Source organism: Cydia amplana, chromosome 24, assembly GCF_948474715.1.
Source record: "Cydia amplana chromosome 24, ilCydAmpl1.1, whole genome shotgun sequence".
Classification (NCBI taxonomy): Eukaryota; Metazoa; Arthropoda; class Insecta; order Lepidoptera; family Tortricidae; genus Cydia; species Cydia amplana.
Genome location: NC_086092.1, coordinates 1165002 through 1237090, shown reverse-complemented (window position 1 = coordinate 1237090; position 72089 = coordinate 1165002). Strand labels below are relative to the sequence as shown.

The window sequence follows — 72089 nt, the reverse complement described above, 5'->3', positions numbered from 1 at the left end:
CGCATCCGCATAAAATCGATGCGGAACTTATGCGGATGCGGATGTCGAACAAGTCGGTACAGGAACGTCTTAGCGGCGGCGTAAGTGCTAGCACAGAATAAATAATAGTACCAAGTACAGAAGACTCGCTTTCTAACAAAACGCGTCTGTTACGATCAGCACAGATATGGCCGCTAGGTGGCGACAGCGCCACGCGCGGCTTATGGCTTTCCCCAAAAGTGGGGCCGGAACGGATGTACTTTTAGTTACCTGTAGCAAAGCGACGAAATCGCGGAGTGAGACACGCCTGGTGCTAGGTAATGTCGTCATTACCTATAACGAAATCGTCTAGATTCAGAAAAGTCGGCCAAGTTACTGTTTATTAAATATAACGCACCTATATTCTTGCTCAAAGGCTCAAATACTAAACGTTTCGTTTTTTTTAATAAAAAAATACTAAAAATGTAATATTTGACGTTTTCTAAGTACCTAATCTTGACATCCGCATCCGCGGATGTGAGCCTTTAAACATCCGCATCCGCATCCGCGTCCGCGGATGTCAAAAATCTGCATCCGCAACATCCCTGGTCCGTAAGTAAAGTTACGTAGTAAGGTTACGTAAGTAAAACTTACAAGTGTATCTCGGGCCTTACGTTATTCCTACTGTAAGTATATTCTGTGACTAAAACCTTTTTAATTTGTCAGATGACGAAGAGACAGTTGTCAGAAAAGGAAGCGACGCTGATCGAGCAGAAACCGGCGTTATTTTCTGACAAACCGGGGTTGAACTGAAATAACCATCTACAATCGGTGCCTATCGTCGCATACCTAATAATCTTAGAGGTTATAAGCAAACGGAGTAGCCATTAACAGGCGTTCCCCTCTGTCTAAAATAAGCGGTCAATGGTCATGCACAATGTATGGATTGACGTTTATCTGAAATGGCTATTTTTACGTTACGTCATAGAGAAAAAAATACATAGATTGCTCACTCCATACATCAGTTTTGATACCAAAAAGACTATTAATTTCAGTGTCTACATCTAGCATCGAGTAGCGGAACTATCAGTACTGCTACTTGACAATAGATGTAGCAGCGACCGGAAAGTCTTATGTTGTTGTTGTTGCTAGATGTAGACACTGAAATTAATAGTCTTTTTGGTATCAAAACTGATGTATGGAGTGAGCACTCTTGTCTTACTATATTTCTCTATGGTTACGTATACATTTGACGGGCCCCTCCCCCGCAAAAATCGGCAGACTGTTGTACAGAAAATGACAGACAAAGCTTGATTTGGTTATATCCTCCAAGATAATAATGATTGTCCTAATGTAATGTTACGCATAAAACCTTTTCGCATAATTTTTCTCCATCTGAAACAAAGTATTGTTGAAAATATTTTGCATACGTTGTGTAGAAACTGTAGAATAGGTTAGGTTAGGTTAGGTTTTCTTTATACCTACCTAATTTTTCAGAAATGTTAATAGTTTCATTATATTATGAATCAATTATTATACGACCCAATTGTTAAATTAAGAGGACATACCATATGAGCCCATTTTCAGATTTGAGAATTTTAGGTAAATACCTCGGTCGCGCTAACGGGTCTCCTAAAATTGGGGCGATAAGGACAACTGCACAGCTTGGGCGAAAAATCCTGCGTAAAAATTTCAGATATCAAGGTTTCGTTCTCCAAGCGTTCCCGAGATAAAGGGTCTTGACAGACAGACTTCGCGGTTCCGGGTCAAAACTAGACCAATGCTCCACATACATTAATTCTCAAATTGCCAGCAATCCTGAAATACTAATAATAATTGAATGACACATGCTTTAAAAAAATAAAGATATATTTTTATAAATTAAATTTAATAACTCTTTTTTATATCATTTCTAAATGACACTTACTAAAAAAATTCAATGTTGCGTATATTTTGATGTAAGGATACTTTGTTCTTTGTTAGATATTTAATTTAGATATTAAATAGGATATTAGTGTAACTACCTGTGTTATTTTGTAAGAAACATAGCACACTGCATAGCACTAAGTATAAGACCCTATTATTAAATGTAGTGTACTTACCTGTGGTACTTACCGTACTTACCAATCAACTTGCACTAATATCCAATGATATTTTCAGCAAATAATACTTAATACTCGCGAGTACATCATTAAATGTTTCATATTATTACTAACATAGTTTTATTTAATGTTTCTACATACCTATACCCTATACTGTGATGAGATGATGGACAGTCACAGACAATCCAACCTCTAGACATAGCATAGTCGCGCTACCCCCTCTGCCACACATACGGTAGCGTTACTCCATCTTCGAGTCAATCCCGTGCCGTGATTGGTCCGTGTCTTTGAACGGACCAATCACGGCACGGGATTCGCTCACCTCGTCCCCCCCGCACCCCCGTATTTTTGGCAGCTGCGGTTTCATGAAAGAATTGGCCGAAGCTCCGTCTAGAGGTTGAATTGTCAGTGTGGACAGTATAGTAGTAGAGAGTAGTAGTATAGTATAGTACTTGCTTAAACAAAATATAATTTTAATATCGGCTCCACCTACCGGATATACTCGGAACTAATTGGTAAGCTTCGACTACTGAACAATAGATGTCGCTGTTCACATCCAACTAAAACTTCTCTCAAAAACAAAATGCTCAGCTACTCGCTCATAGATGGCACTGTAAGTGTTGATTTATATTTGATTATCCCCGTGGTAGTTTTTCCTTTCAATGGTTGTGATTCAACGACGGAATATATATAAACGAAAGTCTTAGAACCCACTTACGAGTATTTTCCAGACCTGTGATTAAAATAGAATTATAACGTTTTATTTTACATTTAGCAAAGACATAATGTAACTCTCCATCTATTCTCTTTGCTAGTTATCCCACAGCGTTACGGCTGTGGAATGAGATTAGATATATTTATTTCTTAAATAAAAAGACAAGTATTTTACACAAAAGGATATATACCTATGACGCCGTAAGATTGTGAACCCGTTAGTTTATAATCTAACGTAGGTTAGGTTAGGTTAGTTTATAATCTCCCTACCGTCAGTTTATAATTTAACTAGCGAGATTATAATCTGACGAGTGTTTACAATTTTACGGTGACATATACAAATAACCAAGGCTTTCACAAAAATCTCATCAACATAACATTAAAACAGAAAGAATAAATAATTATAAATAAAACAATACACAGTACCTACAGGGGGCCTAACCTAAATTATTTAAGTTTCGATTGTCATGTTGGCTAAGCCCCCTGGCTTCTAAACGCGCATGTGACACCTCTATTCCACGGTAAACGCTCCCCGTCATAGTTACCGACTTGATATACATACATATACGAGGGGTGTTCAAAATATTCTCGGTATGAGAATGAAAACAAACAAGTACGAAAAGTTTGATATTTTTATTTTTCAATATACTCCCCCCCTATGTTCATACACTTAAAAGATCGATCAATTATTTTTTTTAATCCCTCGTAAAAATATTTTTTATCTTTCGTGTAAAAATGCTCCTCCACTGCCGCCTTCAATGCTTCATCGTCAGAAAATTTATTTCCACGCAGATCATTTTTAAGATCGGGGAGCAAAAAGAAGTCGCTGGGGGCTAAGTCCGGACTATACGGTGGGTGAGTAACAGTTTTAAACCCACATTCAACAATAGCTGCCTTGGCAATATGAGCAGTATGGACGGGGGCGTTGTCATGCAGAAGCAGAATACCTTTGGTTAACTTTCCTCGCCTCTTTTCTTTAATTACATCCTTTAATTGACGTAGAATGTTAGCGTAGTACTGTCCTGTGATATTTACACCTTTTTCTTTATAATCGATTAGTAATACTCCTTCACAATCCCAAAATATCGTGGCCATGACCTTGCCAGCTGAAGGGATGACCTTGAACTTCTTGGGATGAGCTGAACCCTTAATGTGCCACTGCATGGACTCTTGTTTACTCTCTGGGTCATAATGATGAACCCAGGTTTCATCTCCAGTAACTATTCTTTGCAGCACCTCATCAGGATTTTCACCGCACAGGTCAATAAAATCGGAACAACAAGCTACACGCATGTCTTTTTGAAGCCGAGTCAGCATTCGCGGAACCCATCTTGCACTTACTTTTGACATATTAAGATGGTCATGGATAATATCATGTACGGTACCAATAGAGAGATTGGTTACTTGTGCTATAGATTTTACCTTCACTCGACCATCTTCCAATATAAGTTTTTCCACTTTATCAATATTTTCTTGTGAAGTAGCTACTACAGGCCGGCCAGGTCTAGGGTCATCTTCAATACTCTCCCTTCCGCGTTTAAACTCGCTTGACCACTTTTGAATGGTAGATAAAGAAGGAGCAGACTCACGGTAAACACAATCCATTTCCTCTTTTATGGTTTTTTGATTTTTACCCTGTTTTGTCAAGAATTTTATCACGCATCGATGTTCTAATTTAGTTAACATTGTCAATTCGCACATGATGTTCATGTTTGTTCAGCAATTGCAGAAAAACAAAAGACTATCTCGGTTCGAATTATACTTTTTTTTAATGTCAATGAATAAACCTTAGCGGCCAGTAACGAAAGAAATTTTAGAAGAGGTCGTAAGATATCAATACCGAGAATATTTTGAACGCCCCTCGTATACGGTGTAAAAAGCTTAAAAACGATTTCCCGCTCTCAACATCTCACAGAAACCCCCCGTAACCCCCCGGGACCCCTCGGAACCCCCTAGCCCGTGGGGGGAGTTAGATTATATTTTAATGCAATATTTCTATGTGATCATACAGCGTTTACGATGCGATGCGCGGTACACGAGGCACGTAGATCGGTCTAAAGATATTTACAAAAATAATGTTTACAATACAATACAATACAATACTCTTTATTTATTGCACACCTCACATAGGTACTCGTAGTTTACAATAAATGTACAGTAACATAAACAAAGACAATTGGATAGATAGAGGTAACCACAGGCAGTCTTATCGATTAAGAGCAATCTTTTCCAGACAACCTTTGGGTATCGGAGAACATATAATTATGTTACTTTCTTTTTCCTTAAACAAAAAAAAACAGACGATAAAAATTGTATAGGTACATTTATGTAGGTAGGCAGCTAAACTTTGGAATTAATTGTAACCTAGCCCATGGTATTTTCGGACTGATATTATAAAAAAACATTGAATAAAAGAACGTCCTTCCACCATCTTAAATGCCAGCAAAGCTCTTGCATCTTCCCCTCTAGTGTTGCGGGTGTCCATGGGCAACGGTAATTGATTACCATCAGGCGATTTATCTACTCGTAGCTATATTTAGAGAATCCAACATTCCTATTAGTGTTTTTCGGATAAGTACCAAAATAAAAGAAGGTATTTTATAGGTATACTAGCGACCCGCCCGGCTTCGCACGGGTTAACAAGTTATAAATAAACCTTCCTCGTGAATCACTCTATCTATTAAAAAAACCGCATCAAATTGCGTTGCGTAGTTTTAAAGATCTAAGCATACATAGGGACAGACAGCGGGAAGCGACTTTGTTTTATACTATGTACTCTATGTAGTGATAGGTAGTGATTATTCCTTCGATATCTCGAGACGTGTTTAACGTGTGATGGGGTGTGTAGCAGCCTTTTCATCGGGTAGATTAAATTTGCCCAAATTCAGGCGGAGTTCATAGCGGCGTACCCTGGGCTACACAGGTTTTGTCAGTAAGTTACTACATAGTATAAAACAAAGTCGCTTCCCGCTGTCTGTCTGTATATGTATGTTTAGATCTTTAAAACTACGCAACGGATTGAATAGACAGAGTGATTCAAGAGGAAGGTTTACGTATAATTTGTTAACCCGTGCGAAGCCGGGGCGGGTCGCTAGTATTATATAAGATAAAATTTATTTCATTGAAGAATATCCAAAAATTTAAGGATAACTTACGTTAGACCGGGCCGTGTCCAGCTTCGTTTTCTATGAAAAGCATCACGTGATCACCTGTCATCTGTCATAGAAAAGTAAGCGCCGGAAGCTCCGGCCCGGACACGGCCCGGTCTAACGTGAGTCATCCTTAAGACAATCATATTATTACGCTTAAATAGTACTTAAATACTGTAAATATACAAACATGGTTTAAAAGTCAACATAAAATAATATTGTAAGCTAAAATTTAAATCAATAAATTTAAGCTTATTCTACGGTTCAACTCGCGTATTTTAGTCACTCGCGCGACACAGTTCTACCTAGACTCTGGATTGGAGCCCCATTCAGATTTTATAACTTGTTAGTTTGGATACGACCTTGAAGATGGCTCACGCTGAGTGCATGAAAAATGAAGTGAAAGTCCTGCGCGAGATGCGCGCCAAGTATCAAGACGATCGTCCAGGTCGTATCAAAACCTTTTAAAACCTTAACAAGTTTTAGTAAAGCATTTTGTCGTTAAATTAAAATAATTACGATTATTTAGCAGTGGCTCTAGTGTACACGTTGATGGGCTCTTAATAAATCAAATCTAAATGAACGCTATTAATTACTTATTTGTCGTTTAAAATTAATATCTACTTAAAAACCAATTCCACCAGACAACATATAACAACTCAAAATTTGTGGATAACTCATGTGGATAAAATGCAACTTTCTCATCAGTTGTTGAAGAATAATGAGAGTCGTAATCGTACATTGTTTTATTTTACACTAGCGACCCGCCCCGGCTTCGCACGGGTTAACAAATTATACATAAAACTTGAATAACTCTATCTATTAAAAGAAACCGCATCAAAATCCGTTGCGGAGTTTTAAAGATCTAAGCATACATACAGACAGACAGACAGCGGGAAGCGACTTTGTTTTATACTATGTAGTGATTTTACGGTAAGTTTCATATTTGTTCGAGTAAACTTGCGTGACCGTCCGTACCTCGCCGTAGAATAATGCTCAATTATTAAACAATAATGCTCTGTGCCGCGCAGGCTCCTCTACCGCATCCGAAACGGTTTAGCAGGAAAGGTGATATTAATATAGGTACATAGTACCTATGTAATGTGATACGAAACGTAGGTATACCGGGTGTATGTTTTAAGTATTTTATTAACAGGACCTAGTTTGGTGGTCAATTTCGAAATGTAAATTGAAATGCAGTTTTCTGATCCTCTAAAATAATATTATTCAGCAAATAACTTAGTTTATGGTACACTCCTATAAAAAAAATTAAAAGTATCTAAATTAATAAATAAACTACAAATAAATTAATAAATAAACCTCCGCGAGCTGTACCGGGTGCAAAGGTGCCCATCACACTTGCCGCGTTAACACGTCGAATAGCGATGACCAACCAATCCTCCAAAATATGATTTTATTAAAATTCAACCCCTAAAGGATAGAAAATTGGGTTGAAAATCTTTAACGATTTCGCGGACGAAAACCGCATCAAATTCCGTTGCGTAGTTTCAAAGATCTAAGCATACATACAGACAGACAGCGGGAAGCGACTTTGTTTTGTACTATGTAGTGATGATATAACTAAACTAAGAGGCTCATGAACTAGTAAATTATACCTAAATGAGTGCATTCAAAGTCGAAGCTAATAAACTTAATTACTTATTTTGTGCAAACACTAATTGAAAAGAACATTACTCAAGATTTATTTTTTAAACTATTTGACGGAGTTATTACAAAACAAACCGTTCAAATTATAACTTTATGGCTTAGTTTAGAAGATTGAAAGTTGCTCCAACAGTTTTTATGCCGATGGACTCTCAAATCATTTCCAGTACAACTTGTGATTTTTTTCTTCTATTGTATACAACTTTGTTTACTTCAATGAGAAAATATTTAAATAATGATAAAAAATATATGAATAAAGTGGCAAGTGAGCCATTCTGCATTTTGTTTATTGTAAAATTTTCAATATCAGAGGATTCAAATGTACTTATAATTATTTCAAATTTGCTTATAATTTCCTTCTTCAGTTTCCTATGTTCACATTGAAAACATCTAGATATACTAGATAATATCAGTCGTAATCGTAAAGATTTTATTAACTATTTAAAAAGTTAATATCCTTTATATACCTACATATGTATAAAAGATATTTACAGTTTAAATTTTAAGGTACAGGTACCTATATTATATTTTTTAGCTTTGTACGGAAATATTATACCTACAACGTTACGTATTTAACAAGCTTTTATTAGGTCGACCTGTATGTAACTATGTAATGGAATCTAAGGTAACTAATTTAACCATCTTCCAAGGATCGTAGCGTCATGAAAATTGGCAGTTGTATATAGTTCTGATGACATAACAATAATATGGTACTGTCGAACTGATCTGATGATGGAGACAGGAGGTGGCCACAGGAACTTTGTGATGAAACAACGCAGCCTGATTGTGTTAGGGGTTTTTAGAATTGTCTCGATGAGTATTAGTTGATTGTCGTAAGAAAAGTACAGTCAGCGATAAATCTTGTACCAAAAATGATTTTTTTTTTCCAAAAACTTATTATTACTGGTTCCTTTTAATTGGCTTGTAATCTACGTATACTGTAAGGTCTGTAAGTTATTAGGTACATAAAAGGACTACCTATTTAATAAATTAACGAAGAGTAGAATGACCCACCCGAGTCTTCAGACTAAGGTGTAGTTAATAATTAATGAGTTGGCTTATTACTAATTAGGTGTTCGACTTAAAGCTATAATTCAAAACAGAAAGGAACTAGTTATAATTTTATGAAACAGTTCAAAATAGTTGTTTGCGTAGGTACTTAAAGTGACAGCCATTATTTCATGAGCTTTGAGTTAGACCAAGAAAAGTCTGCAACGATTTTGAGCACACGCAGTACAAGTGTTATTTTAAACGTCAAACTTCTATCATATTATGACGTATAAATAAACACTTGCACTGCGTGTGCTATCAAAATCGTTGCAGACTTATCTTGGTCTAACTCTATCAATCTTATTTTTACACAAATACACCTAACTTTAAAATAAAACAACCTGGTGTCAGTTTATTATTTTTTAGGGTTTTAAACGGGACCCTATTACTGTGCTATTACTAATTTAAGACTTCACTGTCCGTCTGTCCAGCTGTCACCAGGCTGTAACTCATGAACCGTGAAAGCTAAAGAGTTGAAATTTTCACAGATGGTATATTTCTGTTGCCTTTATCACAACAAATACTAAAAACAAAATAAAATTAACATTTAAATGGGGCTCCCATACAACAAACGTAATTTGTTTTGTCGTTTGCGTAATGGTACGGAATCCTTCATGCGCTGCGCTAGTCCGACTCGCACTTGGCCGGTTTTATTTCTGTATTTCAGTTTTATAGGTAACGTCTGGGCAAAGACAATTGAGTTTGTTTTTTTATAACGAATTATTTTCGATAATCGCATTCACTAGGTATACAATACAGGCGACGGACTTTAGCTGAAAATGTTTACAAAAAATATTATTATATTTAACCAACACCCATTTAGAAAATTCATCCTAACAAGTTATCAACAGCATCAAAGGAATTTCCTACGCATAAGTGCATGCTTAAATTAAAATTAACCATTAAAAAAACATACCATAGACTACTTTAAGTTTTTAAACGACAAGGATATTGCATTATGCTCCCCTATTCTAAATAGTTACAAAGATACATTTGCGGACGACAGCGGCGCTTATTTCAAAGTTTTCATTTAACCGGTATGAAGTGGTATTAGTTCTATTTTTGGCCACTTACGCTGTTAAGTTTGTCAAGTTATATTTTGAATTTCGAACACTAATTGTGGTTTTATTGACTGATACTTTTAACTGTGACATATTAAGAGTGTTTAACTTTTTTTGTGCGCCATAATGGGAAGAGGGGAACTTTTTTAATTCAATGGGCGGGGAAAATTAGTCTTAAGTCGAGTTTCATCGCATCAAATTACTTGGCCAAAGTGTGGCGCTGCCACAATAAACGTCGTCGTATTTTCACAGAAATTTAGTTTATAGATTACTATAAACTAACGCAATGCAAATGTTACCTATTTTAAACTTAAAACTTATATGGAATTATGACGTATAAATAACACTTGCACTGCGTGTGCTATCAAATCGTTGCAGACTTGTCTTGGTCTAACTCTAACAATGTAATTACTTACATGTTTAAAACACTTACGTGTTTAAAATTTTGACAGCGGAACCGAATAGATTGTTTGCGATAGATAAATTAAATTGTTTCACAGCATAACATTAAAATTACAGAATAAAAAATAGATTTAACGTAATGTTTGAGCAGTTTTAAATCTTATACATTGTAGGTATGTAGATTTGAGCTACATTAGGTATGAGAAAAGCACTGCATGAGCACAAACAATAAACAGAACCAAACTCAATCATGGCCCCCTCCATATATCCCCCAAAAAACGGTCGCAGGTGGCGCCGCGGCAATCTGACAGACTATTAATCCGGATTTAACCGGTCTTAACCGGATTAGGGCTCCGGCGCGGGGCGGTGTCCGTGTCGCGTTTATTTTTGGCGGTGGATTAGTGACAATGGCAATTAGAGGATAAACTGTTTATTGTCAGATAATAGCATTAGGTGGTATGAAAGATATCTTCTTCTTCCTCGCGTTATCCCGGCATTTTGCCACGGCTCATGGGAGCCTGGGGTCCGCTTGACAACTAATCCCAAGAATTGACGTAAGGACTAGTTTTTACGAAAGCGACTGCCATGACCTTCCAACCCAGAGGGGAAACTAGGCCTCATTGGGATTAAGTAGTTCGGTTTCCTCACGATGTTTTGCTTCACCAAAAAGCAACTGGTAAATATCAAATGATATTTCGTAAGTACATAAGTTCCGGCTCATTTTTGGTACGAGCCGGGGTTTGAACCCGCGACTTCCGGATTGAAAGTCGCACGCTCTTACCGCTAGGCCGCTATGAAAGATATATGGCTAAATATTTAATATGAAGCCTTTACGTGACCACAGCTGGTGCAACTCAGCTGAAACGTCGGAATTAAAGGTAAAAACAATGAAATTATATCGCGGTAGACCCGTTTGTGTAATTAAATATGTGTACAAAACGCGAGAGTTTAAAGTGTTATATGAAGCCTTGTTAAGAGCTTTTATATCATTCATTCAATTTAAGAGCTGGGCTCTTGTCGGTGCAGCGTGATAGTTTTCCTCACCTTGGTCGATCCAAAGCCAGCCCTTTAGTGTTTTGGCGGCCTAGCCGAAGCGACAATCGCTATCGCTTCGCCATCGAATCGCTTTGTCTCTCTATCACTCTTCCATATTAGTGTGACAGTGACAGTTGCGTTTTGTTCGCTACGGAGCATTAGCGATTGGCGTGTTGTCTACGGGGCCTGGTACGTTACGGCCCCTACGTGCCCCTTTACTTGGCTCATATAACTCTTTCTTTGTCTCCCCTCCCTCTCCTACCATTTATTTTCCCTTCTATGATGGTTTTGATGAAGTGGTCGTGTCGTAGCAGGTGGCCGATATTTTATTTATATTCTTTTATTATTTTTTATTATTAATAGTGCTCATTAACCGTCTCTTTTCCTTCACTTTATTTAGGACGGATTTATTGGTTACTCTTTTTGTTCAACTTATTCCTTCCATTCTTTGCCAACACCACATCTCAAATGCTTAGTACTTAAATATTGTTAAAGTACATATGGTGCTAATTTACCGCCCTAGTGCGGTAACTAGCACTATACGTGCGTAGGTACTGTAAAACGTTGTACAATACACGTGCGAAAAGGTAATTCGCACTTGTATCGTAATGTACTAATTAATCTCTCTTATTAAGCGTCCCGAAGGCCGACAACTTGCAACCCCTCTGGTGTTGTAGTGTCCATGCCCGTGTCCATGAGCAACGATATTTGCTTACCGTCAGGCGATCGTCTACTCGTAAAAAAGTACTTTACAACATTCTGGCCATTTTTTACTAAACCATAAAATTAGAATAATAATTTAGTTATTACACGACATAAAAATATATTACGTCAAAACCCAAAACCTGACCACAGACTATTTAAAAAGTTACAACTTTCTTTACCGACCAATTAGAGACGCGAAAAAAACGTTTCACGACACCGATTTGTAAGCGCTAGGGCCGCGCGATTCATAGAACGGAAAATATTTTGTCACCGCCTTTGTACGGTTTTAAAAAGCGTGACCATTGTCTATGGCTGCCGCCATTTTACCCAAGGCCGTCCTTTCCAATTTTATTATTTTACAGTAGTATTTATTGGTATATTGCGACCGTATCTTCATTACGGACTACCGCAATTCTGAGGGCAATAAAAGTTACTTTTCAATTGTCTTTCGTGTTATTTTGAAAGGAGGATTTGAGTATTGTCTTTAAAGGTTTGTCGGGCGCTTTGGCGGTCAAATTTAGCATCGTATTTCATAATTTAGCCAGTTTGCGGTTAATGGTCGTAATAAATTTCTTAGCTCTTTCCATTTGTGGCTAGATAGGACGGTGACAGGTATTTTTAACGCATATTATTTCGAAGATTACATGTAAACACATAAGTAATGAAACTTCATGTCCTATGTAAAAAGATCGCGATTATGTATCGTTTCAGTTTTAAAGATACGAAAATATTCGCATTTCCCGATCCCGCCTCACAATCCATATTAAATTTACCTCTGGCAACCCAAGCGCTGTCGCCATAAAAAAGAAAAGGATTGTCTTTGATTCCAATTTTGAATTCAATCTAGGAGGGCCGGCTCCATGATTTTATTTTCATGACCGTTTGGGGAGTGTGCCGCGTATTGGTTAACTCAGCGCGGGTGAGTTTTTGTTGTTTTTGAGATTACTAACGTAACTTGATCTCTACGGCGTTATTCATAAACGTCTGCTATGTTAATCAGCTGACGATCGTCGTTTGTCCCTCTCTATGGCATAACGCCAGATAGGGACAAACGACGATCATCAGCTGATTAACATAGCAGACGTTTATGAATAACGCCATTTTTAGGGTTCCGTAGCCAAATGGCAAAAAACGGAACCCTTATAGATTCGTCATGTCTGTCTGTCTGTCTGTCTGTCTGTCTGTCCGTCTGTCCGTCTGTCCGTCTGTCTGTCCGTCCGTATGTCACAGCCACTTTTCTCCGAAACTATAAGAACTATACTGTTGAAACTTGGTAAGTAGATGTATTCTGTGTTAAGATTTTCACACAAAAATAGAAAAAAAAACAATAAATTTTTGGGGTTCCCCATACTTCGGAACTGAAACTGAAACTGAAACTTGGGAATTGAAACTCAAAAATTTTTTTTTCATCAATCCCATACGTGTGGGGTATCTATGGATAGGTCTTCAAAAATGATATTGAGGTTTCTAATATCATTTTTTTCTAAACTGAATAGTTTGCGCGAGAGACACGTCCAAAGTGGTAAAATGTGTGTCCCCCCCCCCTGTAACTTCTAAAATAAGAGAATGATAAAACAAAAAAAAATATATGATGTACATTACCATGTAAACTTCCACCGAAAATTGGTTTGAACGAGATCTAGTAAGTAGTTTTTTTTTTATACGTCATAAATCGCCTAAATACGGAACCCTTCATGGGCGAGTCCGACTCGCACTTGGCCGCTTTTTCTTATCACAGCGGGTCACACATCATCACCTTTCCTATGTACCTATGTTGTAGTAAAAAATTCGATTGTGCTGCATACAGCAGAAAAAAATCATCCTCGAAAAAAATGCATATAGGATAAAGATGACTAGAATCAGGCCAAGCTAACTTCGGCTGCGATTTTGGTAGCGCAGACTGTGCAAGTGTTATTTAACGTCAATTTCATAGAAGTTTGGCATTTAAGATAACACTTTCACAGTATGTGCTATCAAAATCGCTACTAAATTAGCTTGGTCTGACCATGAACCTATAATATTCTAGGTCCATGGGTCTGACTCTAAAAATTCGGTTAGGATCCTACACAGACAACAGGTTAATAGAAATGGCTTTGGCTCCCCTCACTCGGCAAGCGTTTTTAATAACACCAGGGGGTATGACGAATATTTAAATAATAAATGAGGTAACAATCTTGTTATTATATTAGCGAATAAGCAGGGATCATGTTCCGTTATTATTTTGGGGGTGAGCGATAAGAGCGTTAGGTTATTAGATTTGTTATGGACTTTACTAGTGTTAAAGGGTAAAAGATGAGTCATACGGAGGTCGCGGGTTCAAACCCCGGCTCGTACCAATGAGTTCTAGGAACTTATGTACGAAATATCATTTGATATTTACCAGTCGCCTTTCGGTTAAGGAAAACATCGTGAAACCGGACTAATCCCAGTACGGCCTAGTTTACCCTGGGTTGGAAGGTCAGATGGCAGTCGCTTTTGTAAAAACTAGTGCCCACTCCAATTCCTGAGATTAGTTGCCAAGCTGACCTTGCTTGACCAAGCTTGACCAAGCTTAGAATTAAAGTTGATAAGCCTAAATAATAGAGACGAACTGTCAAGTAAAGCGTTACAGGAATACATAGCCTTTATGAATAATGTTTTAGAACCGGGCAGCGGCTACCATCTGCGCATGGAGTCGCCGCGGCCCCCGCCACGCCCCGCCGCGCCGGAGTCGCCCGCGCTGCGCGCCGTCCTGGCCGCGCCGGGCTCGCCCGCGCTGCGCGCCCTGTTTGCGTCGCGCGCCTCCCTCGTGTCTGAGCTGCGCAGCGACTCCGAGCCTGCCCCCAGCCGAGTGGATTCGGCGCCCCCGCTGCCAACATCACCGCCGCGCCTAGTCGAGCAGGTTCCATCGTGGCCGGGCTTCGCTGAGCCGGTTCCATCGCTGCCGGGCCTTGTCGAGCCGGCTCCATCACCGCCGAGCCTTGTCCAGCTGGCTCTATCGCTGCTGACCTACGTCGAGCCTGCTCCACCGCCGCCTCGCCTCCCCTCGCCAGCACCATCGCCGCAGAGCCTTGTTGAGCTGGCTTCATCGCCGCCGCGCCTTGTTGAGCTGGCTCCATCGCCGCCACGCCCTGATGAGCTGGCTCCATCGCTGGCTCCATCGCCGCCACGCCTTGTTGAGCTGGCTCCATCGCCGCCACGCCCTGATGAGCTGGCTCCATCGCTGGCTCCATCGCCACCACGCCTTGTTGAGCTGGCTCCATCGCCGCCACGCCTTGTTGAGCTGGCTCCATCGCCGCCACGCCTTGTTGAGCTGGCTCCATCGCCGCCGCGCCCACGTATCCCCGCGCGCACCGCCCTGTACTCGGACGAGGGGGGCGCCGGCCTGGGCGCGCTGCTGGCGGAGCGCTTGTCGCGGGGCGTCATCAACAACTGTCACCCGGGGGCCTCCGTCGATCGTCTGGTCGAATGTATTGCCGCGGGCGAGTTTGACCGCGACTCGACGCTTGTAGTTTTCGTAGGGAATAGTGTCGACTGTACTAAGCGAGATATCTTAAAATTATCCGCTACGCTCTCGGCGATTGACCGGGGAGGGGTTGCAAAAATAATTATCTGTGCGCTCCCATATAGAATGTCGAGCAAGGTCAATAAGAGGGTGTTTAATTACAATTCTTTATTGTATAACCTTTCCTTGTACAGTAGTACGATTTCGTATTTTGATACGAATAAATTTATAGAAGATTTTGTTATGCCCCATAAAAGAACCTACCTGCCGAGAAGATGTCTAGTAGATTGTGCTAACCTGTTAGCATATAATATTGAAGACCCCGTCGTGGCTAGCACGGCGTCTAGTAGCCTTAAGTCACGTAGTATTGTACGCCTTGGTAGCGTAGGTTTTGAGATGGAGCCGCCTGGTGATTTGAATTTAAACTAACCGCTCCGACAACGTGTGCACCGGCCGGCTCCGTTCCTATTGATCACTGTGATGCTAGTATATTTAGTAAAGCCGATGTACTGTATTTAGTTCATCAAAATATCCAAGGATTTACCTGTAAGGAACTTGAAATTGATCTGTTTTTACAGTCCACGAATGTTGACATTCTCTGTGTTACTGAGCACTGGCTTAAAGGTCATGAATTTATGTTTAATTTTAATAATCATAGTGTAGTAAGTTCTTTTTTTAGGAGATCCTGCAATCGCGGCGGGTCATTGATATTAGTGAAACATAATTTAAAATGTAAGGAGCGTAGAGACATTGTTGACATGTCTGTGGAACGGCATATAGAACTTTCCTGTGTTGAGTTGGAACAATTTATAATTGTATGCGTGTACAGGCCCCCTTCGGCGGACTATAACTTATTTGAATCTGTGATAGATGAAGTACTTAGTAGTGTTTTTAGAACTCAGAAAATTATAATTGTTTGTGGCGATTTTAATATTAACTTGCTTGAAAATTCGCCAACTTGTGGAAGGTTACTAAATACTTTCAAATCTTTTAATTTAGATAACTTATTTTGTGAGCCCACTCGAATCACAGCAACCAGTGCTACATGTATAGATAACATCTTTAGTAACAGGGATGCGATTAGTAAATCTGTTATTAACAACCTAAGTTCTGACCACTGTGGACTAAAAGCTTCTTTCAGCGGGAAAACTGAAGAAATTCCTCAAGATACTATGTGCAGGCCGATTTCCGAAAGGCGCCTAGATTTATTCAATCGTAATATCACTAAACAATTATGTTATCTTTCATGTACTCAGGAAGACCCCGATTGTTTGAGTTCCGAGTTGTTTAACTGTATTAAAAAGGAATTTGATGCCTGTTTCATTCAGAAGAAGGTTCAAGGTAAGGCCAAGACTAAATTTAGCGACTGGGCTACGCCGGATATTCACGAGAAAAGACGCCGACTCTACGACTTATATGATTTAAAAGCAACTGATAAAAGGCCGGAATTTCTGGAGTACGTTAAGAATTTTTCTAAATCTTTTAAGATGATGTGTGTCGCCGCGAAAGCTGATTTTTTGTCCAAAAAGATCCTAAATTCTAGTGATAAAGTTAAAACTGTATGGCAAGTAATCAGCAATGAAACTGGAAAACGTAAAATGAAGGATCCGCACTACAACCTACGAATTGCTGACACTTTAGTAAGTTCCGATCGTGAAGTGGCAGATCATTTTGAGCGGTTTTTCTCGAATATACCGGTAGAAACGACAAAGGCTCTTAATTCATCGCCAGACGTCGCTGAAGAAATTTTGAAGACAAATGTGGCGGCATGTACAGAAATCTTCAAATTTTCATATGTCACTCCGAACACTGTTCTTAAGACTTTTAGGTCATTAAATTTAAAGAAAACAGAAGATCTTTGGGGCCTGTCAGTCAAAGTATTACATTCCATTATTGAATCGATTACACCATACTTGGCTGAGATTTTCAACAGATGCATTGATGCTGGTATTTTTCCAGATATTATGAAACATAGTAAAATCATCCCGCTGTTTAAATCAGGAACGAAAACAGATCCAGCGAACTTTAGACCAATTTCAATACTACCGGCATTAAGCAAAGTGTTCGAGAAACTTATTCTGAATCAACTATTGTCACATTTCAACAGAAATAAACTGCTGGATAGCAATCAATTTGGTTTTACCAGAGGTCGATCTACTACTGACGCCGGTGCGGTACTTCTAAAACACATCTTTGACGCTTGGGAAAAAGCTCAAGATGCTGTGGGAATTTTCTGTGATCTGTCAAAGGCATTTGATTGCGTTGATCACGAAAATTTAAAGAGAAAATTAAGCCGCTATGGGATAAAGGCTAGTGCCCTTGACCTAGTCTCATCGTACCTTTCGGATAGAACTCAGCGAGTAGTTATTAATGGAGCTCAATCAGCGGGGTCCCCGGTAGCCCTCGGAGTGCCTCAAGGTTCAATTCTTGGTCCCTTCCTGTTTTTGGTATACATTAATGATTTACCAAAAGTTGTGCAAGATAGACATGATATAGTGTTATTCGCAGATGACACTTCCCTTATATTTAAAGTGGACAGAAAGGAAAATAGCTTCGATAGCATTAATGAAGCGCTATCTACCGTAGTAAACTGGTTTACGGCAAACAATTTGCTTTTGAACGCCAAGAAAACCAAATGCATCAAGTTTACGCTACCTAACGTCAAGCAGGTAACTAACAGCAAGATTAAAATAAAAGGTGATACGCTGGAATTTGAAGATCGAACTGTTTTCCTGGGAGTCACTTTAGACTCAAAACTGCAATGGCATGCACATATAGCCACTCTAGCCGGCAAACTCAGTTCAGCAGCCTATGCAGTGAGGAGAATCAGACAGCTAACAAACGTAGAGACGGCCAGGCTGGTATACTTTAGTTATTTCCATAGTGTTATGTCGTATGGAATTCTGTTGTGGGGAAAAGCGGCAGACATTCAGACAATATTTGTGCTGCAAAAACGAGCTGTACGTTCCATCTATGGACTGGGCGCTCGAGTATCTCTGAGAGAGAAATTCAAAGAGGTTAACATTCTTACCATTGCATCTCAATACATACTTGAGAATATTATGTATGTTCGGAAAAACATCCACGAATTCAAGCTTAACAGTGACATCCATAACTATAACACTAGAAACAAACATAAACTTGCTGTGCCCGCCCACCGCCTCCGTAAGGTTAGTACGTCTTTCGTCGGGAACTGTACACGTTTTTATAACAAAGTCCCTACTGACATAGCGAATTTACCACTTACCAAATTTAAGTCACACATTAAGCGCTCCTTGTTAAGTAAGGCGTACTACACTGTAAATGATTTTATACACGATAGAGATGCCTTTAAGCCTGTAGCTTGATTTCGATAGTATGATAAGAGTTCAATAAATATTGTTTTTTCATTGTAAATTAAATATGCTAGTGTCCAGTAGAATTGACACATGAGACAATCATGTTCTCGCTTGATTATATTGTTTAATTTAATTTTAGTTTTGGACACTTGGAGACCATATACATCTCTAAGTAATTATTTATTTTATTTTTAATGATTCTGACACTTGGAGACCTTTACATCCCTAAGTATTTATTCATTTTATTATTTTTATTTTATTGTACATACTTATATTTTTAATGATTCGGACACTTAGAGACCTTTACATCTCTAAGTCAATTTAGGCTAGTAATTATGTGAAGCTATACCGTCTTTTATGTAACATACGAGCACAAAATGCTGTGTCTCACAGCTAAGTGTTATCACTATTTTAATATTAATATAGGCCGGTAGCTTGAACATGTCATGCTCGCTTAAAAGTCTTTGCTTACGGTGGCGTCGTTGATCGGGTCACCACTTTCCCGAATGAAGGTTGAGGGAGGCGATGGCTGAGATACGCGTCGTACTCGTGAACGGGTGCTGTTTGTGGAGACGGGTCTGTTTAAGCTAACACGAATATATTTAGTAACTTTATTTTTTAATTTAATTGCAGTGAGACGCCTCATTCGGTTCTCGTATGTTTTTTTTTTTTCTCGTAATGTGTTAATCATACAGGATTGTGACTCTTGGAGACCCTATACATCTCTAAGGATAATTTGATAAACTATGTTATTTTTTAGTTCTGACACTTAGAGACATTTACACCTCTAAATAAGTTTAGATTTTTTTTCCATGTATCTGTTTTGTTTTTATTTTAATATTATTATTATAGTTTTTTTATGTAATTCGACATTAAGAGACCTTATACATCTCTAAGTAATTGTATTACGTTAGTTTGATTTGGTAGTTGTAGTTGTATTTAATAATTGTTGATGTATAATTATTATTATTTTGCTTTTATGTAAATTCAATGTTGACGTGTAAAAGTGCCCTTGTGGCCTATTTGCTGAATAAATGTTGAAGTTGAAGTTGAAGTTGAAGTTGACCCCAGGCTTCTTTTTAACTGATTGAAAATTTTGTGGTCAGGAATTTTTTGACGATACAGTTTTAGGTTATTTTTAAAATGGGGCATTATCTATGAAAAGGGACCTTATTGTCGATGGCGCTTACGCCGCACAACGTCAGGCGGCATTGTATTTATATCGGAGCATCGTTAATAATGGCGTAACCGCCATCGACAATAAGGTCCCTTTTTATAGATAACGTCACAAATGGAGTCTTAGGTTAACAATTCTCAACGAAGGTATAAGAAAGGGAAACGCAACTTTAATATTAAACAAACACACTCCTAGAGTAAGACCAAAGAAAGTCTGCAGCGCTAGATTAAAAGTAGTTTTTAAAAATCAGTATGCGACAACACCACAGAAAATGGATTAAATAGTCTTGATACTTGTGAAATTTCTACCATATTTACCGTCTATGAAAAAATTAAGCTGTATGCACAGCTTAATTTTTATGGTAAAATATATTTCATTCCAACAATAGATGTCACTATTAATATGTAGACATATACTAATATTGATAAATAATATTGGGAGAATGTGACATTTGGCTTCATCAAAATTAATAGGCTTTTGTAATATCCGCGACGGCGGTAAATAGGTACAAAGGGCCTACCGCGAACACCGAAGTTCTCAATATGCGGGCATCTTTCTCTTTTACTCCCATTAAGGCGTAATTAGATTGACAGAGAAATTGCCCGCAATTTGCGAACTAAAGTTTTCGGAAAAACGAAGTAAACCATTAAAACAATAAACATATATTAAAAATATATTTTAGCTTTAACTAGTAGGTACCCATGCCGTGAGCATAAGCATGGAGGTTGTGGGTTCGAGCTCAAAACCTGGCTAGTACCAATGAGTTTCTCGAAATGTTAGAGGAAGTTCATAAGTATGCCTATACCTATTAGGTGTGTTCAATTTGCTGTGAAACCTTAGTCTAATCTAAACCAATATTATATTATCTAAGTAGGTACATATGGTATGGTGAAGTATTAAGATGTTTCATTCCACTTACCCGTCACCAACTCCAAATTTTGTAAACATTGTCGTTTTTCAGCTTGAATCGCCTCGTGCTGACTTTTTACAAGTGTAAAATTATTCGTCATGCGGAAAAGTAACTCCCGCACGCCGGTTTTGTAAGGTTTCACCATGTTTATTCCATTCATCACAAAACACAACGAATATTTAAACGATTTTGACAAACACATACCATAGTGCATGACGTTTACTGACTGCTAAAAAACATTGCCATATGTAGTTTTTTAATTCGCTGTCAAATTAATGCGCTGCAGACTTTCTTTGGTTTGACTCTATTAGCATCTACGAACCACATAATTTCTGTCCTTTCTACCCCCAATATATTCCACCATAAATATATAATCAGACGTCACCGGCAGGCATAAAACCCGGGTTATTTTTTAATCCGGGTCGCTCGTAAATACCCGGCCCGGATCACGGATATTCCGGGCAATCATCCCACTATCTCCACTATTTTTTCCCGGGAAAATGTAGCAGTGGGCCCTGGGGAACGTGCCTAATATATGTTTTATTTGGGATGCACGGGTTAGGAGTGTTCAAAGCCGTTTCAAGATACAATGAGTTTTCTGTTTCTAGGAAGAATATAGTTAGGGTCATAGACTGATCTTAAAACTATGTCACTTCTGAGGACAATAATTACTGCATATTAGGTACAGTTGTACCTTATGCTTTATGCTTCGGCAGAGGGGAAATCACAGTACGATTGCCGTCTTCCTTCCGCGTTGCTCGAAAGTCTATTAATAATTACATATACAGTGCCAGCCACTTGAATAGCCTCACTCACCAAAATTAATATTTCTCATAGTTATATAAAAAAGAGATATACATTAAACATTAAATATGAAATAAAACAAGAAGCCTTGTAATAGTAAATAAAATATTTATTGTTATCTAATCAAAGTTTTAAGAAATAACGTCAAACAAATAATTGACCCTTCCACTTGAATAGCCTCACATGCTAAAAGATACTGTTTAGTTATTAAAACTCTTTCGTTTAATATTTCGTATACCTTCCATTAGACCTTATTAATTCGAAAATACGATTAGGTAGTGATTCATATAAAGAATGTATGTAATTAACGTCCACAGAAGCCCAAACAGTGTAAATAGCTTGAATCAGTTCTTCTTTATTACTAAACTGTCTTCCGTTGTAATAAACTTGCCGAGACAGCCAACCCCAGGCATTTTCCATGATGTTCAGATCAGGGGACAAGGATGGCCAATCTAGAACTTCAATCTGGTTTTCTTCAAACCACTTTGTAACTATGGCTGACGTGAGTATGGGAGCATTATCATGCTGAAAAAACATTTTTTTTCTACCTATTACTTTTCTGAACTTACTTTTTGTTTCTTTTAATAAATTTAAATACTTTTCAGCATTTAGTCTTCCGTCTACCACAATTAAATCAACAGTACCATAGTAAGAAATTGCTCCCCAAACCATAACCGATCCGAGAGTTGAATGATGACGTGATAGAACTTTCGGTTCTTTCCTTAGGTCATGAAAATTATATTTAAATCCATCTGGACCATCTAGATTAAACTTTTTCTCATCACTAAAAATCACATTTCACCACTCGGTTTTCCAGCACATGTACTTTTTAGCAAAAGACAGTCGACCCGCCACATGTTGTTCGCGCAAAGGAGGTTTACTCATGATTTTTTTTCGTTTGTGGTGGGATGATGTTCTAATAATCCGTCGAACTGTAGAGAGAAATGCTCTAGTATTTATTTCACTAGCTATTTGCCTGGCGGTCTTGGTGGAATTTGAAGCAGAGCGTAAAATAAGTCGACGTTCATTATCCGTAGTGGCAAATTTTGTGCGTCCTGTATACTGGTGGCCGTAATTTTCCTTATTTTTAACATAATTATTAATAACTTTAGGGCTGCGACCTATTTTTTTAGCTATCTCACGATGGGATAATTTTAGAGTTAAATAAAAATTAACCTTTTCAATTTCTAAACTTGTAAGTTTTTTACCACGTCCCATAGTCACAAAAACACTGTGTTTATCGCGTTACTGCAGGTACTTAATAGAATGCCATCTGTATTATCTAATCATAATAAAATAAATTTGAAAGCGAAACTTAAATGCACGGTTTGGACGATTATGTTACACTGAGGCTATTCATGTGGAGGGCCCGTATTAGCTCTTGCGTCCACGACGTTTCGCGCGCAGACAAGTTCGGACTTGTTAATGTGTCGTTCGATCAACGTCAGGGCGTACAATTCAAATTTAAGATATATTGATAAAAATAATCACGTATAATTATAATACTCAAAATATATAGGTGAGGCTATTCAAGTGGTTGGCACTGTAAGCATGGCAGTACATAATTTTCGGAGAATCCAAAGTTGTAGTGTAGCCATACGAAACAAACCATTTACACCAAGACAAGATTATTTACACTATAAAGCAACCGAAACTAATCATTTGCTACCGAACGGCCATCAACGCTCGGCGCAGCGGGCGGCCATCTTGTCATAAAACCTTTTTTGAACAATTGCGGGCTGACCATAAACCATTTCACGAAACGTCAAAATGTTTCCCGCGTTTTTTGTCGACGGCATTGTTCGTGCCAGTAAATATGCTAAGGAGAAATTGGTACAATTTCCTTTTATTGCTGTAAACGTGTGTTGGGGTGATTATAGCGATAAGTTCGTAGTAATTGTCCACGATATTGTGCCAAATGTTTTATTGGGCTGTGTATAGGTAGGTATAATATTTATATGAATATTTTAGGAAAAGGTAACGCGTGGGTAACGCTAATAAATCCAGAAACTTTATAAAATGTGGTAAAGGCCGGATGGCGACTTCTAGAGTCTGTGCGGAAAGAGAAGAGTCGTGGAATGTATGGGGCCCAATACATTCCACGACTTTTCTCCTTCCGCACAGACCCTATATGATAATTTTTTCAATCAATTTTCTTATGATTTTAATATACAGTGCGCATCAAGAATCTACATTCTCGAAAGATATGTGACTCTATATTATTACAGTACAGTTCACTAAGTTAAGTCGCGGGAGAATTATACAAAATAAACAAAGCAAAACCTCTTTGATGCGTCATAACCATTGCCACCTTTCTCAGCGACCTTATGAATTTATCAAACATTTTAACTGGATCAGCCAGCCTATTATGGATAGCTTTATCCATCTTTATCCACGTGATAAAATAACTGTCACTGTTTAACACCGTGGGAAAGAAAGTGACGGACACCGTTTTATCACGCTGTCACGTAGACAAGAACGACCATCATATCCGTACAGGCATGAGGAGTAGGGGGAAATGACCGAACGGGACTGTCTTATGTATCATTCAGTAGGACTACTCCTACCAGCTGCTACCAGCGAAAGTGCTATTATTGTTTGTCCTTGTCACAGTCTCACATTTTTTTATTCGCCACCGTAAATTAGTATAGATTATGGTGGGCAACAAATAAATTCGACCAATCATAGTGTCGCATTGCCTATGTTTTGTCTCTCATAGACGCACGCGTATACCACATCTATTAGGATCCTACCATCTATGAATCTCAGCGACCTTATGAATTTATCAAAACCTCAAGAAAATAAATCCGACCATAAACAACGGAGCAGACAGCAAATTACGCGCCAATGGCAGCGCTGCGTCGTTTCGCGCCAAAATTAACGTCATTTAGAGCGCTCAGCTCACAGACGCGCGGATAAACTGCGATTATTGTCTGTGGAAACAATGGCGGACGGGTTACGAATGATGGCCGGGAAATTTACCCGTGTGCAGGAATATTCCTAAATTGTTAGAAACATTGACGTATAGGTATTTAATTTCAGGACGGACCTTACGGACACTAAAAATGGTACTAGTTCAGCGGTGTCACTCACGAATTCGAGCCAATCGTGGAGTCTAACGCAACTACATAGTTGCGACCATCGCGCGCGTGATGCGAACTCATCAACCAATCGCGTTGTAGCGGCGTCACACCGCTGTACTGGCCCCATTCATGCCCCATTCTTAATGCCCGTAAGGCCCGTCCTGAGATATACGTCAATGATTAGAAAGGAAGTTAAACTTAATGTTAAGAGGAAAGGGGAAGGCCACTTCTCCATACAAACGGTTTGACCAACTACATTTACGATGCTGTTATTTGTTTCAATTTATTATTTTTAAAGTATGTAGATAGGTACTTAGGTAAGAATATGTTCAGAGATATTCGTTTTTAATATATTCTGCGGTCCTGTATTATTAAAGCATATATTATTAATTAATTAAATTCTCCCAGAATAGGGAATATTCCCAATTCAGGGTAAAATGTGGAACATGGAACATCACTATTTACGAACGACATTAAAACATGAACTGAGCTTACAATGTATCCGGATTAAGCTGTTTTCGCGTACTTTTGAAATTTTGTAGGTTATATTTTGTAAAGTTACAAATGTTCTAGTTAAAAGTACCTAGTTAGCTCTAGTTATTAGTCATTTGTTTACAACGCGGCAAACTAGTTTGACTGCTCGTGCTAAATGATACCCGAGCATGTGAAGGTTCCGAAATTGAACCAAAGGCGTACCTAGCAATAAGTGGTTCGAAAAGTGGAATTTTGAGCGTTGCGAGAATTTCAAGGCATGAGACATTTTCACCACACCAACCCAAGAAATACACAACTGTAAAACATTAATTAAACGTTATTAGATAGGTATATAATTTATAATTCAAAAACATAATTTACAAGTCTATTCTACCAGCCATAAGGAAACAACTCGAAATTTGCATCAATTTATTTTGCCACTCTTGTGGATAAAATACAACATTTTCATCAGTTCCCAAAGAATAAAGCGAATCTGTACGAGAATTTTTCACCACACGAAAATTTATGCTGAAATCACTGTATTGAATTGCATAGAATTTTCTATCTGTATGTAATTTCAGAAAATACTACATTAGTAAACCGCATAAGTTTAATCAGATCAGGTCTAAATTTTCAGGATTTATCTCATTGCGCTAATTTCCGTTCATGCTCTAGTATTCGTCCACTTGACAGATTAGCAAATAATACCTATATTTGATTTTTACTGGCGAAATATCATTTTTATGTAGATACCTACCTTATACCGTATAGGTAAAATACAAAGAAATTAACAATTTCAAACGTTAGAACGAAAACGTTCCCCAAAACCGGAACATTGTTCGTAGCACGTGAATAAAAGCCGGGAAATTACTTTACCCCAATCTCCCCTTAAAAAAGCCTATCCGACCACGCAGTGCGTCCCTTTCACTCCACAGCCTCCCTATAGCGCTGTCCCTGTCTCGCTATAAGAGGAAAAGCAGGCGAAATAGGTTCTTTCGTATCTAAAACTCGTTCATGAATCGCCCTCGCCTGCCATCATGGCTGATTATATAATACAATACGGTCCAGAATTCACTGAACGCTTTTCTTAGTAAAGTATACGTGAAAGCGGTCAGGGACTTCGGCCCAGAGATTCTGAAGCGAAACGGGCTTTTATCTCTCTCCCGCTATTGGCTGATTCAAAAAAACTACGCAGCTTGTGATTGGCCAAAACAAATTGCTCGCGCTCCGTTCTTTATTTGAATTTGTAGAAAATGTCGCAACTGCCAGTATTTAGTTAGTATGAAAGGGCGTGGAGGCCATGTTATTTTGATGTTGTTAGGTCTTTTTGAAATTAAGTTGCAGAGGTTTTTACGTATAAGCTTGGGATGGGAAAGAAATTGCGATATTAGGACAATTATACCAGATTTTCCTTGTGCCATGGGAGTGAAATTTGCGGAGGTGATGGACTGACTAAATACCACGCGTGTCTAACAGGGTCTCTATTATTTCCCATAAAGTTTTAAGTCATAATGTACTGTTTGCCCGAATTTTCGTTAGTCATAATTTGGTTTTACTCAGAAACGCGTTATTTTTCAGGATTGCCATAAGACAAACCTAATCTAACCTAGCCTATCTATAGGATAACCTTACGAAAATCCTGAAAAGTTAACGGTTTCAGAATTATGACTAATGATAATCTGACAATCATTACATTATGACTTTCAATAATTATGTCAAACAAAGGGATCCGGTCTGTCAACCCTCATAACAATTAAATGACATTGCCACACTTTGTAATTTTTGCAGAGTTAAGTTAATATGTTCCGACTCTAGTCTCTTCCATATACATTATTATATATCTGAATAATTTCTCTCTGATTTAAGTCTGATATCATATAAAACAAGCAACAACGGTTGCACTCCGGGAGTGCCGATAGAAGTGAAAACTCACCTCACTATTTACCGACGCTCGGTAACACGGTACGTTTAGCGGAGGTATTCTATTTATTTATTATATATTATTATCATTCTCAAATAAGATCACACTTCTTCATTGACATGTTTATTTACATACTGCCATGACAACGTCAAATTATTTGAACGTAGGTAGAGTCTTGAAAAGGAGTCCGCAACATAAATCTCAAATAACATTGAGTTTTTCTTTATTGATTTAAATGCCATTTAAATTATGAGTGGCCACCTTACGGGGCTTACGGTCACGTTATCGCCTTACGCCCCTTACGGTCACGTGATCGCCTTACCCTGTCTCGAGTTTATCATTTTTCCCCACCTCAAAAAGAGCCCAGCGCCGCTAAAGAAGTTTTCACTTCAAAAATGTCAACTTAAAAATTAGCAATACCTAATAAATTCAAATTTAATCTCTACCTACAATGCAATAGTATTTTTTATCAAACCGTAAACGCTTATTTAAAAACCATAAACAAACTGAATGTGGTAGAACTTTATTTATACAACACAAGTCTCAAAACTGAAAAAAAGTAGTCCCAATAATTGCTACCGGGGTTTAAAAACAACTTATTGTTTGTGTTACCGATGAAAACAATTGTCTATGGATGAATTACAACCTTTTTGTCGTAAATTGCCGATGGTGAGTGCTTCTGGTGAAATGTTAATTGAGTCCATGTCTAATTCGATATTGTAATTGTTAGAATTTGGACGGAATAATAGGAGTTGGGAAGAAAAGATGATGTCAGGCTTCTGGGTGAAGACTTTCTTTGTGTAGACCGTGAAATTATCACGGATTCGTATATTTTAATATAAAAAAAAGCGGCCAAGTGCGAGTCGGACTCGCCCATGAAGGGTTCCGTATTTAGGCGATTTATGACGTATAAAAAAAAAACTACTTACTAGATCTCGTTCAAACCAATTTTCGGTGGAAGTTTACATGGTAATGTACATCATATATTTTTTTTAGTTTTATCATTCTCTTATTTTAGAAGTTACAGGGGGGGGGGACACACATTTTACCACTTTGGAAGTGTCTCTCGCGCAAACTATTCAGTTTAGAAAAAAATGATATTAGAAACCTCAATATCATTTTTGAAGACCTATCCATAGATACCCCACACGTATGGGTTTGATGAAAAAAAAATTTTTGAGTTTCAGTTCGAAGTATGGGGAACCCCAAAAATTTATTGTTTTTTTTTCTATTTTTGTGTGAAAATCTTAATGCGGTTCACAGAATACATCTACTTACCAAGTTTCAACAGTATAGTTCTTATAGTTCCGGAGAAAAGTGGCTATGACATACGGACGGACAGACAGACGGACAGACGGACAGACGGACAGACGGACAGACAGACAGACAGACAGACAGACATGACGAATCTATAAGGGTTCCGTTTTTTGCCATTTGGCCACGGAACCCTAAAAACCGGCCAAGTGCGAGTTGGACTCGCGTTCAAATTTTTCCGTACATTAAGTCAGACTCATTGACTGGTAGGTGATAGGTTTCCTGTCATCTATAGGTAAAGAACTATTTTGTGTATTTATTTCAAAATTTTAGACCTATATAGTAGTTTCGAACATAATGGGGGGGGGGGGGTGGTCGGACAGACAGACAGACAGGCGCACGACACGAGTGATCCTATAAGGGTTCAGTTTTTTCCTTTTGAGGTACAGAATCCTAAAAATGGTTCGCTATGGGTTCGCATGATTCCGTATGAGGTACAATGACTAGTTTTATTGACCAGGCGTTAGCAAAGGTCTCTTTTTCAGCTTGGGCAGAAATGCTTTCGTATGTCCGGATGTTCTCTTCTGCAGGTCGCATTTCTTAACAGATTCTCGTAAAATTTTGTAAGCAAGCGAATTTATAAGAATCTGTGAATGCAGTTTTATTACTTTTTAAAAATAAAACAGCTAACCTAACGTTTTAAGGTACGTTCTCCCTAGGGCCCATTAATTTTTGAAGTGAAAACTTCTTTAGCGGCGCTGTGCACTTTTTGGGGTGGGGAAAAAATGTTAAACTCGCGACAGGTCACGTGACCGACAGATTCGACAGATTGAAAATTCGTAAGACGGACACGTGACCTGATCGAAAAACTGTTACAATGTCATTGAGTTTTCACTTCTGCCGGCACTCCCGGAGTGCAACCCGTTGTTTTTTCCACACTGTATGTTACGGTAAATATTTATTAGTGTCTCCTCCCCACTTCACTTCCCGTGGCTCTAATACAAATGGCGGCCATTTTTCCCGGACTCCATTTGCGCTAAGCTGCTGACATTCATGTTTATTTTCCATTAACCAGTTCTAATCAAGGGTAGTTTTATTTTACGCCTTCTACTAACATGTTATTTATCAATACAATGTACTTACCTAATAAAATCTAGCAACTCGATTTTAATCAAATTTTAATAGGTACAACAATTTGATACCATAGAGCCTATCTGAATCAGAAGATGAATAGTAGAACTCTTCGGTGGCTACTAGTAGACCCCTAGAGATAGGTCTCATATCTCTAATAAAGAGACCCACGAGAGACCCGACACCAGCGTCTCCCGAGCGTCGGCGTCTAGTCGACTATAAGGCTCGACGCCGCGCCGACGCTCAAAAGCTTCATACCTCTTTCTTACGTACAGTAGGCAATAAATGTGTTCATAAAACGAATTAAATTATTAAGTAAAAAAACTACTTTGTTAGTAATTATCTAAGTGCGCTGTGCGTTAAGAGTTAAGAAACGGATTGGTTTCCTTTTTATCTCAAGACGTAGTCACCCTACAGCAATAGTGGATGATTTCATCCCCTGATTCTCTGAACTTATGACTGACGTCGCTATACAAGATGATACTTATCTCATGTTATTATTACGCACAATGTTTATTCGACGAATATGTAATAAAGGTTACATGTCGGTTGCAGCAGCGAATAACAGGCGACGTCATTGAGTAAATCCTCGATTAAATTAGTGACGGAGTCATAGTCATAATAGTCATAAGTTATTTATTTGCGAAAGATAGGGTATACATAGGATGTTACATTTCATAGTTAAGTGAGCCAAGCTACCTTGTCACACAGTGACATGCAAATTGTATGCCTAATACTAAACGTGCACTTAGATAATCTAAAATTAATTCATATTTACATAACAATAATATTAATATACAAAATAACAAAATTTAAGACTAATTATTTGGTATTATACGAATTAATTGATATGTCACAGATTTATAGGTAAATATAATGTAAATCAGTTTAGCTGTCCAGATATTCTTTTATTGAGTAGAAGGTCTGTTCATGAAGCCATTGAAATAAGCGTCTCTTAAATAAATGAAGTGTAAGGCTTTTAATAGTATCTGGCACTTTGTTAAACAAGCGTATACTCATAGGATAACAACTTTTCTTATAAAGACTCGTGTACGCTCTTGGACATAAATAATATCAGTTTGTTAAGGGTATCGCGTATTAAAATTACATATTGCGTCATTTTGTATATAGATTTTGGTTGCATTTTACAAATACACACATTTCAAATATATATAAACAAGGTACAGTGAGCAGATTTAGTTTTTTAAATAAAGGTCTGCATGAAGTTAGTATCGAAACACCACACAAATCGCGCGTATACACTGCTTTCGAGCTATAATTCTATAAACAATCCATTTATATTTGAACCGTTACCTATCGCGACGGCAATGCGACAACTGTATTAACTTAATTTAGCCTGCCACCTATTAAAGGTGCCCACTGATTAACAGGCAGACTGTTAATCAGTGGGCCCCTAATAGGATCAATTACCTAATTTAATTTCTTGCACTCTATGTGAAAATGTAGGAAAACTATTTCCTCCGGATTTCCTAGCTATATTGATAATAGATTACCTATTTACACACCCAGTAAATAAAAACTTGTACCAAAGAGGACATTTTTGCCAACGTATAATTTATCTATCTATACGAATACCTTTAAACGAGTAATTCTTGTTCACCTGTATACTTTTTGACTCGAAAATGAAGTAAAACTACCGTATATTTGTGGCAGAGGGGGTAGCGCTACTATGCTCAGTCTGGAGGATGTCTTGTCTGTGCCTGTATATTTCGGGGATCTCGGAAACGGCTCTAACAATTTCGATGAAATTTGCTATATGAGGGTTTTCGGGGGCGAAAAATCGATCTAACTAGGTCTTATCTCTGGGAAACACGCATTTTTGAGTTTTATATATTTTCCGAGCATAACTCGGTCTCCCAGATATTTTATTGTTTTACGACATGGTCACCCTAAACGCTTTTAGTTCACAACCTGTCTAACTAGACCAATGAATCATTGAAACTTTGACCTCCAATTACGTACAGTTCTTCCTTACTTACAGCTCAAGTTACACTAGTCTTGATTCAACGTATTACGAATTATAGTGTCATCCCTCATTCCCTATCTGATATCATATCACATAGTAATATACTCTTGTAATAGAGTTCACGAGATATTATCGTCTTGTCTATTTGAATGGAAATTTACTGTATTGTCTTTATATCGCGAAGTATTATCGCGTAGGCAATATTAATAGGCTAGGAGCTAGCTCGGAAGGATGCGAAGGAGTATTTTCAACTCTGAGCAAAAAAAATTGAGCTTTCCCATTGCAAAACATCAGATTTCGATGTTTGGTGATTAGATTAACCGTTATGTCCTAAAAAATCTTCCTCTGAGTTACGATTGTTACCTAGATACACTGACAATCCAACCTCTAGACTGAGCTTAGGCCAATTCTTTCATGAAACCGATGCTGCCAAAAATACGGGGGTGCGGGGGGACGAGGTGAGCGAATCCCGTGCCGTGATTGGTCCGTTCAAAGACACGGACCAATCACGGCACGGGATTGACCCGAAGATGGAGTAACGCTACCGTATGTAACGTGACTGTTAATATTGCACTGGCAACACTTTGCTAGCTTAATTCATAGTGAACGAATAGCTACGACACAACCGGTCGGTCACGGTTGACAGTTGACACTTCGGAACGAGACGTCTTCGCGTAAGGTTGGTGACATTTTGAATATTTATGTATTTGCTTTGAATCGTTGAATATTTTGTACAATAAACCTTTGATTCGTTACTTGTTGTTTAAAACTATCTTTACCTTGAAAATATCGTAACATATCAGAAGTAGGGATCGCTGCGAAAAAAATAAACAAACTTTTCGTACGTACCACGCCACTAGCTCGAACGTTATTGAATTCAAATTAAGAAAAAAATAGTAGCTATACCAAAAATATGTGCGAAAACAGAAAGAATTTAAATAATTAGACATATTAAGTACCGTTTATTTTAAAAATAATCCGTCAGTGAACTGATGCAAATGGATTTCAAATTTGAAACCTACCGACATCATTGAATTTTTTTTTGGAAACGTTGAGTAATTGCTAAAATATAAGTGAAATATCAAAGAAATAATAATATAATATGAATTTAGTGTTTTTAGTAATAAAAATAATACATTTTAAAGCAGATGAACATGGATTAAAGAAAAACGGTCGATAATTTTTATTTTTTTTATTACTTCAAATATCGATAAAATACAAAAATATAGTTAACAATGGATAGAATAAATATACTTATATACACTAATTACAATTAATCGTGAAAATAAACAGACATGGATTGGATGAATGTGGATTTAAAATAAAAATAACATTTTACAATAACGTGCTTTTTGTGACATACCCTCATTAATAATAATTGAAATACATAATTAATTATCTTATTCCGACCTAAGTCTATCTAACATAAGACTGAAAAATCGATTCCACTGACTTTTATGTGCTGCTAATTTCATTGTTTTAAGGATTTCCAACTTTCAAGGGCTGACATAAATACATCTGAGTTTCAGAAAATGAGTGACGAAGATACTGAAAGAAAGCGGCCTGGAGGCTCCCGACGCAGCCGTGGGCGCAGTCGCTGTGATGATCGGAGTACGCGTACGCGACATACCCGCAGCCGCAGCCGCAGCCTACGCAGACCCCGCAACTCATTGACACGGCCAAGTCGCAGTCGCAGTCGTCGTGATGTTCGCGCTTCGCGGACGAGGCCTAGCCGCAGTCGCAGTCGTCGCCGAAGTTCGAGCGTCGGCAGCACTGAATCACTGCGAGAGCGAGAGCGGGAGCTCATACGAAAAAGAGAACAGCTCAAGATTCTTGAAAGTGAGGTACGTTGCAAACGTTCACGAATAAACGACGAGCGTGAAGTGCGTTCTTTACCATCATTGCGTGCCTCACGTGGCCAAGCCCGTAGCAAAAATACGCCACGAAAACGCCGTCATATTCGTGATCGTTGCCTAACAACACCTGCTAAGGAACGCAGCCCTGACTTTGATGGAAATACAAATGAGAAGCATAAATCAACATCAAGTTTTTTTGACGAGTTTGTAAAACTATTAAAATCAAAGACTGGGCATAGCGAATCGTTTTCAGGCTCGAGTTTAAATAATGTCATACCTGAGTTTGACCCTATGTCAAAAGAGCAGACAATAAATGTCTGGCTCGATAAAGTCGAGGAATGCTCAGAAATTTACAACTGGAACGACAAACAAACGATTCACTACGCCCTGCCAAAACTTACTGGACTTGCGAAAACCTGGTATCAGGGTCTACCCTCAATTAAGCATACATGGACTGAGTGGAAAGAATTATTAAGAGAATCATTTCCAGCCACTGAAAATTATGCTGAATTATTAACCGATATGCTTAATAGACGGGTACGCCCTGGGGAATCATTTGAGATGTATTACTTTGCAAAAATTAATCTTTTAAATAGATGTAAGATATTTGGAAAGCAAGCTGTGGACTGTTTACTTTACGCTATTGATGACAGAGGTGTGCGCGTAGGCGCCCAAGCAGCTAAATTTGATAAACCTGAAGATGTACTTGAATTCTTTAAAACTATAAAATCTAATAATAGAAATCAATTAGATAATGCAAATAATACGAACCGCGATAGGCGTCCAGGTAACACAAATAGTTATTCATCAAAGCCTGGTAATGTTAACGGTAGCGCAACTAAAAGTAATGGCCAGAAGGAAACTATTAAGTGCTTTAATTGTCAGGGTGTGGGACATCCTAGTTTTAAATGTCCCAAACCCCTATTAAAGTGTACTACTTGTAACTTTATTGGTCATGATTCTCTACATTGCACAAAAACCAAAGAAAATCCACCTAAGGAGAAAAGTGTTCTTAGAGTTTCAGTGTCTGAGAATACTAGCGACAAATATAAGATTCTAATAAATGTAAACGGTATCCCCATTCCGTGCCAAGTAGACCTAGGAAGTGAGGCTACTCTCATTCAGAAAAATGCTGCCTTGCAATTGGGTATTACTTGGAAGGAAGCGACAGGTCCTTACCTGACAGGCCTAGGTAACGTCCCATACTTACCATTGGGTTTTACTTTAGCTGATATACAGGTTCAGGGCATTTTAGAAAGGAATGTAGAGGTATTTATAGTGGATGACCATTTAATGAAATGTAACGTCCTACTTGGCCATAGTTACACGGAGAGACCTACGTTGACGATTATTAAGACTCCGAGAGAATTGAAGTTTGAACGAACAAAACATATAGATGATATAAAAGTTGAGTTAAATACGGCTTGTGATGTTTCCATCGATGTAGGTGAATTGATATCTGTCCCAGTAAAGTCTAACATTTCTTGTCATGGCAATTTTTATGTGAATGGGTCGGTTAGGGGTCCCGTTGGGCAAGAATACTATCTTATGCCAGGTGAATACCAAGTTAAAGGAGTCAACTGCAATCTTTTTATTCAGAATATTAGTTCAACGCCGTTACACTTTAAAGAAAACACCCTTATTACTCGTGCCAAATTTGTAGGTAGTAGTAAGAGCGTTTTACATATTTCAAATGACTTGCTCCAACAGGAATCCGTGAGACCCAAGTGTGGGGAACAGTTAACCGACAGCCAGAAACGCCAATGCAATGAGTTACTTAGTGATTTTAAAGATTGTTTCTCAACCGGAATGCACGACTTAGGGTTTACTAATGTGACTGAGATGGAGATTCACCTTAAGGACACTACTCCAGTAGTGTATAGGCCGTATCGTCTAGCTCATTCCGAGCGTAAGCTAGTTCAGGACATGGTTAGTGATATGTTGGATCATGGAATAGTGCGGGAGTCCGAGTCTCCTTACGCGAGCCCGATCGTATTAGTCAAAAAGAAGTCGGGTGAAAAACGCCTTTGCGTAGACTACCGCGCTCTCAACAGCCGCACCAAAAGGGATCATTATCCCTTGCCACATATTGAGGATCTATTGGATCAGCTTTCTGGCCAGTCGTTATTTACTTCCCTAGATCTAGCCTCAGGCTATCATCAAATACCTATAGCCGAGAATTCCCGCGAGAAAACGGCGTTTGTCACACCCGACGGTTTATATGAGTACAACCGGGTACCATTCGGGTTGGCAAACGCTCCTGCCGTTTTTCAGAGAGCAATTCACAAAGTCCTCAGTAAATCTAAAGTGAGCTATGTCGTAATTTATATGGACGATATTTTGATACCGTCCAAGTCCTTCGAGGAAGGGCTTGGACGTCTCAAAGAGGTCTTAGGCTTGTTGAGAGAAGCAGGGTTCACTTTAAAAATGGAAAAGTGTCACTTCTTCCAAGAGAGAATTGATTTCCTTGGATTTGAGATAGATCAGGATGGTATAAGGCCGGGGCTCTCAAAAACTGAAGCAGTAGCCAAATTCCCAACACCAACCAATCAACACGAAATAAGGAGGTTCCTCGGGTTGGCGAGTTTCTTCAGGAGGTTCGTTAAGGGATTCGCCGTATTAGCGAGGCCTTTGACGAGCCTCTTGAGGAAAGATACTCCCTGGCAGTGGAGTGACCCGGAGAACCAAGCCTTTCAAACCATAAAGGACAAACTAATAGGTAGGCCTGTTCTCGCATTGTACGACCATACCGCAGAGACGCAATTGCATACAGATGCCAGCAAATTCGGCATTGCAGGCATACTGATGCAAAGGAAACAATCCGATGCCTGGCGGCCAGTCGCTTACTATAGCCGTCAAACTCAGCCTGATGAAATGAAACTCCATTCATTTGAACTCGAAACGCTTGCTGTTGTGAGTTCTCTAAGTAAATTTCGTACATACCTTATCGGTATAAAGTTCACCATAGTTAGTGATTGCAACGCCTTACGGTCGACTTTTACTAAAAGGGACCTTGTCCCACGCATATCACGCTGGTGGATACAATTCTTAGAATTCGACTGCACCATCGAATATCGTCCGGGTGAAAGAATGTCACACGTTGATGCCCTCAGCAGGGGACCTGTGTCAGTGGGTCCTGAGCCAACACATACACTGGATGTTTTATCCGTTGGTACTGAAGATTGGATAACCACTGTGCAGTCCTCTGATGACGAAATCAAACGTATCAAGGATATTCTGGATGACCCTGAGACACCTAAGATCGTTAGTATTTACAAGGACTACACACTTAAAAATGGACGGGTCTTTCGCGTACTTAAGGATGGGGGAACGAGGTGGGTGGTCCCAAAAGGAGTTCGTTGGCAACTTTTGAAAGCTAACCATGACAGCGTGGGCCATTTTGGTTTTGAGAAGACGCTAGAGCGGATACGCTCCTCATTTTGGTTCGCAAAAATGCGTAAATTTATAAAAAAATACGTATCCGCTTGCCTTGAGTGCGCCCACCACAAGTTGCCAGCGGGCTCCCGAGAGGGACTACTACACCCCATCCCAAAGGTTGACGTTCCGTTCCACACACTTCACGCCGACCATCTCGGCCCATTCCCAAAAAGTAGACGCGGTTTTACTTACATATTAGTGATGGTGGATGCTTTCACAAAATACGTAAGCCTTTTTCCTGTTCGAAGCACTAAAACTAAGGAAAGCATTAGGGCATTTAAAACGCTTTTCAGTTATTTTGGGTCACCTACACGGTTAATAACAGACAGGGGCACAAGCTTCACAAGTAAGAAATTCAAAACCTTTGTACAGTCGATTGGCACGAAACACATCCTCAATGCCGTTGCTACACCGAGGGCCAATGGGCAGGTCGAACGTTATAACAGGACGATCTTGTCTGCTCTTGGTTCCATGGTGCATGGCAAAAATAAGAACACATGGGAAGATTTACTCCCTGATGTACAGTTAGGGTTAAACACGACAGTTCATGACGTCACAAAGAAAACACCAACCGAACTCTTGTTTGGTAGAACACTCACAAACCCGTCACAAGGCATATTAAACGAAATCGCGGATGATATTGAGGATAAAAATATAGATAATAGAACAATACAGGACATTCGGTCTCAGGCTTCGGATAACATAAAAGAAAATCAAGAAAAAACAAAGGAGCGATATGACAGAAACAAAAAACAAAGTACAGTATACAAAGAGGGCGATTTAGTTAGGATTGCGAGGGCAGTAGTGACGGGACCAGGTCAATCCAAGAAGCTTGAGGCCAAATGTAAAGGCCCTTATAGAATTAAAAAAGTTTTACCAAATGATCGCTTTCTTGTGGAGGATACTCCTTTAACCAAAAAGGGAGCTAGGTATGAGACAGTTGTCGCAATTGATAAAATATTCCCTTGGCTTAGTTTTAGTACCACTGCTTGCTCTTCAAGTGAAGATAGTGAGGATAATGGGAGCAATGAAGAATGAATGAACTTTATATTTACATTTAACTTTAAAAATGGAAATCTAGCATGATTAATGAACTCTAGCCATTTACTATCGTAAAATATGTATACGGATTTAACTATTAGAGAACTGTGATTGATATGATAGGATGCACTGATTGATAAAATGTGATCTAAACTATTAATAGAATGTTGAAACTTGAAAGTAGATTTTTGAATTAGTGTAATTTGAGTCGGGCATGATTGGCATATGAACTTGTCGCCCAGGATTGGCTCAAATTCCATGGATATACTGATTAAGTGAATGTTTAAACATAAATTGTAGTATGTATTTTGTGAAAACGTAGGATAGTAAGCGATGTTTGAGCCGGGCATGATTGGCGTATGAACTCGCCGCCCAGGAGTGGCTAAAACTGCATAAATTTATGACTTGATTATGATGATATAATGATGAATAGAGAGGAATGATTGAGTCGGGCAGGATTGGCGTATGAACTCGTCGCCCAGGAGTGGCTCAATCATATCCATAAGTGATTGTGTGGTTGTGAAGGAAGTAACTTCCACACTTAGGGAGGATGTTTGGAATCGGGCATGATTGGTGTACGAACTCACCGCCCAGGAGTGGTTCCAAACATCGCAGTCATGACAGTGAGGTAGTTGGGAGGAATAACTTTCTTACTTCATGGCTATAATTGGAGTGATCTTTTAATTTAGGATTGTGTGAACTTATATAATATTGAATTACGACATGTTACAGTGTGATATTTGTGATCTCATGATGAATTACGAATTTCTAAAATAGTATTGCAATTAAAGCGTATTTGTAAAAATTAGAATAACGTCTAGAACGAAGAGACTCGTTCCTGAAGGATGGCCGACTGTAACGTGACTGTTAATATTGCACTGGCAACACTTTGCTAGCTTAATTCATAGTGAACGAATAGCTACGACACAACCGGTCGGTCACGGTTGACAGTTGACACTTCGGAACGAGACGTCTTCGCGTAAGGTTGGTGACATTTTGAATATTTATGTATTTGCTTTGAATCGTTGAATATTTTGTACAATAAACCTTTGATTCGTTACTTGTTGTTTAAAACTATCTTTACCTTGAAAATATCGTAACACGTATGTGTGGCAGAGGGGGTAGCGCGACTACGACTATGCTATGTCTTGAGGTTGGATTGTCTGTGTCTAGATATCAACTCACATACGCGAAATGTTCTCTAATCGTTCTATTTAGTGACAATAATTAACATTATGTATGTAAAGTGGGTGGTTTGAAAATGTGATGTCTACCCCAAACTTTTTCATACACTTTTCGTCGGGTAGTTGCACAAATCTCTGTTTAGACATTTTGCTGGGACATCAGTCAGCCGCGACCACGACCAGTGAAACCTGTGTCGAAACGTCGGTAAATAAAGGTACCTAATAAAATAAATATCGCGATAGACCCTATCTATATCTATAAATGTGAGTTAATGTGTTCAAAACGCGAAAGTTTTAAATATTACGTTTGTTATCTTAACTAGGCCCCCTGTAGTCTAATGGTCTAAGGAAGCTGTAAGGTGCCGGCGAGCAATAAGTCGCACCTCATTGCGACTATTTGCGACAGCCTTATTGCGGTAATTTCCCCGACAGGTAATTGCTTGCTCCAGATTAATGGTGACTTCAACCTTGCTACGGTAGTGTACTTCTTAAGGTACTGTTCGCATTCAGACTGCATTACTGCTGCAGCGCGACATTACTACCGGCACTGCTGTCGCAAATGTAAAAATCCTGAAGGGCTAAGTTGGCCAACTCTTCATAGCTGTCACGTTCTAACAAATATGTAAGTGCGAGTGACGCATGGCATGACAGGTGATAAAAATGCGACCATGATAGCTGGTCTGGGCAGCAACATCGATTTTTGACAGTTGTGGCAATAATGCAGTCAGTAGTCGACTGCATTACTGTAGGAAACGTCAAAATGTCAATTTATAGAGAAAATCATATTTAAGTTTTCTGCAGTAATGTCGCGCTGTAATACTGCAGCAGTAATGCTGCTGCAGTCTGAATCGGAACGTCACCTTTATAGATCACTTTAACAACTTTAAGCACAGGCCGGACTATGGTTGATAGTTTTTCGAAAAAAAGTTAATGTTTTCTTTTTCTGAAGACCTATTACCTAAGTGTGTAAGATACATATATCGCGGTCCTGAGCCGTACCATGAGTCATTGACAGTGTCAAAACTGACATAAACGCTTTTGAGAACGTAATTTACTTTCTACACATCTCGCTTGCCCTAATATGCGAGTACGAGCGAGATGCATAGAAAGTAAATTACGTTCTCGATGGCGTTTATGTCAGTGTCAAACTGGTGGTAGTGGTACTGTTATCAATTACGATCAGGCACTTTATTGGCACTTTTGTTAGATTTATAGAGGTCGCTCCATTATTGGACAAGCACGGCCGTAGCCACAGCTGAAAGATATAGTCTGACAAACTATTTTTTTCAGTAACACCAAAAATAAAAACCGGACAAGTGCAAATCGGACTCGCTCACCGAGGGTTCCGTACTTTTTAGTACTTGGTGTTATAGCGACAACAGAAATACATCATCTGTGAAAATTTCAACTGTCTAGCTATCACGGTTCATGAGATACAGCCGGTGACAGACAGACGGACAGTGGACTCTTAGTAATAGGGTCCCGTTTTTACCCTTTGGGTACGGAACCCTAAAATACTATACTTGCCCCTCTTTTGAAGTTGTTTCCCATAAAGTTTTAAGTCATGATGTATTGTTTGTCATATTATCATTAGTCATAAAACTGAAACCGTTAACATTTCAGGATTTTCGTCAGGTTATCCTATAGATAGGTTAGGTTAGGTTTGTTTTATGGCAATCCTGAAAAGTGACGCGTTTCTGAACCAAATGAATTATGACTAACGAAAATGCGGGCAAACAATACATTATGGCTTAAAACCACTCTTAAAACTATTTAGGAAACAATAGAGACCCCTTTTGAAGGTTAGCATTAGAAAAAGTCTGTATGATTCTCTCTGCCTATGGTCAACTGACAAATGACTTGTCAACCTTTAAGTAGGTAGGAATCATGGTATAATAATATACTCCGCCTGGTACTCTCTTCCGAGATTCGCGAATGACCTGTCACTTGCCTACGTCATCATGCTGTTTACAGGTTTTCAAACTTTAAAATGTGGGAGAATTTTAACCAACGGTGAAAATTATTTTAACGGCATTAATTTTAAGTTATTCATGTAGAAACATAGTAAAATAAAACAAATCTATACTGCACTTTTCACTCCTACTCTTACAGTTCCGAATAGAGCAGCCAACCATTTTCGTAACAAAACATTAATTACCAAGCTTACGACGTGAAAAGTTTGGAAAACACTGCGACTGCTGACACTGAGCGAGAAGGAAATAACAATTAACACGCGTTCGACAAGGATGACGGTTAGGGACAAAATGGCGGATTGTCAAATGTGACAGCGCTATCCTGTGTTGCCAGTAGTGTAAATAGAATTACCCGAACGTCTGAAATTTCTTTCGTGAATCGGAAGATATTGCTAACGAATAATTAAAAATGACGTGTTATTGTAAAATTTAAGATAAAATACATATAAATGAAAATTATAAAATTATAATAGTAGTTTATGCAACAGTGATATAATAAGGGTTCTTAAAATTCAAGGGTCGAAGTTACAAAACGAGACGTAGTCGAGTTTTGTAAAAAAAGACCCGAGAATTTTAAGAACCAATTATGAGCTGTTGCATACATTACTTTTTCTATGACAGCTGCAGCAAAAAAAAAAAAAAAAAGTTATTATTAAAAAAAAAAGAGTTATTATTAAAAAAAAAGAGTTATTATTAAAAAAAAAGAGTTATTATTTAAAAAAAATTGAGTTATTATTTAAAAAAAAGAGTTATTATTGTAAATGAAAACATACCTCTTTCAATCAAGATGATCGGAACTTGTATCTTTAAAAAAAATAAAGCAGTTGTATTATACGCCTTTATGTTATGAGCCTATAGACAAAGCATTCAAATGACATTGCTTTAGATATCACTGTCAGTCATTTAATTGACACATTTAAGTGCTGGAGTAGAAAAAGAAATATTTTAACTTGTTAACCATAGATATAATGTACCCATGTAACATGTTATGTTGAAATAAAGTGGCAATGTTATTGTGACGTAGGCAAGTGACACTCTGGGAAGAGAAGACCATGTTTTATTAGACCATGGTAGGATAGGAATGGTAGGAGTTAGGTTAGACCAAGAAAAGTCTGCAGCGATTTTGATAGCACACGTAGCGCAAGTGTTTTATTTATACGTCATAATTTTATAGAAGTTATACGTTCAAAATAACACCTGCACTGTCAATGTCGTTATCGAAACAGCTGCCTACTTATCTAGGTCTAACTCTATGAATCTGCGATGTACAGTCGACGTCAAATATATGTGTACACTTTTGCACCTTACTGTTTTATAATAACTATAATAAGGCGAAAAACGTAAACATATATTTGACGTCGACTGTACATAATTTTATATTTTAAATACGGATTATTCGTGGATTATTCGAACACTTTACACACACATACAAAGTGCTTCAGCTAAGGCCCAAGATACACTTATAAGTTTTACTTACGTAAGTAGGGACACAGCTATACTACAGAATGAGAGATGAATATCGTTATCTCCTTCTAACAAATAGCTTTGTCCTTTTTACCTGTTGATAGTTTTGATTGATAGGGTAATTGCGTCAGTTCACCGTCCAGTGCCTGTTTCCGTCCACATGGTGTAGTTGCCACAAAGAATTGTGTATAATCTCAAGAATTCAAGAATTGCGTATAATTTGAATATATGTATAGTATAGGGTATATGATTTGTAGGTAAGTAAGTCATTGAAACAACGAAATAAATTTATAAATAACTTCTTTTTAATTTAAAATGTTACTATTTACAATCTTAATTACTACAATAAAACATTTCGCTAATCTATTATGAACACTAATTATGTCTATACATGCTTTTTACAAGAATCCAATGCCTACTTGCAATTAAAAAAAGTTTAGAAAAAAATATTTATATACATACTTGGTCAACCAGATCTTGACAGTAGACAAAGGCGGCAAATTTGAAAAATGTAGGCGCGAAGGGATATCGTCCCATAGAAAATTTGAATTTCGCGCCTTTTTTTACTGACAAGATTTGGTTGACCAGCTATAGTTTGTCAAAAGACTGTTTCATTTCAAACATAGACAGAAAGAATCATACTATCTTTGTCTTACACTAGTACTAGCGCCCAAAAGAAAAGGATGTGTATAGTTTTTTTGTTCTTATTTACTGACAAATTGGTTTGACCAACTATAATTGCAAATAGGCAATGGAAATAAGTCAGCCATCGAAAGCTGACAGATAATAAATTTATTTACAATTCAAAAAACGCCTCTCCATTCTGTATTGCACTATTAGGCGTTATGCTTTGGTTTTTACAATTTATCCTATCCTATATTTATATATTTTTCACATAAAACATTTCCTATTTATGCGATTGAAAAGAGTATTAAGTATAATCCATTTTAACATTATTATTTGTGACGTTATCTATGAAAAGGGACCTTATTGTCGATGGCGCTTACGCCATTATTAACGATGCTCCGATATAAATACAATGCCGCGCGACGCTGTGCGGCGTAAGCGCCATCGACAATAAGGTCCCTTTTCATAGATAATGCCCCATTTATCATTCGCTTGACTTTGGAATCATCAGAACAAAAAGTATAAGTTAGGTTCATTGCGATAGTTTTCGTCCATGCTCTAGTTTTCGTCCACTTGACGGATTAGCAAATAAAATGTTTCATTTTTAATTTTCTACTTGCGAAATATCCTATTTATGTCATCATCTTCCTCGCGTTATCCCGGCATATTGCCACGCCTCATGGGAGCCTGGGGTCCGCTTGACAACTAATCCCAAGAATTGACGTAGGCACTAATTTTTACGAAAGCGACTGCCATCTGACCTTCCAACCCAGAGGGGAAACTAGGCCTTATTAGGGATTAGTCCGGTTTCCTCACGATGTTTTCCTTCACCGAAAAGCGACTGGTAAATATCAAATGATATTTCGTACTTAAGTTCCGAAAAACCGAGCCGGGGTTTGAACCCGCGACCTCCGGATTGAAAGTCGCACGCTCTTACCGCTAGGCCACCAGCGCTTGTCGTTTATTTATGTAGATAGATATATTGTTTAGACATTAAGGATTGCAATAAGTCCAAATTTGTGCAGTAACGTAGGTTTTTACTCAAATTACGTTAAGTGGACGAAAACTAGCGCAATGACCCTATAAAAATACGAAGGAAAATCATCAAACGAATGATATTTACAAAATTGTGGTCAGACTATAATATGGAATGGTAGAATAACATTAGGTAAATTAAATAGGTACTTATTAAATCATAAAGTTGAATGTCTTTGCTGTCGACCGTCATAAAAATCTTCATTGTTTAAAATAATTTGTGAAAATGCGACGGCTCTTAATAGTCTTAATTAAGGTTACAATTTAGGGTAACATTTCATTTCTGACCGCAGCTGCACTACTGGTACTGAACGCGTCGCTGTTACTGTCATTTTCAATAGTAAAATGAACAGTAGTGCAGCTGCGGTTGGAAATGGACTGTCACCCTTAGTTGTGAAAGCATTACTGCACAAGGCTGCATCAACACGAAACGGCCGATAACATTGTCAATCTTGATAAAACGAATGATAAAGTTGAACGTTCCAATCGTGACAGCAATGCAGCTACATACAAATAAATTGACAGTGACATTCCTTGTTAGCCGCTGCTGCAACACTGCAACAGCAACGTTGTTACAGTCGCAATCCGAATAAAACCTTTATGTGATCTGACTTTAGAAATTGGTAAATGGGCATCACCCTTTAGAACGTGACACAACAATTTTTTTAAACAAAATATTGTACTTTGGAAAACGGGACAGAATATCCACACAAGAAAGGCAATGTAACTTTAAATAAATTAAATTGAATTATTTTTCTAACAGTTTGTATTAAAACTGAAAATCAATATTTTACAAAGTACATAACAATTAAACGCGTCTATAAATAACCTAAAAACCCTACTTGTCTACATTTAAATTGAAGTTGGAGTATTGTGGTCGTATCTCGGGGTTGACAGGCGAGGGGGGCGTGGGGGGGATGTAGGGGTAGCGGGGGTAGTAGGGGTAGTTGCCGGGGATGAGTTGGGGGTTGTGGAAGGGGGGGATGATGGGGGAGGGGTAGGGGTAGGGCAGGCCGACAGAGGACGCGGCGGCTTGGAGTATTGAAGCCGCGAATGCCGGGTCGCTGTAAACGGCGGCATACGGCCACGCTACTGCTATTCTTTGGCGTTTGTCCTTCATTCTTCGGTTTTGGAACCATACCTGGGGAAAAGAGATGTGGTTTAGTAAAGAGTCAATAGTGATAAGGTAAAAATATTGGATATGTCAGTAGAAAAAGCCACGAAAGTAAAATTTCTATGGGAAATGAACTCTTCGCGCCTCCATTTTCGAAATCCCGCCTTTTTAGAAAAAACTAACTAGTAGTAGTAGTAGTAGTAAAATACTTTATTGTACAAAAAGAAACATAAAACATGAAAGAACACACATCATTAGTACAAAGGCGAACTTATCCCTTTCAGGGATCTCTTCCAGTTAACCCTTGAGCAATTGAGGGAGAATTGAAGAACGGTAGACATAAAAGCTGTACTAATCGGCATAAAGATAAAAGATTTAATATCCTACAAGATAGGTCAAACCTATATCCTACTATAAGTATATACAAAGTATGGGATATGAAATATAACAAATATGTAAACAGCTATATATATTTGAAATATATAATACATATAATACATTCTATATGATATAATACATATATACTAAAACTACCTAACCGCATACATCTTTAGATTCAAGTTCCGTCAGAAAGCCATAACTTTTTTAACTTCGCCTTTAGCGATGCGACCGATTGACACTTTCGATTGCTAGTAATTTGTGTAGGTATATCTCACGATGTCTTGGTCGTTAATTATTTTTTAAAGATTTTAACAGAACACAGTGGCTCATTATACTCATTATCATTATAAACGTTATATTTTTATAGAAATTTAACATTAATGATGACATCACCATACTATGCTAATGTCATGCATAGTTAGCTTGGTCCGAATCTAGATTTTTTATCACACTACTCCGTAATAATAATTTTAAAAAGCCTCGTTATAACTAGTTGATATTATTTAGCGTCGTAGCACGTCTACGGTGCTACGCCGTAGGCACTCTACGTAATTACTTATACGAGTTAATTAAACTAAAGCACAGAATAAATAATAGTACTAAGTACAGAAGACTCACTCTCTAACAAAACGCGTCTGTTACGATCAGCACAGATATGGCCGCTAGGTGGCGACAGCGCCACGCGCGGCTTATGGCTTTCCCCAAAATTGGGGCGGAACGGATGTACTTTTAGCTACCTGTAGCAAAGCGACGAAATCGCGGAGTGAGCCACGCCTGACTAAAGTACGTAAGTGAGAAAGTACCCATTTTGATTACTCTTTGTCTTAGTTTTCTAAAGATGGCCGCGATGAATGAATTTAAATGAAGAACAATGAGGTGTGAATCAGTTAGGAGCTTCACGCAATTCAAATAACTAGCACAGCATTTACACACACACACACACACACATACAGTGCGATTTTGTTATGTGTGATCATGCTCTAAAGTGAATACGTAGGTCAACTGAACATGTTCTACTACGGGCTACCATTGAAAACGTGGAAAATCAGAAGTTTCATAGAATATAATCTACAAAGAGAATCAGAGTTCGGACAATCTACTTGTTTGGCACAAGACTATGGGCCCGATTCGGATTTTGAAATATACATCTACTAGATATCTTTTAGACGTCACCAAGATACGATAACGATATGTTTAAGATCTAATCTGTCAATTTTGACATTTCCGCGATTCTGGAGATACTTTTGAACAATTTCCACAAGATATTACTTAGAGATCTAATTCACATCTAATAGATATCTAACACGATCTATCGTAAAAGTGACATGGTTTCCCGAATTGCGCTGCAAAAGAGAACTAGTTGAAATCTAAACTATAACGTATCTAGAATGGATCTAGTACGTGTCGTCTCTTGTGAATATCTTGAAGTTCGAATACGGCAGTATCTCATTTCAAACAAAGATAATCAAACTGTATTTGTGTTACGGTTAGTAGTAGCACATGGTAGCATCCAAAAGAAAAGGATGAGTATATTTTTTCTGGTTCTTACTGACGGACTGATTGTGTGTGCCATACTATATCTTAAACGTGAATATATTTCCGACAAAAAGATGAAAATAAATCAAGAAAAACAAAGAAGAATAAAGGCTAACTTCATAATTAAACCGCAAACTGAGAGAAATCCAACAGATGTTTGCTTTTAAACACTAAAACGCCAATAACGAACATATTTACATTTACACTGCGAGGAACGCTCAAACACATCTAAAATCATCAACGCGAAATAATGCCTCTTCTTCGTACCATTTACACCGTCAAATGAATATTTTTAAACCTAATTTGTATAGACATAAAAGTCACTTATGCTCAGTTAAAACTGTTAAAAGCTGTCATTACAAAGTACGCACACAAAGCGAAGACAAACTTAAAAGTTAAAACCTCCTTTGTCCACAAAATGGCCGCCGCTTTGCTAATTGGCGGGAATTCTTGCGAAATTCCAAAACCATAGACACGATCATCGCTTTTCCTAAGCTGTTAATTGTAATAATAAAATTAAAATGAAGTGCGAACGAAATTAAACCCGTCGTGTCGTGTTTATAGACATTATAAAGGTCAATCACAATAAACAAATAGAAATCTCGTTTTTTACGACACATCATGTGGTAGCCACGCGGTTTAATTTAATAGTTCTTAATTTGTATTGCCGCCATAAAACAGATGCGCGCATAGACAACCGATGAAGTCTTCATATACACACTAATAGCTAGTTTATGGTGGTTTTTTTAGCTATGATGTTCATTAGAGGTTGCTACTGAATAATTCCGGTGCTTTTTGATACGTCGACAAATTAGCGGGAATGTAAAATTCGAATGAAGCAATAAAAACACATGTTTTTATTCGACCGCTTTCTTTTTACTTGGAAGTGATAATTGAGATTATGACTGGCCGCGAGGAATTTAGACTTGATCGTAAAAAAAAATACTTGTCATATTTGAATTTGGAACGTTTTGGATATAACCGTTATATACTTATAATGACATGTGTTCCAAAATTCATACGGCAATAAAAAGAGTTACTTCTTGTCTCTGGATCACTATTTTAGATTTAAAAAAACTATTTGTTCAAAAAACTTATGTGTCAGTTTCAAACAAAGAGTTTTATCAACCGCCAAACTATGTATACTTGGTCAACCAGATCTTGACAGTGGAAAAAGGCGGCAAATTTTAAAAATGTAGGCGCGAAGGGATATCGTCCCATAGAAAATTTGAATTTCGCGCCTTTTTTTACTGACAAGATTTGGTTGACTAGCTATAGATTTCACAAATCATTGTACATCAATTATCGCTTTTGTTTCAAAAATGGAACGCGTTTAGCGTCTAGTGTTCACACGTTCATATCGTGATTCCGCGAATTATCGAAGAGCCATAAAACGTTCGTGATGGAAATTATTGTGTGTCTAATTGAGGCATCATACATCGCCTTATACAACCTTCCGCGTCACAGACAAAGCGAACCGATCATGTACCAGGAATATATGATCACGCGCCATGATGCGGAATTTCACTGGAACTAAATACTGAACTGTCACTCTATACATGACAATAATAGAACCCTCTTGACAATGATCATAATATTACTGGTCAGGACTAAAGTCGGACCAGGCTAACTTTGCATGACATTTGCAATGACAAAGTGTCATCGTTAATATCTTAGTTACTAGGTGTAACTGCATTTAGCAGGTTAGCCAGTTGGTTAGGAGTTCCTAACGTCAATTTTTTTTTTCTGAATTAGGTAATAAATAAGTTAAATGTTTACCGTTTTATGGTTGTCATTTAAACGTGACTACATAATTGTGTAGTCGAAATGACGAAGTAACGAAATTGTCACTGACATAATAATTGACAAAAGGCCGTTTTCATGTAGGCCATCGCGTGGGCTGTGGAAGTTTGCAACTAGGTAGGTACATATTTGAAATGTTAAAACTACGCGTAGGTGGTTCAAGTTACGAAATTGTTTCAGGTTGACACTTAGCTTTTGTAAATTATCTCTGTAAAATTACCAAAATCTGTTGACCAAGATATTGTGTTAAAAATACACTTGTAAAATTATATATTATCAATTCGATGACAGCTCTTAAAACCAGCGTGTCTACTTTTTATCAGCGGGGAAATTTCGTTATCTACCTCTCTACCGCTCGAATATGCAAAAGTTTAGATTTTCGATGTTCGTTGAAGGCCATGTGATACCTAAATGCTCTGTAGCGTTAAGAAACAAACAATATTAATTTAAAAAAATCCTTCCTTTAATATACAATTTGGAATATCAATAAGTTCCCCTGAACCCCATATTGGGATACCTCCTCCAATTGAGGGGGGATTTAAATCTCGAGGCAGAGGTAGGGTTGGAGCCGGTGCAGCTTTATTTTACGTTCATAAGCGCATTGCAATATGCCTACTTGAATAAACTATCTTTTATCTTTAACCGCACAGTGCTCGACCTTTAGGTTCCAAGGTGTACCTCTAAGAATGAATAGGGTTTTGATAACCTACCTTGATGGTGGACTCAGGTAGGTTGAGCTGTGCCGCGAGCTCGCAACGTCGCGGTCTGGACACGTAGTTCTCTTTGAAGAACTCCTTCTCAAGCCGTGCCAGCTGCTCCCGGGTGAAGGCCGTGCGGTATCGTCTGTGGACATATGCTGGGTTAGAACTGGTCACTTCACTAGTTGGGCGACTGGTCTGAGGAATGAGGATAAACGCGCAAAGCTTGACACTGATGGCGTGAGCTTTCCTGAGTGTTCCAGTTACAGAGTTAAAAGAATAGTGCAAAATTCGTTTAGATTAGGGTTGCACAACGGATCCAAAATGTATGGGAAGATCCGCGGATCTGGATCCGTATAATTTCATACATTCCGGATCCGGATTGCAAACCCTAGTTTAGATAGACACTCTATTTAAATCAGGAAGAGTCTATTATCAAGGCATTGTTCCAAAACAATAAACCGCTCAGATAAAATTGATTTCTTACCTTATATTTGGGTCTGGCACCGAATTTGAGTTGGTCATTTGTTCCGACTGCGGACTGAGTGATTCTGTAGACAAAGAAAGTCACAAATTAAGATGCGTTTTAAAAATAACCTCTTAAACTTCTGGTTTTCAGAGGACCGATTATCTATTGGAAAAAGCTACCGCATTTCATAAAGGGTTGTACAAGTACACTCTTCAGCCTCGTAATCTTAATTACACCAGACTCCAGAAACACAAAGCGAGCCGCGATTAAAAAAACTAATTAGTCTATGGAATTGAGTTATCAAAAAAAACGTTCGGAAGCCGCGGCGAAGGTGCTAATTGCACGCAGCCAACGTTTCAAAAGGAATACATTAACACAATGCAAACACAAATAAGCTGTTGTCTAATTAAATGTTTTCCCATGTGTGTTCCCGCCATTATACGCTGGCCACAAAGAAACCGGCAGCCATTGCCGCTCAATTTAAGAAAAAGTGCCACCGAAACGCCGCCTTTACAGATCTGATTATGTTGAAGTGGTTCTAAATTTAAACGGCTGCCGCTATTGACACTGGCCGTTAAAACACAACTCCATTGTCTATGCTAAACGGGAAATTAAGGCGCTTCTAAATTTAAAACTCTTTCGAATAGACGTCGCCACAAACTTGTAAAAAAACTGCAACCATATTAAGACATCGTTATTGAGAATTTATCACCACTTTGAATATTTCAAACACATGATGTTTTTTTTTAATCGAGCCAGCGTCTGGGCACTTGAGCCGTTCCCATGCTGGGTGGCGACAGCGTACTTAAACCAATTTGCAACGTCTAGCCCCGCTTCCTCCCATTCAAAACGTTGTTGTCAAACAAACTTTTTTCGAATCGTAACCTTTTCTGACTCTATGGTCACCAGCTGCGCTATTATGGCGTGTGTCTAAGCTGTTTTTGAAAAAAAAACGAGGAAACGATACAAGATTTAAAAAGCTTCCGTTTGAGGCTTCCGTCCGTTTTTAAAACGTTTTATAATCGCCTTAATTCGTAATTATTTTTGGAAGTAGCATAACGGAAAAGTTTTCAGTTGATTTTTGTAGCTTGACTCGTATATGAAGCAACAACCTCACCAAATACTAAATGTCCTAACCCACACCCACCTCCCAAGCACTTAGGGCCTGATTCGGATTTTGTAATAGACATCTATTAGATATCTTTTAGACATCGCCAAGATACGATAACGATATGTTTAAGATCTAACCTGTCAAATTTGACATTTCCGCGATTCTGGAGATACTATTGAACGATTTCCACAAGATATTACTTAGAGATCTAATTCACATCTAATAGATGTCTAACACGATCCATCGTAAAAGTGACATTGGTTGCCCGAATTGCGCTGCAAAAGAGAACTAAGTACCTAGTTGAAATCTAAACTATAACGTATCTAGAATGGATCTAGTACGTGTCGTCTTTGTGAATATCTTCAAGTTCGAATACGGCAGTCAGTCTTTCTTAAAGTGCAGTAATGACGTGTGTCATTTACGAGAATAATGTCGAAACGTTTTCTCCGTCTCTGTCCGTGCTAATTGGAAGAAACAACGAGTTCTGTGGAAAAAGCCGTGAGTACGGACGTGTAAGCCGCCGAGTTGAACGTTATTGGTGATTGAGGAAATTTTAAGTTAAATTTCGGCTGCATGAGCAATGTACCGTAGTAATCACAATACATCACAATACTTGTTGATTTTCCGATACAATATGGCCTCTTCAAACGTCACCGATAATCGAATGTACCCAATGAGACCGGCATGTGGTCGATCGATTTAATTCGTTGCTCCTTCTTAGCTAGTACTTATCTAAAATCGCATATGATTTGTTGGAACGTCTGTAGAAGCCTAACTATGATTGTCATTTTGGCATACATCTCATTCTAGCTCTTGACCCATCATGTAAACACACCTTAACACGAAACCAACAGTTCATAGAGCACGAGTGACGAAACAACCTTTTCACACGCGGCCATCATTCGTCTAACGACCACTTGTCTATGGTCCGGTTAGCGCCTGCGCGTTGCCAATAATTTGATGGCGCAATGTTTGATTAAACAAGGCTTTTAAAGGCTAGTTGTCTTTTTTGGTTATGTTGTGATGCATGCGCAATATGCGCATACGCATCACGGCAAGTAATAGCGGCATAAGTCGCATACTACATAGTAACGCCATCTTTCCGCAACTAGCAGTAGACTAGTGGTCAGCGGGTTGACAACTGGTAAAGTAGTGACACCGAAAACTTAAATCTTGAAATTGAGGGTGTCGCGTAAAAACGCGGACGACCGGAGAGAAAAAAGAAAGAAAAGACGAAGGAGATTATACGCCGTCGATAAGACGGCGATTAATAAAAATTACGTAGTTTTACGGACATGATACGCCATAATAGTATCGATTGGAGTTTGTTGTGATATTTGTGCGTGTGAGTGCCAGAAATAGTCACGGGGTAAGCTTTATTGATGTCACTCTGTGATCATAGAAGTATTTTAAATATAGAAGTGTTATTCTCACTCACTGTGCGACACTTTGTTCACAGCATACGGGAACGCCCTTCCTAACGGGGTCATTTATGGAAATTGAACAAAAACTCCCGGAATGACATTGCAGTAGAATACGATCCTTAATTTCGCTACAGTTGTCACGAGTTAGTTTGGACTTGAGGCTCGAGCACACGGCTGCGGAGCGAGTGGCCCGGGTTCGCTTCCAGCGAAGGCGAAGTCTTTTTGCTTCTTTTTAATTATTAGTTTTTGTTTACATGTAGTGTTTTACTTTTATCTTCGTTTATATTGTTTCTTTTTATTATTTAAAACTTCGTGTAGTTTTTAGTCAATAACGAAAATCCCTTGGCGGTCTTAGCAATATCGAACGGTGTGTTTATTTTATTTAATTCATTTATTATTTAAGGTTTTAGTTGTATAGGATTAATATAGTATAAAGTTAATTGTCACCAATTGTTTTTCTATCATCGAATCCAAGAACCCGAATCATTACATTGGCGCCTAACGGGTATTCGGTGATTTAGATCAGTCCGTGGTGACAGTTGGCAACAAAAGTATGTTTATTTAAGTTTTTTTTTTAACAAGTTTTGTGTTGCTAGTATTAAGTTAGAGATTAGAATTCAGAGATAATGGACGTTAACGCCCTGCATAAAGATGAGCTGGAGTTTGAGCTGGCATGCCGGGGTGTCTCGGATTGTGAAACTGTAGCGACTATGCGTAAATTTCTGCGGGCAATGTTGAAACGGGAGGCATCCGGGGAATCCTCTACCTCTATAAAAGTTCCCGCTGGTTGTGTTGAAAATCCGGGTAAGGAAATTCTCTTTTGCAGGAACAAATTGTCATCTGTGGTAGCTCTCATTTCGGAGTTGTCAGACAGCCCGGATGTTGCACTGATCAGGCGGTTACAGTCTCGGTTGACACATCTGGCTAACCGCGCAAAGTTAATTGTACCTTCAGCTGAAGCTGACACGGAAAGGCACTTGGAATTGCTCGAGGACATTGATGAAGCTATGGTGTCATTAGAGGGGGTGAAAGAGGAAGAGACAGCTGAGGACGAGGCAGTCATCTCTGAGCAGGACAAGGCCATGCTTCACAGGACATTGGGGGAGGAAGCGGTGAAGATATTAGGAAGTTTAGGTTTAGAAGCAACTTCTAGCAAAGCGGGCTCAAAAGTAATTGGAAGCCATCAAAACCGTGTGGGTGACGCAGTGGTTACGACGGGCACTGAACCTTTTTCCGCACCGGCAGCAAGTCAAGCCAACTTGGGGAGGGGCAATACTCAAAAGGAAATACAATCGGAAAACCGGGGAGCAGTTCCGAAGGTTCCTTCTGTTTCCCAGGGATTACAGAGGTCGTCAACATTGGATCCTGAATTTCAGAGGAGGAAGTTAGTTCCAATTAAAGATTGGGGGGTCAAGTTTAGCGGTAAAGGCACCGTAAGCATCAATGCATTTCTGGAGAGGGTTGCGGAGCTCAAGGAGGCCCGTAATGCAGACGATGATGATTTATTCCGTTATGCCGTAGATCTGTTTGAAGATGAAGCTCTCATATGGTTTAGAGCCAACAGAGGCGTGGTTTCTAATTGGTCGGAGCTGGTGGACCTCCTGGTTGATACTTTCCAGGCACCAAATTATCAGGATGAGCTCTTGGAGGAAATTAGGCGGCGAACTCAGAGTAACCAGGAGAGGGTTGTCATATACTTATCGATCATGCAGAATATGTTTAACCGTTTACCCATGCCGCTTACGGAATCGCAAAAGTTGGTGATTCTAAGGAAGAACCTGCAGCCTTACTACCAGAAGGAAATTTGCCGTGACACTTTTGATTCGGTAGCAGGATTGACATCGGTACTAAGGGTGATTGAACGGACCAAGATTCGTTGTGAAGGGTTCAAGGAGCCAACCACGGATAACTTGTCTTTGGAACGTGATTTAGCGTACAAGGGTACCTTGAGTGCCATGCAGCAGGAGCACAAAGACGTAGCAGCCATAGATAATAAGCTTGTCGGTAGTTCTGTGCAGTCGAAGTGCTGGAATTGCAGGAGTCCGGGTCACAGATTTAGGGATTGCAAATTACCAAGGCAGCGGCTCTTCTGTTATAAATGCGGCCGTTTTGGAAATACTGTACAGAAGTGTTCTTGCAGTAAGGCGAATGAGGGAAACGGTCAGTCGGAGTCGAAGCCTGCCGATTCGACCCCGCAAAAATAAGTCATTCTATACCGGATGACTGGCAGCAATGGCTAAATACTGTCTCTAGATATTTTAGGACTGGGGAAGTTTGCAACATACAGCGCAGTGATAGGGATAGACGGTACTACGCAGATATAAGAATTTTGAACCAGCAATTCCTGGCTCTCTTGGACTGCGGAGCTTCAATTTCGGTAATTTCTCGAAATTTTTGTGCGAAAATCACGAGCTTAGGCTTGACGGCACAAAAGGTGCCCGCGCAGGATATATCCATAGCTGATGCATCCACTCTTACGACTGATACTGTAGTCCATATGCCGATACAGTTTCGAGGAGAATTCAGAGTGGTCCCTTTTTTTGTCATGGATCCTTCAAAACATGAAATCGTGTTAGGTATTAGTTTTTGGGACGCTTTTGGGTTAACAGTGGCGGAACGGAAGTTGGCAACGGAAATATCGGAGATAGCAGCAGTAAGCTCGGTGGTTTCGCGAGAGGAGTTAGATGACAGTCAAAAACAGCGTTTAGGTGGTCTACTGGAAGAGATGGGTAGGGACATAGGTAAGGGATTAGGGAGGACATCGCTTATTAGTCATAGGATTGACACAGGAGATAGCTTACCTACCAGCCAGCGACAGTATCCTTTCGCTCCGCCTATCATGAGGGAACTGCAGAAGGAGATTCAAGACATGCTCGATAATGATGTAATTGAACCCTCGTTCAGCTCTTGGCGTTCTCCAGTTCTCTTAGTAAAAAAGGCATCGGGCAAAAATCGGTTGTGTCTTGACAGCCGGCAATTAAATAAAGTGACAGTAAAAGACTCTTACCCGTTGCCGAGGGTGACAACTATTTTAGACAGCTTAAAGAACGCGCAGTTTTTGACGACTATCGATTTACGTTCTGCGTTTTGGCAGATACCCTTAGAAGACTCTAGTAAAGAAAAAACTGCTTTTGGCCTTGCGGGTAAGGGTCTTTATCAATTTAAGGTCATGCCTTTTGGTCTCTGCAACGCTTCTCAAACTCAACAGCGCCTGATGGATCGGCTGTTTCCACCCGAGTATGAAGGTAAAATATTTACCTATTTGGACGATATAGTGGTTTGTAACAGTAATTTTGAAGAACATTTATCGTCGCTGGCCTTTGTAAAGGACAAACTGAAAGAGGCAGGTCTGACCATAAATCTTGACAAGTGTGCCTTCGCGAGACCGTCTCTGAAGTACTTAGGGTACATCGTCGACAAGGAGGGGCTTCGAACAGATCCAGACAAGGTTAGAGCCATTCTGGATTATCCTCGGCCCACTACTTATTCAGAGTTGAAGCGCTTCATTGGCCTGGCCAGCTGGTATCGGCGATTCGTTCCAAACTTTGCCATTGTGGCGGCCCCACTACATGACTTGACGAAAGGTGGGAAAAAGGGCAAGCAGATTCTGTGGAACGGAGAAGCGCAACAGGCATTCCTTAGTCTGAAAACGGCTCTCACCTCTGCGCCAGTGCTACGAGTACCGGATTTCACAAAACCCTTTTCGGTTCAGTGTGATGCTTCCAATAGGGGCACCGGTGGAGTTTTAATTCAAGAGATTGAGGGTATGGAAACACCCATCGCTTACACTAGTCGAAAGTTGACGGAAAGGGAATGTAGGTATTCGGCTTCTGAGCGAGAATTGCTAAGTGTCCTGCATGCGGTTGAACAGTTTCGTCCTTATATTGAAGGAACCCATTTCAGGGTCATCTCGGACCATAGCGCTCTCCAGTGGTTGCATCACAATAAGGATCCCCATGGCCGTCTAGCTAGATGGGCCATGCGGTTACAACAATTTGATTATGAAATTGTCCACCGCAAAGGAAAGTTCAACACTGTACCTGATGCCTTGTCGAGAGCTATTACTGAGGATGTTGACCTTCTGGAAATTACGCCAGAAGATAAGGACGACTGGTATAAGACGGAAGAGGCCAAAGTTACAGCAGGTACTAACGGACCAGAGTGGGAGATCAACCAAGGACAGCTATGGAGATGCCTCAAGCTAAAACAATTCCCAGACGAGAATTACGATTGGAAGCTTGTCATACCAGAGAAATTTAAACAACAGGTTATGAGAGAATGTCATGATGATCCTACTGCGGGACATTTGGGTGTTAAGAAATCGGTAAATCGAGTCAGGCAACACTACTTCTGGCCGACGTTGATCAAAGATGTTAAGGACCATGTACGGAAATGTGAGGTGTGTGCAAAGTACAAGTATTCCCAGTTGAAACCGTCTGGTTTAATGGGCAGACAGCGAGAAGTAACCAAGCCATTCCAGATGGTATCTATGGACCTGATGGGGCCCTTTCCAAGGTCAAAGTGCGGCAATACCATGCTGTTGGTCATTACGTGTTGGTTCAGCAAATTTTGTTTTTTATTCCCTTTAAGAAATGGAAAGGCATCAGCGATCTCGCAGATTTTAGAAGAAAAGATATTCTTAGTGTACGGAGTGCCTAATGTGATTATTTGTGACAATGGGAAGCAGTTCGTGTCGAACGAATTCAAAGACCTTGTGGCCGGCTATGGAGCAAAACTTTGGTATACACCGTATTACCATCCACAAGCAAATCCAACGGAGCGGGTAAATAAAGTGGTTGGAGTGGCGATCGCCTCCTATGTTGAATATAATCACAGAGAATGGGATAGGTATATATCCCACATTGCTCACGCAGTGAACACTTCAGTACACGAAGTGACAGAGAGAACTCCGGCCTATCTTTTTTTTGGTCGAGAGACGGCAGTACAAGGGTCGAAAGCGTATAACTTTGAGCCTAATGATCACATAGCTATTAACCAAGACCGGTTTCAGAAAAATCTTGACCTACGTAACAGAATTTATGAAGATGTTCGCGAGAACATGAGGAAATCTTATGAAGCCAACGCCAAGCGTTACAACCTCCGGCGACGGACGTGTGACTATAAAGAAGGCGATCTCGTGTTGAAACGTACCAAACATTTGTCATGTGCGGACAAAAGTTTTATGGGCAAGTTAGCACCTAAATTTGAAAAAGCTGTCATTGCGAATAAGGTTTCTACCGATGTCTATAGACTTCAAGGTCTTAAAGGGAAAGATTTGGGAACCTGGCACGCTAGCGATCTAAAACGCATTGGGTGAATCCAGTCGGATTCTTCAGAGGTGAGGGGATATGTGATGCATGCGCAATATGCGCATACGCATCACGGCAAGTAATAGCGGCATAAGTCGCATACTACATAGTAACGCCATCTTTCCGCAACTAGCAGTAGACTAGTGGTCAGCGGGTTGACAACTGGTAAAGTAGTGACACCGAAAACTTAAATCTTGAAATTGAGGGTGTCGCGTAAAAACGCGGACGACCGGAGAGAAAAAAGAAAGAAAAGACGAAGGAGATTATACGCCGTCGATAAGACGGCGATTAATAAAAATTACGTAGTTTTACGGACATGATACGCCATAATAGTATCGATTGGAGTTTGTTGTGATATTTGTGCGTGTGAGTGCCAGAAATAGTCACGGGGTAAGCTTTATTGATGTCACTCTGTGATCATAGAAGTATTTTAAATATAGAAGTGTTATTCTCACTCACTGTGCGACACTTTGTTCACAGCATACGGGAACGCCCTTCCTAACGGGGTCATTTATGGAAATTGAACAAAAACTCCCGGAATGACATTGCAGTAGAATACGATCCTTAATTTCGCTACAGTTGTCACGAGTTAGTTTGGACTTGAGGCTCGAGCACACGGCTGCGGAGCGAGTGGCCCGGGTTCGCTTCCAGCGAAGGCGAAGTCTTTTTGCTTCTTTTTAATTATTAGTTTTTGTTTACATGTAGTGTTTTACTTTTATCTTCGTTTATATTGTTTCTTTTTATTATTTAAAACTTCGTGTAGTTTTTAGTCAATAACGAAAATCCCTTGGCGGTCTTAGCAATATCGAACGGTGTGTTTATTTTATTTAATTCATTTATTATTTAAGGTTTTAGTTGTATAGGATTAATATAGTATAAAGTTAATTGTCACCAATTGTTTTTCTATCATCGAATCCAAGAACCCGAATCATTACAATGTAAGCACTAATTATTGAATACTAGGCTCTGCCCGCCATTACGTCCGCGTAGTCGTAATAATTCTTAACTACCATATCAACCCCTTAGAGCGAGATCATTTATCGGGATGAAAAGTACCTACTCTACGTTTTATAACTGGTTATCTACGAGGGGCGTTCAATATATAATGAGAATGAGATGTAAACTCTTTAAATATTAGGAAAGTAAATACTGGCCGGTAAAGCTAATCTACCTAGCTGATCGCCATGAAAAAAAAAACTAACTGTTTTTTGTTTTAAAAAAAATACGGCGAGTTCTTTGCGATGCTATTGAGTACGTTAGCGAAAATGGAGAAAATTGAACTGCGCGCCGTTATCAAATACTTGTGTTTGAAAAATTTTTCTACGGACCAAGTCGATTTAGATTTACGGGACACTTTAAGGTCTAATGCTCCTCCGTATTCGACAGTCGCACGTTGGTGCGCCGAATTTAGACGTGCAAGAACATCGACCATGGATGACCCCCGCTCCGGACGCCCTACTACAGAAGTAACTGAAGAAATTGTGAAAAAAGTCGAAAACTTAGTTTTGGCGGATCGTCGTGTCACGGTTCGTTTTATTGCTGAAAATGTAAAGATTTCAACGGGGAGCGTGCATAATATTTTACATGAACGCTTGGGTATGAAAAAGGTATCAGCGCGTTGGGTACCCAGAATGCTTACTGACACGCAAAAACAAACTAGAGTCGAGATTTGTCAAGAAGGTTTGGACCTGATACAGCAAGACAGGGAACTTTTTTTGGCGCGATTTATAACAATGGACGAAACATGGCTCCATCATTACGACCCTGAAACGAAACCGCAGTCTATGACATGGAAAAGGCCATCATCTCCAACTCCGAAGAAATTCAAGGTGGGCCCATCTGCCGGTAAGGTCATGGGCTCTGTTTTTTGGGATGGTAAAGGGGTCGTAATGATTGAGTATCTCGAGCATGGAGCCACTATTACGGGCACTTTATATGCCAAACAAATAGCAACATTGCGCAATGAGATCCGTGAAAAACGGCGAGGTAAACTCTCGAAAATTGTGTTGTTCCATCAGGACAATGCACCGGCACACAAGTCCGCCGTTGCAATGGCTGCAATACGTGATGCTGGGTTCGATATCCTTAAGCATCCTCCGTATTCACCAGACCTCGCCCCTAGTGATTTCTACCTATTTCCGAGATTGAAGGAATACCTGAGAGGCAAGAAATTTGAAGACGACGACGCGGTAGTCGCTCCAGTACAGGATTTTTTAAGTACTCAAGATGAAACCTTTTTTAGAAATGGAATTTTAAATTTAGAAAAAAGATATACTAAGTGTATTATGCTAAAAGGTGACTATGTCGAAAAATAAAATAATATTTAGTAAAAGTTGTATATAACATACTCATTCTCACTTTTTATTGAACGCCCCTCGTACATAGTATAAAACAAAGTCGTTTCCCGCCGTCTACGTCGTCTGTCCCTATGTATGCTTAGATTTTTAAAACTAAGCAACGGATTTGATTGCGTTTTTTTTAATAGATAGAGTGATTCAAGAGGAAGGTTTATGTATAATTTGTTAACCCGTGCGAAGCCGGGGCGGGCCGCTAGTAATGTTATAAAAATCTGTCCAAATATATCTAGGCGCGTTACAATTTTTGTCTTATTCAAACATCTACCCAAGAAATTATCTAATGACTGAAAAAACGGTATCTAGTAACAGTCAGGAATTTAAAATAAATTAATTTAAACTTTACGGTTTAACGCATATTTTTAGGTCACTCGCGCGCACATGTTTCGGAAAGTGTAACCTTAGCTAATAAATTTACTTTATACCTTTCATTACCAAAGAATTTGCCATAAAGCACTAAAATGTTAAAAGCTAAAGCTAACGGAGGTAGCTAATTGGCTATAAAACGCTATAAATGCCAAAGACGCCCAATCGAACGCTTCATTAATAATAGTGACGTTCAATTTAAGCGGCAAATTCGACCAATATAAAACAACATCTATCAAGTCCTTAATTCAATGGGCTAAGATTTAATTCCGCTTGATTTACAACCCGATAAGTTGGTTAGCTAAATTTGCTATTGGCATTATTGGCACCCTCGCCACGCGCCGGCGATTGTGTCGTGTGTTCCCGCTTAATAGACCGGTTGTCTATGGATGTAACTGGCCAGATCGTTACGGTGAATCCATTATGCCCAGCACTAATGTTAATTGGATGAGATTGACGCTGAAATAGGACTGCGATATCGTGTTTAAAGACAAAAAAAATAGGACGAAGCTTCGCTTTGCACCGAATTGTGCTTTAGATTAACAAACTGTGGACGTCAGAAATAAAGGCATTTCATATTTTTTTCGTAGATAAGAAACGACTTTTTTCTGCTAATAGCTAAAATATATTAAGTAATTTAAGTTTTCCCATCCGTAATAGAATAAAAGTTAAATTTAATTTAAAATCTCTAACTATAAAACTTGGCTGTCTAAAATGTAATCAGCATAATTCGATTAACTTTCCTCTTCATTAATAATAAATAAGTATAAAAAGATTAAAACAATATGCTGAAAATAGTGCAAGGATTACGCTCCCAGCGGACCAGAAACAATTTGCAGCATCCATTTGAACAATTATCCTACGGACCCAATTACCCGTGTCTCCCCTACACAATTTTCATAATAAAATTCGTATCTACTAGTCGGCAACGATATAATGAAGATAAATATCTCAGTAGGGACGCACGCGCAATAAAAACAAAATCAGTTTAAGCCCCAATTGACAAGACATATTACATTCTCGACCCTCGCTCCTGTACAAATTTATATTTACCGGTGGCAAAATGTAAAACTAACTCCCCCGCATACGAATATAGAGCTTGTGGTGTACAGTAGCGCTTTTGCTAACAGCATTGTTAAGTTGGTAAACGTGTGCACAATTAAAAATGGCCACTTGTCAATTTGTGGCGGGAATCCACCCGCGCTGTTAACTTTTTCTACCATAGACAATGCATTGATTCGTTTGATTTAATTTGGCAGCTGTGGCCAGTAATATGGCTTTATTTGATGTTAATTGAACCATTTAGGTTTACTAAACTGCCAACGTGACGTATGCTCATGCTTTTCACCCTAAATATCGGTAAATGATGCGGCTAAATAAACTATTTCCTTAATTGTGTGGTCCGAAATCTGCTGTGGCTAGTATTAGTACATTAGTAGTGCCAGATTTGCCAGAAAATTAAATTAGAAGGATTATTATTATGATAAGTTGATAACTACATTATTTGAAGTATGTAGCCCTAATTATGGTAAGTAATACCTATATTTCTGAAGGCACAGCGGTAGGTATAGGTGCCTTTAAATTATAGTACCTATTTAAAGTTTTAAAACTTTTAAAGTATTTTAGTGCATCGTACCAAAAATGGCATTCTGAATGAAAATAAGTACATAAATTACCTACCGGCGGTGATAGAATAATGCCTAGTCAGTTATGGGACATTGTAGTTTTCACGATTATCACTAATTTTATTAAGTAAAATCGTTAATTGAATACCAACATTAAGGAGCCCTGATTATCAGTCCGCCGGACGATACCAGCCTGTCAGTTGTTCGGAACTGTCAACTTTTGCGTTTAACTGACAGCGGGCTCAGCACGGATCCATTTTTATCCACTATCACTATGCCCGTCACTTTCGCACTTACCTACTTGTTAGAACGTGACAGGCATGGTGATAAATGATAGAAATGCGACCGTGCTACTAGGGTAGGCCGATATCGTCCGGCGGATGTAATCAGTGTCTTTAAGCGAATTTTTCGGCACCTCTAAAGGCCATAAAATGTGACCATATTGTGATAACCTAAGCTAACGGTGCGCAATAAAACGTCAATAAAAATACTAAACTCGAAATTATCGAGAAGAATACGGTACCGAAGATCTTGTATGTTATAAACAACAACAAAAGAGTCGGCGTTTTCAAAGCTGTTGTAAAAAGCTCATAATTACTTCAACAATTTTTACAACATTAACTTTGCAGCTCGAAAACACCAATATTATTCTTATTTGTTTGGATTAAGGTTGAAATTAGTGTGCTGAAAGGTTTAGTAGCCGCATTGTTGTTGGTTGATCTACCTGGGTGTTATCTTAAGGTGTTTATGGCGATTTGTTTAGGTTTTAAACTGGGCCTAATTGCCTAACAAACGGTGCCTTTCAAAGTTAAGATAAAAAAAAATGAAATTTGACCGTTAGTCATCGATAAGAGACGGTTTTTGTAAAATAGATATTTATATAATGGTGACGATAATATTATTGTCTCTATTAGGAGATCTCTATTACGGATAAGTTCGCCTTATGTACATACCTACAATTACCTACATCTTTTACTCTGTTGTTTTTCTTTTTTGTAAACTTGTTTATGTGCAATAAATTGACATACATACATACATACATTATTGTTTCGGTAGGTAGTAGGTAGGTATCTAGGTATACAAATTTTGTAAGATGTTTATATCTTAAAATAATGGAAAACAGCGAATTCGACTAAAAATCTTTTTAACATAATAAAAACATTAAAAACCCGCCTAAAATTAAAAACACGTGAAGACGTATTCTAATTGTAATAATAGGTTATGAATTGAATCGGGATTTGTGATGGACATTATCTATAACAAATCTAGATCAAATTCATAGCCTATTACCTAATTATTACAACCATAATACGCCTAAAAACTTTACACTTGTATTAAACACAACCATAGTACCTGAATTACCGTATAATTATAAAAACATAGATCCATTTGGCTACATCAACCAAATTGTTTACTATTATTTAACCTCGGTAGGTAGGTACGTAGGTAGATAGGTACCTATCTTTAACCTCCTAAGACCCTGCGTACAAATTTTTGTGCATATTCCAAATCTATTTTGAACTTTTATTGAGTAACTAATGCTTCTGGGTCTCAAGAGGTAGACGAAGGAGTGGAGGAGGTCAGAGAGGAAAATGGGGACTACGTTTGCATTGAGAAACGGCCGACCCCTTTCCTCTTAAGTTACTTAGCGATCAAGAATTGAGCCTGGGTTGTAATAAATAGAGCTATCAAATCGCCTTGACGACAGCTGTATTGATTAAGTACTAAGAATAATGAATCCTTCATTAGCTTGAGAAAGTCTAGATATCTAATGCCAGATGGCGGGTGTGGACAGAATGACAGTTGATCATATGATCACAGTATGGCGATTTTAACACGTGATAATATGGCCACAGGCACGCATAACAAACGTGTATGTGTGAAATCCTATTTTTGCCTCAAATTGGGATTGGACAGTTTTGAGTAAGATGGAGAGCGCATCATGTTTAATTTAACGGAAAAAGATTGCTAAATGAATTCATACGCAAAATCATAAACTTATTTTGATAAACATTAATTAATAATTAAATACATACCTTTGCTTTTCGGTGACGACGGAGGCGTGACATAATGCTTCGTCATTATATCAACTGTCAACATCTTATGATCCACCGTATAACTCCTAAACGCTTCCATATTCAAACGTTAAAAAAAAAGTTAAAAATACTGGCCGATAACAAACTGTCAATCGAGCGCGCTTAAAAGGAAGATTGTCTATGACAACAGTTAAGGCGACTGTAGCAAGTGGGTGTACTAAAAATCTATAACGCGTCTAACCAATCACGTGTCCAGTTATCCCCACCAATCAGGGCGGGGCGTTCGCCGTCTCTTTCCATCGCGAGGTGGGGTAACACTGGGATTAAGATAACGGGGCTTTTATGGTGGCATTTGTTTTTTTTTAATTGCTAAAGCTTTAATTTACCTTACACTACATTTATAGTAAAAGTGCCAAACAGTATTAATTTTATGGTGTAAATGTAACAATCTCTAGTTGGATTGAATTAAAATGTTAATTAAAGTAAGTACCTAGTAGGTTCATGTCTGTACTGACTAAAATAAAAAGAACATCTTGTAATACATGATTGTCTATAAACATTATTGATATCAACTATACTTGGTCAACCAGATCTTGACAGTAGAAAAAGACGGCAAATTTGAAAAATGTAGGCGCGAAGGGATATCGTCCCATAGAAAATTTAAATTTCGCGCCTTTTTTTACTGACAAGATTTGGTTGACCAGCTATATCTATTCTATAGCTAATAAAATTAATAAATGAATCTGATATTTTTTTAGTAAATAATTTTCTTACATGAATGAATTTAATGATAATCAGCCGAGAGATTCTAAAATAAATAATAATATATCTCTTTCTTTACCATACAAGCAAATCAAAAACAAATAAATTCGCATTTAGTTATTTTTTACATATTTAGTTTGTATTTATATTTAAATTTTGACAATAACTAATTAACAATTCAGTTTAGTCAGATAACTTTGAATAATTTTATCCTATTGCTAATTTATTACTTATCAGATTTTTGTTCGCACAAAAGCATTACCTAGTTTCAGATTTATATTCGCGCAAAACTTCTACTTTAATAAGAATTTGATTTGGCAACTAAAACTTCCCGTTTGAAACAAGCTTTTTCGCAGAAAACACGGCATTGACCAAAAATGTGGAAGCAATAAAACCAAATAGCAACCAAACAACAGACAAATAACCGAAGGACACCATAAAAGAGAAATTTGAAAGGTTGACGCGGTCAAAATAAATACTCCATAATTGAGCAAAACAAAAGTTGTGGCCCAACAACCAACAAAAGAAAAAGTATTGTCTATGGTTTTCATTTTGGCGGCAAAGTTGACAGACGTCACGCTGGCAAGATGGCGGACAATGGCGAACAGAAGCAATGAGGAACAATATGTGCTACTGTGTTCAATTTTTCTATTAAAGCGTGACTTGGTAACTCTTTGGATTTTATTTATTGCTCGATTTGTTTATTGGTTTACTGCTAAAGTTTACAACTTGGTTTATTTTCGAGGTTACCTACGATTAGATACTACAGTTATTTTACTGCCTTTAAGACAATCCTCATTACGCGTAAAATAGATGAGTTTTATTTTACAGTTAAGCATCAGCCTCAGTTTTGTGTCTGCGGCTAGCCGCATTTTATATTTAGGTATATATGTACAATTTAAAAAAAACGGCCAATTTTTTTTCATTAATAACTAAAATTAGGGACCTATGTATTAAATAAGTATATCAAATCTAACTTCAAAAACACGATAAATAGGTAGAGTAAGATAAGTCTGCAACGATTTTGATAGCACACGCAGTGCAAGCGTTATTTTAAACGTCAAACTTCTATGAAATTATGACGTATAAATAACACTTGCACTGCGTGTGCTATCAAAATCGTTGCAGACTTATCTTAGCCTAACTCTACCAACAAATCATTAGAAAACTATCAAACCCCTTTAAAAATCAAATTACATAGTTAATCGTTCGCTGTCAAAACACCTGATACACAGAAATAATTGAGATTTGAGCCCCTTTTCATCACTTGATTGAATAAGAGCGTCCCGCGGGGCTCCGGGCCCCTTTTTAGCCGACTGGCGAAGGGAGGGTAATGTTTTTATGTGTTTTGTAAACAGTGTGATGCTCAATTTGAGAATAAATAGGATTAGGGGGATCGCTTATGGGGCTTTGTTGGGATAAACTGTTATTTTAGTTTAAGCTAATTGTAATCCTTTCTTTATCTATTTGACTTCGTTAGGTTAGGATGATAGTTTTATTTGACTTTGTGAAATGTAACATTAAAAAGAATTTACATACTACCTGCAAGGAGTAAATTAGGAAGAAGAATTGTTGTATTTTGTTTGTTATGGGTAAATTTTATTTTTTTATTTAATTTTGTACTTTATCATTTATTTTACTCAATGTTTTGTTTGTTATGGATTCACTTAATTTTTAATTAAATTTTGAAGTCTAACTTTTATTTTACTCAATGTAGGTATTACTTACATTGTTTTTTAGTAAAAAATATTACAATGATTATTACAAAGTCATATTACAATGATTAAATTAATTTATTCACTAATTTCTACAAATTACAAATGTAGGGACATAACTGAATTATGATAGAAAAACTTACCTAAAATTATTTGTATTTTGTAAATCTAACAAACTTAGGATTTTAATATTACATTTGCAATTAGGTACTGAATCTATTCTAATACCTTTAAACGAGCAATTCTTGTATATTTATTTTTATATATATTTCGGGGATCTCGGAAACGGCTCTAACGATTACGATGAAATTTGCTCTATGGGGGTTTTGGGGGGGCGAAAATTCGATCTAGCTAGGTCTTATCTCTGGTAAAACGCGCATTTTTGAGTTTTTATATGTTTTCCGAGCAAAGCTCGGTCTCCCAGATATTTATTATTTAACGGATATTCCAAAATTACACTCGGCTATATCTTTTTGTTTTATAATAATCTAAATGACAATGTTCCAAATGTGTTTAAGGGCTAATAAACCTTTAGCGGTACAATACAACCTTTGGCGGCTGGCCTTAACAATTTACCGCTACAAGATAACTTAAACAATACGGTAATAATGTCGGGAATATTTGAACACGCCGACATTTGCCGACTTCATAAAAAGCTTAAATAGAGGTACTTTTTAATGACAGAAAAAGATCCAGGAAAGAAAAAAGTAGGTAAAGCCATGTTTGAAATTCGTTTTAGGTAACATACACTTAATATTAATAAAAACCGGCCAAGTGCGATTCGGACTCGCGCACGGAGGGTTCCGCACCATCAACGAAAAAGAGCAAAAAATCGTGTTTGTTTATGGGAGCCCCCCTTAAATATTTATTTTATTTTATTTTTAGTATTTGTTGTTATAGCGGCAACCGAAATACATCATCTGTGAAAATTTCAACTGTCTAACTATCACGGTTCATGAGATACAGCCCGGTTGACAGACACGCAGACGGAGGGACGGACAGCGGAGTTTTAGTAATAGGGTCCAGTTTTTACCCATTGGGTACGGAACCCTAAAAAGTAGATAAAGCATGTTTGAAATTCGTTTTAGGTAACCTACACTTAATATGTATCAATAAAAACGGATAATATGTACGGAAAAGTCTATACAAAGTCAACCGTTTTCATATTTGATTGTATAGGTACTATCTCATCTACCTGATGGACTTTTGTGATATTTATAAGACATATGTACCAGCTTTGACAATAAAGAAATCTTATCTTATCTCATCTGTGAGTTGTGTATGTTGATAAAAGTAAAGTTTGGACGAACTTTTAAACACGGATTGATACTATCAATGTAAAAATAGTTAAATTAATCGTTATGTTATCCACTTTTTCGTTTGAATGAAGAGATTTATATCAGAATTATTTATTTAGGTATAAATTTGTAACGCTGCCGACGGCAAAAACACAGTTTATTTTTTTTGCCGTCGGTTTCAGGGAAGCGTTTCATTATCTCGATACAAATACCTATAGGTATATCATATCATTATATAAACATACCTATGGTTATTAAATAAATACACGATTATATGAACATTATATTAGTTTCCTAAAAGTTTTTAAAACCTGAAACATTTAGTATGTAGGTAATAGAGGTCAGCGCCAGCCCGAGTACTCGATCAGGGTATAAAGCGAGATTAAGTTTTGGCGCTCCATGCTCAGTATTAGGTTCCATAGTTACCCGTCCGTTTTTAGGGTTCCGTACTCAAAAGGTAAAAACGGGACCCTCCCGGGACGGACGGACGGACGGACGGGAAGACTCCGCTGTCCGTCCGTCCGTCCGTCCGTCCATCTGTCACCAGGCTGTATCTCACGAACCGTGATAGCTAGTCAGTTGAAATTTTCACAGATGATGTATTTCTGTTGCCGCTATAAAAACAGAATAAAATAAAGATTTAAGTTGGGCTCCCATACAACAAACGTGATTTTTGACCGAAGTTAAGCAACGTCGGGCGGGGTCAGTATTTGGATGGGTGACCGTTGTTTTGCTTGTTTTGCTCTATTTTTTGTTGATGGTGCGAAACCCTCCGTGCGCGAGTCCGACTCGCACTTGGCCGGTTTTTCAAGATGTTTGTTTTCACAGTATTTGCCATTTTGGCGCCCCCTACCACTTGGCGCCCTTATTAGAAGAATGTTACGCAACACTTTAGGTATTCTGAAGTAATTAACATGTATTTTTTCGCGTGCAATCCACTGCAACCCTATTTACACATATACCTACATATATGTACTGTACGTAAGTACCTATATGTGATATGTACCGTAGAGTTTCCTATCTTCACCTGGGTTTTGACACTTTTCCTAAAAAATCTCTCAAATTTGAAAGCATTTTAATCCGTTAAGGCGAAAAAACGTTTTTTAGTGTTCCTAACTATCAGTATTCACAATTGAAACTTTGAATTTCATTGGTTAAGTTGGTAAAAAATGGCCTCAAAGGCAATAGGCGATGTTTAGGTATTTTTCCCAATCTTCGCCTACGGCATGCTTTACCGCTAATAATACACTTTTCTGTGACTAACACATGTTAAGTCGTATCTATTTGGAATGTGCTACTATACTATGAACCTTAATTACACCAGACTAGCCATATTTTAAAAAAACGGTGTAGTAGGCGAAGTTTGGTAACAGTCTGAAGTTGGTTTCATACATTTTCTATAACGAAGCTAGGGCTGCCAAAAATTAACCAACATGCCAAATAAAGGGGAGTAATGGTTTATAAGTAAAAAAATTATAATTTTTAACAAAAATATTTAATATTTAAACAAAAAACGTATCTTTTTTCACTTATTATTCTTATCTTAATTGAATTGAAGATAAATTAAATAATTATATCTCTGCTCCAGAATAAATGAAAAGAGTAATAAAAAAAGGCTCGTAAATAATCAACATTAAAAACTGGACCATAGTTTTACCTATAGTAAAACCTAGTCCTATGTTTATATGCTATAGTTGTTCACGAAAGCTAAGGTTGTTAATAATTTGGCAAGAAAAATCTTATTTAGATATACCTACTTATTTACGATGTTCAATTGTTCATACCACTTCCTGGGATGAAATAAATCTACACATATTTTTTAGGCATAGCATAATCTACTTATTGACTTTCCTCCAAATCGTTAAAGCCATATCCGAAAAACCAAATACACTCAGCAGCAGAAGTTGCTAAGCGGGCGAGGTGTGGTAGTGGTGGTGGTGGAGGAGGTGGACGTTAAACATTAAAGTCACGTCAATATCATTTTGGCTCGCTGAGCAACTTCTGTTGCTGACTGTACAAAAATATTTAAATTTGGAAACAAGTAATGCCATCCACCACCAATAGGGTATTTGACTACTAGTCAAATCAGTTTCTTTTTTCGAACTGTCAAAACGATTTTGCTACTATGGGGTTTATTATGTAACATTAGCATGTGACGTCACAATCAAGTTACCTATTGTTTATAGTTTTATACCGGTTTTAAAATATAAATTGTGTCTAAAAAATAACTGCTGTCTACGTTTCTCTATTAACCTTATGATGCTTTATTTCATGCATGGTGTAAAATAATTTATTTGAAATACTTACAGTCAAATACCCTATTAATGTGGTAAAACAAATTTGACAACCCTAGGGGTAGGCGAAATTTGGCAACAAGATGGACGCAAAGTACCTTCACCAATGTTTTATCCAATTGTGACTTCTAAACGTAAGCTAGCCATTAAATAATAGTTTCATATGAAAAAGAAATAGTTATAGTATATAATCATGTAAAGAGTTTAACATTACCTGGTCTGTATCACTGTTAAAAACCGAAGTTCAAACACTGGCTTAAAAAAACGTGTGGTCGGCGTCGCGAAAAAACCTCACTGAACGTAAACTGTGTGAAGTTAGCCGCAGATTGTTCGAAGAATGTTGACACCCGTAAAAAATACTTTGTATTTAGTAGTTTTATGTAAGGCTTACATTAGAAACATTTTGTTAATGGCAACTTTTGTCAAAGTAGGCGAAAATAGGGAGCCCAGGCAAAGATACGAAACTCTACGGTACATATTACATATACTCCATACACGTTGAAAATGTATTTAAGTAGGGCTCCCATACAACAAACGTGATTTTTTGCCGTTTTTTGCATAATGGTACGGAACGCTTCGTACGCGAGTCCGACTCGCACTTGGCCGGTTTTTTGATAATACTTACCAGTTGCACCATCCGCACTTGACAGACTGATCAATGTCACCCGGCGCGCCGCGGCGGTTTACTATGAAACTTTCCATACAATAATTTAGCGAACTCTAACGATGACAAACAGTTTGGTGCAACCGACCCTTATGCTATAAAATGTAAGTAGGTACTTCACTCACCATGTGGCCTCTCGTCGACTCCGTCGCTATCAACTTCGCTCCTCGCACTTCCCGGACTCGCTCGCTTCATCTCTTCCCCCTGACCCTCAAACCCCATAACCCTCTTGTCATACGACATGAAAAACGGGAAGTTCGGCACCCGATTCTGCTGGAAATAGTACCCCATCTTCGCGTCCCGGACCTTAGCTTCTTCGTCCTCCGAATTCGCGTAATCCTGGGATATAGAATTCTCGATATCGATCTCCGGGGATCTCCGCTCGTTTAAACCCACAATGGACTCGATGGAGAAGTTTTTCGGCGGTATTTTGGTAGGCATTTTGCTGATTTCGGACTCCATTTTACACAACACAGCACTCACTTCGCGATAGAGCGTCGGGTCTCGACTGACGAAGCTTGGAGCGACCGTTTAGTCGTGTCTGAGGCCACGCCTATTCCGTAGGGAGTTGACTGTTATAACTTACAACTAAGGCATTTTGAGCTTTAAGTTTGAGGTGTTAAAGCGTAGTTTTAAATAGCGATAGCTTAAGCTTACTGTAGATGAATGTCAGAGGAAGGATTTTGAGCTTTTTTGCATATATTTAGGGAGTATTTTGGTACGTTTAGTAGCGTGGAAGTTTAAACTCATTCCATCCAATAATGACTCGTTCAATACTGAAGCCTGCGGCCAGGCTGTGAGCACGGACTAAGTATTTTATTATGGAGTAAGTACTTTATTGCTAGTAATTTGGACGAGAACGGGTAATGGGTTTGCAGGTAGGTAGGTTTGATGAAGTTTTTGGGCTTTAGGGTGAGGTCGTTATGCATTTATTAGTTAACGGGATTATTCTAGGGATAATTAACCTTGCTTAAAGTTAACTAAAAATAAAAATAAACCGGCCAAGTGAGAGTCGGACTCTTGGGTCAGCCGTATTCGTGGGAAGCCAGTGCTGTCAAACTGGTTTAACTTGACAGACATTCAGACGTACTCCTATGAGTAACCACTG

At 38.4% G+C, this 72089-nt stretch overlaps 2 protein-coding genes across 2 annotated transcripts; one reads left to right on the top strand and one right to left on the bottom strand.

Annotated features, from left to right (window-relative positions):
* Positions 1-14467: 14467 nt before the first annotated feature.
* LOC134658993 (uncharacterized) lies at positions 14468-15917 on the top strand. Its single transcript, XM_063514599.1, has 2 exons — positions 14468-15356; positions 15904-15917. The coding sequence occupies exons 1-2, from the start codon at positions 14468-14470 to the stop codon at positions 15915-15917; spliced, it is 903 nt and encodes a 300-aa protein (XP_063370669.1).
* A 28943-nt stretch (positions 15918-44860) lies between these two features.
* Positions 44861-71859, bottom strand: LOC134659117 (segmentation protein even-skipped-like). Its single transcript, XM_063514727.1, has 4 exons — positions 71107-71859; positions 50042-50105; positions 49567-49699; positions 44861-45163 (listed from the first exon to the last, which is right to left on the bottom strand). The coding sequence occupies exons 1-4, from the start codon at positions 71441-71443 to the stop codon at positions 44861-44863; spliced, it is 837 nt and encodes a 278-aa protein (XP_063370797.1). The 5' UTR covers positions 71444-71859.
* Positions 71860-72089: the final 230 nt, after the last annotated feature.

Excerpts from the sequence above, each read along its gene's own strand:
- LOC134658993 (XM_063514599.1), top strand. The coding sequence starts at position 14,468 with ATGAATAATGTTTTAGAACCGGGCAGCGGCTACCATCTGCGCATGGAG.
- LOC134659117 (XM_063514727.1), bottom strand. The coding sequence starts at position 71,443 with ATGGAGTCCGAAATCAGCAAAATGCCTACCAAAATACCGCCGAAAAAC. Across the intron at positions 49,700-50,041 it reads GTGCCAGACCCAAATATAAG|ACGATACCGCACGGCCTTCA; the intron begins GTAAGAAATCAA and ends ATATGTCCACAG. Across the intron at positions 45,164-49,566 it reads TACCTGAGTCCACCATCAAG|GTATGGTTCCAAAACCGAAG; the intron begins GTAGGTTATCAA and ends TCTTTTCCCCAG.